This window comes from Anser brachyrhynchus (assembly GCF_964034855.1).
Source record: "Anser brachyrhynchus genome assembly, chromosome: W".
NCBI classification, from domain to species: domain Eukaryota; kingdom Metazoa; phylum Chordata; class Aves; order Anseriformes; family Anatidae; genus Anser; species Anser brachyrhynchus.
The window spans coordinates 16875710-16947798 of NC_137704.1; the positions used below are offsets into that span (position 1 = coordinate 16875710).

The window sequence follows — 72089 nt, forward strand, 5'->3', positions numbered from 1 at the left end:
GCCTGGAGAAGGGTGGTTAGAAGAGATGAAGCTGTATTTGTTTATTAGTGAACTACTACTCCATATAAAGCCACATGTAGAGAGTTCCATATTTCCTTTGGTCTGACAATGCACATGGAGAATTCTGCCTTACGAAGTGTATAATGCCATGCTTTGAAATGAAATTAATGCTAGATTTTTACTTACTTGAAAAAAAACACATTTATGATACTACTCTAAACTGAAGTGTTGGTGTGAATAGAATAGAATAGAATAGCATAGCATAGAACAGAACAGAACAGAACAGAAGAGAATAGTTGGAAGGATCCATCATCCAGTCCAAATGCCTGTCCACTTCAGAAGTACATCCCCTTCCCCCGCTGAATCTAGTTTAAAGCTCTGCTAATAAGTCCAGCCAGCCTGCTGCCCAGAATGCAAAAGACAATAAAGACAGTTTCCTAGGTAAAAACAAGTCTGCGCACACAAGCAAAGCAAAATAAGGAATTCATTCACTACTTCCCATTGGTAGGCAGATGTTCAGCCAATTCCAGGAAAGCAGGGCTCATCACATGTAAAATTTTTTTAGGAATATTAATGCCATTACTCCGATTTTTTCCTCCTTCTCCTTCTTTCCCCCCAGCTTTTATTGTTGAACACCACATCATATGGTAGGGGATATCCCTTTGGTCCATTTGGTCAGCTGTCCTGGCTGTGTCCCTTCCCAGCTTCTTGTGCACCCCTGGCTTCCTTGCTGGCAGGGCAGCGTGAGAAGAAGAAAAGTGCTTGACTGAGTGTAAGCACTGCTCAGCAACAACTAAAACATCGATGTGTTATCAACGCTATTTTCACCCTAAATCCAAAACACAGAATCATACCAGTTACTAGGAAGAAAATTAGCTCTATCCCAGCCAAAACCAGGGAAAAAGTTAAACAGTGTTGGGACATGCCAGTATAGTGTGACTACAAGGGAAAAGGTTGGGTCAATAATTTGACCTGTTCTAAGTTGGTCTGCATTGCACTGCTTTGTTATATGAAGTCAGTACAGTTCATTTTATTTCTGTTTGGACAATTTTCCTCGTTTGTAGTACTTAACATTGTCCAAACAGCTCATAAGGAAGCAGAAAAAGTCATCAGCAGGAAGGGGGATAAACTTTCTCCTGTTGTGCTCTGCTTTCCAAAAATCTGATTCCAGGGATAGAGAGTCCCATTGCATTTACTTATAATAGGTAGCATGAAAAGTTTATATTCTTCTTCATATACTAGTGTAAATTTTATGTCCCTTAGATTTTTGGGTTTTAGATTTATTTATTTATTTATTTATTTGCAGTTTACTGATGGCTTGTATGAAAAAGGAACGATTGAAGATGTTCACTGTAGCTCCATGAAGAGTATGCGACCTCCTCACTCTGGAATGGGCCCACCTCAGAGTCCAATGGACCAACATAACCAAGGTTTATACATATTATGCATAAAATACGATTTGGGGGTCCTTTTGTGCTACAGAAAGTCACAAGTTCCTTGGAACAAGTTTCTTATATTTCCTCTGTGCTCTGTTTAGAAAAGATAAATTGCTCATCTGAGAGCAAAATTGTACTGAAGTATGCATTCAGAGAAAGTTTTGCTTGTAACAGATCGATCCTTAAAACGAACAGAATGTTTACTCTGAAAATGAAAAATGGTTCAATTTAAACATAATGTGCTAATACTACATGAGCATAAATTGCAAATGTTTCAATTACGGGTATTTATAAAACATTTTCCCCTTTCACCTGCTTGCTGAGACCTGAGTCCTTGCCCTGTAAGAGCTGACAATGCTACTAACAGCTAAGACTGACTAAAAACTGCAGCTTCCTGATCTCTTTTTGGTGCATGTCAGCGTCTGCTGAAAGGGAAACAAAGAATTGTGAAATTTTAATCTAAGCAAAGCAAGCTTTTTAAAGAAAAAGCGTTAAAAATATAGAATGGAATAGTTCAGTTGGATGGGACCTTCAAAGATCATCTAGTCCAAATGCCTGTCCACTTCAGGGGTAACCAAAAGTTAAAGTATATTACTGAGGGCATTATCCAAATGCCTCTTGAACAATCGCAGGCATGGAGCATCAACCACCTCTCTAGGAAGCCTCTTCCAGTGTTTGACCACCCTCACAGTAAAGAAATTTTTCCTAATGTCCAGTCCAAACCTCTCCTGGTGCAGCTTCGTGCCATTCCATTGCATCCTATCATTGATTACCAGGGAGAAGAGACCGGCACCTCCTTCTCCACTTCTCCTCCTCAGGAAGTTGCAGAGAGCAATGAGGTCACCTCTTAGCCTTCTTTTCTCCAAACTAGACAACCCAAGTGTCCTTAGCCTCTCTTCATAGGACGTGCCTTCCAGCCCTTTTGCGAGCTCTGTTGCCCTCTTCTTTCAAGGACCTTAATATCTTTTTTAGATTGTGGAGACCAGAACAGCAGACAATATTGAAGGTGAGGCTGCACCAATGCTAAATATAGTAGGATAATTACCTCTTTTGACTAGCTGGCCATGCTGTGTTCAATGCATCCCAAAATGCAGTTTGCCCTCTTGGCTGCCAAGGCACACTTCTGACTCATATTGAGCCTGCTGTCAACCATCACCCCCAGATCCCTTTCTGCTGAGCTGCTCTCTAGCCACTTGCCTCCCAGTCTGTACCTGTGTCCAGCATTGTTTTGTCCCAGGTGCAGAACCCAGCATTTTCCTTTGTTGAACTTGCTGTTGATGATTGTCCAGTGCTCCAATCAATCTAGATCTTTTTGCAATAACTCGTCCCTCCAGGGAGTCAGCAGCACCTTCCAGTTTACTATCATTGGCAAACATGCTGAGGATGCATTCCACTCCTTTATCCGGATCATTGATAAAAATGTTCAACAAGACTGGCCCGAGAATTGAGCCATGGGGAACACAGCTAGTGACCGTTGAGCCCAGTCCATCACCCAGCGTAGCATGAACCTGTTTATCTCACAGATAATTTGTCCAGTAGGATGCTGTGAGGACAGTATCAAAGGCCTTACTAAAATTCAGAGATTATGTCTGCTGCCTTCCCTTCATCTACCAAGCAGTTGACCTTATCATAGAAGGTGATCAAATTACTAAGGCAGGCCTTTCCCTTGATGAACCCATGTTGAATATGCCTGATAATAGCTTTGTTCTTTAACTGCCTTTCAGTATCTCCCAGGACAATCTTCTCCATAACTTTTCCCAGGACTGAGGTTAGACTAACAGGTCTGTAGTACATCACTTATTACTCAGTAGAAGTTTTTACAGAAAAACGGTGAAAAAACAAGGTCTTGCTGTATTCAAAGTATTTATATACACATCTAACAGTCCAGAAGTTACTTGTCATTAACTTATTTTAAGTACCTTCATTACATATTGTCCTTTACTGCAAAAGAGCCATAAATGTATTTGGAACCCTAAAACTATTTTCATAATTAGCATATTCTAAAGCATTTTATGGCAGACAGGTGCACTTGGGGGGGGGGGCTCTCATTATGAAAATGTCTGTCCTCCTGATCAACCGCTGCACATGTTGAGGCCCCGCTTCCTACTATGTGGCCAAACATCGCTCGTTGATGGGAAGTAGAGAATAATTGCTTTTTCTCTTTCTTTTCTTCTGGACAGTCTTTGCTTATTTTTTTCTCTTTCTTTTCCCTTTAATTAAATTATCCTTATCTCAACCCATGAGTCTTTTTCTTTCCCATCATACTTTCCTCCCCCCCCCCCTTTGAGGAGGGGGAGTGAGAGAGCGATTGTGGTGTTTAGATGTCCATCGGTGTGAAACCACCACAAGTGAAGTAAATACGGCATTATCGCCAATTTACAGAATCAAGACTTCTGTGTTTGCAACAATTTCACACACAAACATTCACTAATCTATAAGGGCAGCTTCTCAGCCTTGAACAAAATAGCATTAATATTCCTGAAATACTCCAGTCTTATAAATTTGTATTAGCATTCCCATGAGGCTATGGAGTGGAGGAGATTAAAGCAAAGTGCTAGGTAGATTGCTGCTCTGCCACCTCAGACAGGTTGTTTTGGAATGTTTATATAGGTGGCTGGACTGGCTGAACCGTTTGCCACACTTCAAACAGGCATAAGGCTTTTCTCCTGTATGCACACGAATGTGCTTCTTGCAGTCTGTTAGAGTCAAAAAAGTCTTGCAGCAGATCTTACAGGCATATTTACGAGCACCTTCTACAACCAACACATTGTGTTCAGATAAGGCCTTCTTACATTTTGAAAGAACATCGGCAGATGCCCTTGTCAACTGTGGTGGACCAGGTTGTGAAGGAAGTCCATTCTCAAAAGAAGTGGTCCCATTGATTAACAGCTGGGAACTGGAAGGGTTATCTTGTAGCTGGGAGCTCCCAACAGAGGTCACAACAGGCATTTTGGGGGCTATGCGACGATAGCCAGGAAAACCACTAGCTCCATCTCTTATGGAGCCCATCATTGTCCTTGACAAAGAGTGAAGGCCCAAGCCTGACCTTGGGAAATCAAGACCAAATTGTTCTGCAGCCCGGTACCCAGAAGTCTGTACACATGGAAGACCCATCATATCCTTCATTGGTCTAACAAAATGAGAGTCTGAAGGCTCACTGAATGGATTATTTGCATGAGAAACCATAGCAGAGGAATGACCATTAGCAGTCCTGGACTCTGGACTCAATAGGTAAGAGGCATCACTATCCATTCTGCAGTCACTTATTGTATTTGGAATGTTGTCATTGGTATTTTGACTTGCACCAAAGTTGCCACCTCTGCTTTTATTCAGAAAATTTGAGATACTGAAAGTGGGATTATGTTCCAGGTTATTTGACACTTCCATAATATGGATGTCTCCAACCCTATCAGTACTAGACTGTGGGTCAAAAAAGCTACGATCGCTGCTTTCAGGACTCAGTTCTAACTTATCTGCAGTCACCACTCCTCCTTCCACTTCAACAGACTCACTGCCTTCTGCTTGAGAAGTGACATCACTCACTTCATCTTGAGGCTCTGGAGAACTCAAAGGTTCAGATTTAACCACCACCCCCATGTGTTCTTTTTCAGTTAGACCGACATCTGGATTTTTGCATGGGAAGTTGTTTTTCTCAGAAGTAGCTTCCCGATCAAAACAGGTTTCCACTTGTATTAACTGAGATGAGATAGATATCTGTGAAATGTTTCCTCTACTGTTGTCTGACTGGCTGGGCACTTGAGCATCTTCTTGAGCACCAGAAGACTGATCAAACATAATAGTATTATCCTCTTGTTTATCAGTAACAGCATCGGCCTTAGAATTTTCCACAATCTTCAGTGAATCTGGTGAAAGAAAATCTTCTCTTGAATGAACTACTGACTGCCTGCTCTCTGGAGTAACATCTGAAATGGACTCATCTACAGTAGGTCTGATTCGCTGTCTGGCCCGATCATCAGAAGACTGTTTACGCTTGTGGAGAGTACATTGCTCTACGTTACGTCTCATTGATGAGCTCATGGTATTTGATTGCTCCTCTGTGCTTTGAGTGGAATTCAGTGCAGAGCTTACAATGCTGAGCCCAAGCTGTTGAAACATAAAAGATCTTTGGATGCGTGCATTTTGCTCCTGAACTCTTTCACTAAGTGGAGACACTGGGAGCGTCCTGGTAATAAGGTAGTGTTTACATGCTTTAACAACAGAGTTCAAATGCAGGTGAGAAGCAGCAAGCAAGATATCCATTACATTGCTCTCCCCAAGCATTAGTGTAGAAGTGTACATCATATCAATCAGGGCAGCAAAGGCTTCTGCTGTCACCACTTCAGTGTCCAGTTGAATCATGTTCATAGTTTGATCACCCTCTGCTACAGTAAAGAGAGCTCGGAAATGCGTGCTACATGCTGCCAGAACAGAGCGATGGGCTTTGAAATGTCTGTTTCCCACCACAATGGCACAGTCACAGAGTTGGCCATGAAGCCTCTGGTAGTTTAGCTGCTGAAAGATTTGATTGAAGTGTCCTTGAAAATCCATGATCCTATAAAATAAAGCAGAAGCAGCTATAATGATAAAAATAGATGGAGTTCAATTTAGATCACAGTGAGAACAGTTTTTTAAAAAAAGTGATGGCTAAGAGACAGATGACCAAAAACTTACCTTAATTTCCCACTACCATATCGATATTATACTCCTTCTGGAAACCCTGTGAAGGAACACAAAATCAGAATCAAGACAAAAATGCAAAGCAGGAATCTGTTATAGAGTTAACATGGTATAATAGCCAACACCACATCAAATGTGTCACAGGATGCTCAATTGTGAGCTGAATAATGCAACATGGTTCCGTTAATTCCTGTCCAAACTAAAACACTCTTCAGTAAAAAACTTTTAGTAAAAAACTTTTACACTCTTTTAGTAAAACACTATTTTTTAGTAAACCATCCAATCCCCAATGTAAAAATTTCTACTTAAAAAGCTAATACAGTCTTTGATAAATTGTTCAGATGATTATATATCCTCATATAGTACAAACAAGGGGAAATGCTACGTCTTGAACCTAGGGAGGAACAACCCCAGGCACTAACATATGCTAGGGGCCACCCAGCTGGAAAGCAGTTTTGCAGAAAAGGACCTGAGGATCTTGGCAGACACGAAGTTGAACACAAGCCAGCAATGTGCCCTTGCAATGAAGAAGGCCAACTGCAGCCCAAGTTGGATTAGGCAGAACAGGCAGCAGGTCAAGGAAAGTGGTTATTCTCCTCTGCTCAGCACTGGTGAGACCACATCTGGAGTGCTGTGTCCAGTTCAAGTCTCCCCAGCACAAAAAAGACATGGACATACGGGAGAGAGTCCAGCAAAGGGTCACAGAGATGATGAAGGGACTGGAGCATCTGACATATCAAGGGAAAATGAGAGAACTGGGATTGTTTAGCCTGGCTCAGGGGGATCTTATCTATGTATATAAATACCTGATGGGAGGGAGTAAAGATGGAGCTAGACTTTTCTCAGTGGTATCCAGTGAAGTATCCAGGATGAGAAGAAACGGGTGCAAATCGAAACATAGGAAATTCCATCTGCACATAAAAAAAAAACTTTTTTTACTGCTAGGGTAGTCAAACACTGGACCAGAATGCCCAGAGAGGTTGTGGAGTCTCTATCTTTGGAAACATTCAAAACCTGACTGGACAAGATTCTTGGGGATATTCAAAAGCCATCTTGACATGGTCCTGTGCATGGGCCTCTAGTTGACCACGCTTTGAGCAGAGGGAGTTGTACTAGATGACCTCCAGAGGTCCCTTCCAACTATTTTGTGTTTTTTATTAACACACATGGACAGACCCTGAAAATGTTCACGATCCTGTTTTTGAAATAATACATTTTGAATTGATATGAGTTATTCTGCCAACTGTAGGAGACCAGGTTTCATGTTAGAAAACCAGATTAATGCCTTGTGTGCCTACATCCCCTGTGTAATAACCCAATCTTCTTTCCCCCTCAGACCTCTTCCCTTTTGGAATATCTTCAATTCTCCCTTACTTGCTAACTAGAGAAAGCACTGACTGTATATGATTCTGAGATAGGTTTGCTGATCAGCCATTATCTGGCCAAAACAAACAGCAGTTGAACACATGCAAAAACCTTCCATCCAGTGGGGACACTAGGTCTCCCTCTTCTACTCATCCACCAACTATCCAAAAAGGAAAGGAACTTTATGTATTGTATCAACTGAACCAAGACAGAGAAGGGATCTCTTTCCTGAATAGCAGTACAGCAAGATACAGTGATATTAATTAGAGTAACTTTGTCAAAATGCAGTAACACTAGCAAACACACACCACCACCCATAGAGGCAGCCATGACATGAATGCCTTGCTACACTATATTTGCAGCAAAGTAAAAAAAAAAAAAAAAACCAACAAAAAAACCAACCCTATGCCTTAAGCTCCATATGCATCTTGACTGCAGGTACACAGAAAACACTGAGAAGTACAGTATTCAGCAGCAATTATTTCACCCTCAAGGCTTATCATCAACAAGCTACTTATAAGCATCTATCTCCTTCCAGACTCTGCGCATTACTTTATATCGTTTTGAAAGACAGAATCACGGAATCGTCCAGGTTGGAAGAGACCTCCAAGATCACCTAGCCCAACCTCTGACCTAACACTAACAAGTCCTCCACTAAACCATATCACTAAGCTCTACATCTAAACGTCTTTTAAAGACCTCCAGGGATGGTGACTCAACCACTTCCCTGGGCAGCCCATTCCAATGCCTAACAACCCTGTCGGTAAAGAAGTTTTTCCTAATATCCAACCTAAACCTCCCCTGGCACAACTTTAGCCCATTCCCCCTCGTCCTATCACTGGGCACGTGGGAGAACAGACCAATCCCCACCTCGCTACAGCCTCTTTTAAGGTACCTATAGAAAGCAATAAGGTCACCCCTGAGCCTCCTCTTCTCCAGGCTGAACAACCCTAGCTCCCTCAGCCGCTCCTCATAAGACTTGTTCTCCAGACCCCTCACCATAGTACATAGGCACAGTAAAATACATAAAATCCAAAAGGAAATGCATGGCACTGATAAAACTAATCTAAACAACTAAGGGACTAAATCTTTTTCTGAAGATGATATAATATGCTACAATCATTTCCCAGATTGAATTAAAGGAGAGACAACAGCATTGTACCCAGTGAAGACAAAGACAGTATTTCACAATAGTCAAAAGATGAAGATGGAATTCAAAAGAGAAGATGGGTTGTAGGAATGATCCAGTTATGACTAAGCTGTTCTTTTCCCCAGGAAGTGATAGGCATTTGAACCAGAGACAGTCAGGAAAATTGCTGTTTTGACTAATGGTCTGAGAAATTTGAATTCTCAAAGGATCACTAAAAAGTAATCACATCATTTGCACACATAAATCTTGATAGTTAATTGTTAAACACAGTAAAGGCTGAAATCCCAGGCCAAAAAAAAAAAAAAAAAAGTGACCAGGAAGGTGAGGTGGTGGTGTTGCTCTTTACATGAGTGAGCAACTGGAATCTATGCAGCTCTGCATGGGGGGGGGGGGGGGGGGGGCAAAGTGCAAGTCGAGAGCCTATAGGTGAGGATTAAAGGGCAGGCCAACAGGGGTGACATTGTGGTGGGTGTTTACTACAGGTGACTGGATCAGGAAGAGGAAGTGGATGAGGCCTTCTACAGGCAGCTGCAAGTTGCCTCACGTCCGCAGGCCCTGGTTCTTATGGGGGACTTTAACCACCCTGATGTTTGCTGGGGAGACAACACAGCTCAGAATAAACAGTCCAGGAGGTTATTGCAGAACATTGAGGATAACTTCTTGACACAGGTGGTAGGTGAGCCAACAAGGAGAGGGGCACTGCTGGACCTGGTACTAACAGAGATGGTCTAGTTGGAAACGTGAAGCTGAGGGCAGTCTCGGCTGCAATGACCACAAGATGTTGGAGTTCAAGATCTTGCGAGGAGGAAGCAGGGCAAAGTAGGACCACAGCCATGGATTTCAAGAGAGCTAACTTTGACCTCTTCAGGGACGTAACTGGAGGAATCCCCTGGGTCAGGGCCCTACAGGGAAAGGGGTCCCAGGAGAGTTGCCTAATATTCAAGCACCACTTGCTCCAAGCTCAGAATTGGTGCATCCCTCAGAGAAAGAAGTCAAGCAAGGGGGGCAGGAGATCTGCGTGGATGGGCAAGGAGCTTTTGGGAAAACTTAAACAGAAGAAGAAAGCATACATAACGTGGAAGAAGGGAAAAACCATTTGGGTGGAACATAGGAACATTATCAGAGAATGCAGGGATTCAATGAGGAAGGCCAAGGCCCGGTTAGAATTATATTCAGCAAGAGATATCAAGGATAACAAGAAGGGCTTCTTCAAATACATCAGCAGCAAAATGAAAACTAAGGAAAATGTGGGTGCACTGCTAAATGAGGTCGGTGCCTCGGTGATGGCGGATACAGACAGGGCGGAATTACTGAATGCCTTCTCTGTTTCAGTCTTCACTGCTAAGGCTAGCCCCCACGCACTACCAACCCCAGAAACAAGAGAGAATACCTGGAGAGAGGAAGACTTTCCACTGGTTGAAGAGGATTGGGTTAGAGATTATTTAGGCAAGATAGACACCCACAAATATATGAGCCCTGATGGGATGCACCCAAGGGTGCTGAGGGAGTTGGCAGATGTGATTGCTGGGCCACTTTCTATTATGTATCAGTGGTCATGGTCATCTGGAGATGTCCCGGATGACTGGAGACGTGCTAACATGACGCCAATCTATAAGAAGGGTCATAAGGAGGAACTGGGAAACTACAGGCCTGTCAGCCTGACCTCTGTGCCAGGAAAGGTGATAGAACAGGTCATCTTGAATGCAATCACACAGCATGTGCAAGACAACCAGGGGATCAGGTTCGCTCAGCATGGGTTCATGAAAGGCAAGTCCTGCCTGACCAACCTCATCGCCTTCTATGACCGGGTGACCCTTCTGGTGGATGAGGGAAAGGCTGTTGACGTAGTCTACCTAGACTTCAGCAAAGCCTTTGACATGATCTCCCACAGTATTCTCCTGGAGAACCTGGCAGCCCGTGGCTTGGACAGGTGCACTCTTTGCTGGGTGAAAAACTGGCTGGACAGCCAGGCCCAGAGAGTGGTGAACGGAGTGAAATCCAGCTGGTGACTTGTCACGAGTGGTGTTCCCCAGGGGTCGGTGTTGGGGCCCATCCTCTTTAATGTCTTTATTGATGATCTGGACGAGGGAATTGAGCGCACCCTCAGTAAGTTTGCAGACGGCACCAAGTTGGGGGGAAGTGTCAATCTGCCGGAGGGTAGGAAGGCCCTGCAGAGGGACCTGGACAGGTTGGATCGATGGGCAGAGGCCAATGGGATGAGGTTCAACATGGATAAGTGCCGGGTCCTGCACTTTGGCCACAACAACCCCATGCAACGCTACAGGCTTGGGGCAGAGTGGCTGGAAAGCTGTGCAGAGGAAAAGGATCTGGGGTTGTTGGTCGATGTTTGCCTGAACATGAGACAGCAGTGTGTCCAGGTGGCCAAGAAGGCCAACGGCATCCTGGCTTGTATCAGGAATAGTGTAGCCAGCAGGACCAGGGAGGTGATTGTCCCCTTGTACTCTGTTCTGGTGAGGCTGCGCCTCGAGTACTGTGTTCAGTTTTGGGCTCCTCACTGCAAGAAAGACATCGAGGCCCTGGAGCTTGTCCAGAGAAGGGCTACGAAGCTGGTGAAAGGTCTGGAACACAAGTCTTATGAGGAACGGCTGAAGGACCTGGGGTTGTTTAGTCTGGAGACGAGGAGGCTCGGGGGAGACCTTATTGCTCTCTACAGCTACCTGAAAGGCAGTTGTGGGGAGCTGGGGGCTGGCCTCTTCTCACAGATAACCAGCGATAAGATTAGAGGGAATGGCCTCAAGTTGCGCCAGGGGAGGTTTAAGTTGAAAATTAGGAGAAATTTCTTCTCAGAAAGAGTAGTCAGACATTGGAACAGGTTGCCCAGGGAGGTGGTGGAGTCACTGTCCCTGGGGGTCTTTAAGGAAAGGTTGGACGTGGTACTTAGGGACATGGTCTAGTGGGTGTTATTGGTGGTAGCGGTATGGTTGGACCAGATGAGCTTGAAGGTCTTTTCCAACCTTAATGATTCTATGATTCTGTGATTTAGCTTACAACAGAAATTATAATATATATAAATATAGATACTACCTGTTTCAAGAGATTAAAGTCATATGACAAACTCACATGTAGATAAGCCTTTAATTTGGGTTTGCTTACATAGTTGATTTACCTTTGATTTTGTTAATATGTATCTAACTATTTAAAGCTAAAATATATGAATTATAGATAGTAAGCTACTACATTAATGCTCTTGTTAAGGAACAAATCATCCTAGTCTATTCTAATTTAATACTCTGAGCAATGTTAAAATTGAGATTTTATACATGAGCATTTGAAAAGTAAAAAGCTTTGTTTAGGTCAATACATATTATGTGCTAGCTACACACAACATTCATCAAAATGTACAATATTTTGGGTTATTAAATATGTGCGATGCAGTTAAGTCAATACCAAGATTATATTTTTGAAATGCTTAGTTCAATACATCATCTGATTTTCCCTTTTTGGCTCAGTGATGCTTCACATTTCAGCAACAGCTGGCCACAAAGATTCCCTTGAAGTACTCACAGGCTGTACATCTGTATTTAGGATAAATGGCAGGGTTTTGGTAGCAGAGAGTGCAGAACAGATCTGTCCATGCATAGGCCATGAACAGCCAGCTTAGCAACTGATGAAAGCAACCCACCACATGACAAAACTTCAACCTGAGGAGCACATGAGAACTCTGTACAAAAATTTGACAACAGGTGGTAGCAGCTAGGGGCAGGAGACATGAGGACACACATGAGGAGAAATGGGAATCATAGAATCATTAAGGTTGGAAAAGACCTCCAAGATCATCTGGTCCAACCATCCCCCTACCACCAATATTACCCACTAAACCATGTCCCTAAGTACCACATCCAACCTTTTCTTAAACACCCCCAGGGACGGTGACTCCATCACCTCCCTGGGCAACCCATTCCAATTCTTAACTACTCTTTCTGAGAAGAAATTTCTCCTGATTTCCAACTTGAACTTCCCCTGGCGCAACTTGAGGGCATTCCCTCTTGTCCTATCGCTGGTTATCTGCGAGAAGAGGCCGACCCCAGCTCCCCACAACTTCCTTTCGGGTAGTTGTAGAGAACAATGAGGTCTTCCCTGAGCCTTCTCTTCTCCAGAGTAAACAACCCCAGTTCCCTCAGCTGCTCCAATAAGATCAATAAACTGCATATTTACTACCCTGGGACAACGGCCTGCCGTGTTTTTGACCAAATGCTGTCCTTTTGGTGAACTTTTCCCATTATAATATCATAATACCATAACACACCGCCATTCCAAAAGCTATCTGCTTCTAAGGTGTAACCATGCCTCACTGAGCTTGTGCTTTAAATTTTTCTAGTCTATACCTTCAAAAGCAAAGCTAGAAAATTTCACACCAATTGTAACAAAGGCATATATGACTAGAATCACTCAAGCTCAAGATAAAAAATGGTATAAATTAGCTTAAGGGAGAGCGGATGTTAGGGAAGATACCATCACGTAAGGGAAGATAGCTTCTGACTTCTGGGAACAGTTGACCGGCTGAGCCTCTCTTCCCCTCCATTGGGATGCCTTTGGGTAAGATTTGAACACTTGGTTATGCCAAGTGCCTCCCCAGGAAACTTAGAAATCTCTATAGAGTTGCTTTATATCTTTTAACGCATTTATAGCCAGATGGTGTTACTCATACTCTTAGCATTTGCACGTGTTTTGCAGACAGTGAATTTATCACCGGCAATCCAAAGAACCTGTGTACCTGTTGCTTTAATAAATTGCACTACTCATTAATCTAGCTGTGGTAGTTCTCATTGAACGTGACCAAATTCTTTAAATGTGGCCGTGGTAGTTCATGGAATGCGACTAGACTGAGGGTGTATTACATTGTTTATACATCTGTAACTGTGATAGTTCACTACACTGAACTAATTCTTTCTCCTTTTTTGTTTAAAGGATCCTACAACCTTTTATGAAAGGTTAAATGTGACTGTTCTGAGCTGAACCTAGCACAAGTAATGCATAATTAAGTTGTACCCGTTCTTGGTCTGGTCTAATGATCTTCCTCCCAATAGGATTGTTTTGCTGAAAAAAAATCTGTCCTCTCTACATCAAATTAAGCAGAAGCTTTAGTCATCCCTAAATAGTGTAATAGCTAGTAAAAGCTATCTTTCTCTATGCATGTGCATAAGGAAGAATTTTGACATATAATGTATTTTGAGAGCAATGATGACAATGGATTTTGGATTTCACAGCTGTTGCATCTCAGTTTCTCTATTAAATGTATTCTTTAAAAATAGAAGGCCAATTTTTAAGCTAACAACCTTACAAACTTGACCATCTATAGCAAAGTTGATTTCTTATCTATTCTTTTCCACACACACCCTTCCCTCTTTCTGAATCCCTACAGCACAGAGATCAGATTATATATTGTGACACACCTATCCTGCTATAATTGTTTCAGACAATACCATCAGAGACAGCTATGCAAGACCATGTCTGAGTGACATGCAGTGGTCATCTGCTGGCATAACTGTCAGAGAACAGAACGTGTGCTCTATCTTCCATGCAAATTTTCCCAATATATAACTTTGCCATAGCCTTTTCAAGACTGTTTTCCCTGACAGGAACAGTGAAGCTTATAAAATTGTTCTGTGACATAAGTCCTTAGCTAAGCATGCAACCCTGCAAAAATGTACAGCTCAGAACAGTCACACTCAACCTTTCATAAAAGGTTGTAGAATCCTTTAAACAAAAAAAAGGAGAAAGTTAATAGTCTTAAGACTTTTTTAAAAATCTATTATCAAAATATTAAGGAAAAAAAGCCTTGCTAGTGAGGATGTACTCAAACCCTTCTTTGCTGAGGGAGCAAGTTGATCAACAGCTGTAAAAGGCATCATCTCAGAGAAACTGAAAGAGCACGTCCTTGTCAGTGTTGGCTACTCTGTAAGGGTGTTGTGGTTTAAACCATCTGGCAGCTAAGCACCACACAGCTTTTTGCTCACCCTCCCCCCCAGCTGGCTGGGGGAGAGAATTGGAAAAAAAGTGAAAGCATGTGGGTTGAGATAGAGACAGTTTATTAGGACAGAAAAGAAAGGAAAATAATGATAATAATGATCATAGTGCAAATAATAATAATGTGTACAAAACAAGCGATGCACAATGCAATTGCTCACCACCTGCTGACCAATGCCCAGCCTATCCCCGAGCAGCCGGTCCCCCCCCCCCCCAGCCAGCCCCCCCCATATTAACTGTTCAGCATGATGTCACATGGTATGGAATATCCTTTTGGCCAGTTTGGGTCAGCTGTCCTGGGTCTGTCCCCTCACAGCTCCTGATGCACCCCCAGCCTGCTCACTGGCAGGACAGTGTGAGAAGCTGAAAAGCCCTCGGCTTAGTGTAAGCGCTGCTCTGCAACAATTAAAACATCAGCGTGATATCAACATTATTCTCATCCTAAATCCAAAATAGAGCACCCTACCAGCTACTAGGAGGAAAATTAACTCTCTCCTAGCCAAAACTATTTATGTCATGCTCAGGTCCTTCACTTTCCAATACATTCCAATTAATCACCACTTTTCATATATGTATATAAAATGTCCACTGAGTTTGTTTAGTCTGTGACTGACTTTGGACTCCATCTGTCACAACAATCTTTCAGGGCAGAAGAGACGGTGTGCTGTTGCGTTAAAGGTTAAAGTAACTGGGAGTGATGCCCAATTTGTTGTTATAAGTCCGTTCATGTTCAGTGTATAATATAGATAAGGTTATATATATAATAATATATAATATATAATATTATATATATGGCCCGGGGTAGCAAATACGCAGCTTATCAGTTTCGAAGTACCTTCAAGTTCCCGTTTTATCACAGAGCCTGGCCACGGTGTCTCCACTCTGCTTCACCCTCCATACAGTTCCTCTTAGAGTCAGCACAAGTTCTCCCAGTGTGGTCAACATCTAAGGTTGGAGGCCTAGGGAACTTGTATGGAATGCAGTTAAACTTCACCCTGGAAGCTTCTTCAGTGCCGCACCTTTTCTTTAAAATGTGAATATAAGTTTAATTTCTAAGTCACCTCTGGCAATTCACTCACTCGCTGTCCCTGCGGTAGAATGGGGGAGGGAATTGAAAAGAAATCTCTGCCCTCTGGCCAGTCCATGATCACTTCCAGGATTCTTGGGTGACGTTTCTTTTTCAGTATGAGAAGCTGAGAAGTCCTTGACTCTGTGTAAGCACTGCTCAGCAACAACTAAAACATCTGTCTTTTATCACCTCTGTTTTTATCCTAAATCAAAAACATAGCACCATACCAGCTACTATGAAGAAAATTAACTTTATCCCAGCTAAAACCAGGACAATATCCATTCCTTCATTCCTTATTCCATACCTTTTACATCATGCTCAGGTCCCACACTATCTAATACATCCTCATTAACCACTACCCTTTGATTAATACACAGACATCGTTCCCTTAGTCTATGAGCCACCCCTGTGAAATGTCCATAAAATGTCCACTGAGTTCTTTTAGTCCATGACTTCAGTTCTATCTATTATGGTGGTCACTCAGGACAGGAAAGGCAGCAGTGTGTTGTGCGGAGTTATTGGACAGCGAAGCCAGTTTAGTTTGGGTCAATACTGCACTTGCACTGCTTCTTGTGAGGCTCATCCTTTGTCAGTTTGAGTGGTTCCTGCTATAGGATAACATGCAACTCAAATCATGGGTTAGAACAGTTTAAAGGCATATCCATTATAATCTCCACACCTTGACCTTTTGGAGCAGGTGCTAGGGTTTAACATTGCAATGAACTCCTCCCCTCACCCCTGCTCCAGCCTGGGTTTGTCCAGTGGCCACAGTCCTTTGGAGGTATATCTGCTCTGGTATGCCCTTATCAGTGAGCCACAGTCCCTTCAAAAGTCTACCTAGTGTGTCATAGACTTATCCATGGTCACAGATTCTTTGGGTTGTACATGCTCCCACGTGGTCTCATCCACAGGTCACAGTCCCTCTGACTCAAGTTCAGTCTGGAGTTCCAGTCTGTCTAGAGCAGCAGCACCAGAACAGCAGCAATGCTCTAGCCATCTGCCAGCCGAGGCACATGGCCATGCTGTTATCAAAATGCTCTAAGGCACAGCAAAGTAAGATGATAAGGAGTACAGTAAATGTCAGAAGCAAAAGTAGCCCCTAACAAACACTGCGCTCTAATATACTGTAAGGCAAGCAAGAATCATGGCAAGCACCATGGCAAGCATGGGAGCATGCCAATTAGCAGCTAAACAGCTATAAAATCTGTAAATTCGGTCTAGCACACTCCACACTCCAATCAAATCTGTTGTTATCTCCAACCCTTCAAGCTCCATGTTGGGCACGAAAAAGGACTGCTGTGGGTTAACCCCGGCAAGCAGCTAAGCACCACACAGCCGCTCCCTGCCAAAAGTAGGATGGGGGACAGAATTGGAAAGATAAAAGTGTGAGAACTCGTGTTGAGATAAAGACAGTTTACTAGGCAAAGTAAAAGCTGCACACACAAGCAAAGCAAAACAAAAAATTAATTCGCTACTTCCCATTGGCAGGCAGATGTTCAGCCATTTCCAGGAAAGCAGGGCTCATCACAAATAATGTTTTTTTGGGAAGACAAATGCCGTCACGCTGAACAACCTCCCTTTTTCTTTCCCCCAGCTTTTATTGCTGAGCATGATGTCATATGGTATGGAATATCCCTTTGGTCAGTTGGTGTCAGCTGTCCTGGCTGTGTCCCCTGTGGAATAATTGCCTGAGGTGACTTGGGAAATTAAACTAATATTCTCATTTTAAAGAAAATGTACAGCACTGAAGAAGCCTTCAGGGTGGAGTGTAGCTGCACTACCTAAACGTTCACTAGGCCTCCAACCTTAGATGCTATCGCACTAGGGGAACCTGGTGTGCTGACTCTAAGGAACAGTACGGAGCATAGAGTGGAGTGGAGACACCGTGGCTAGGCTCTGCGACAAGATGGGGACTCGATTGTTCTTGTGCACACTGAGACCGATAAGCTGCACATTTGCTACCCTGAGCCAAAGACCTGTCATGTTTTTGAAAAAATGCGGTACTCTAGTGAACTTTGCTCGTTATAATATCATTATAATACCTAAACATACCCGACTTCTTGTGCAGCCCCAGCCTCCTTGCTGGCAGGGTGGTATGATACCATCGTGACTTCTGGGATCAGCTGACAGGATGAGTCTCTCTTCCCCCCCCATTGGGACACCTCTCTTTAACCCTCTAAAAAAGGGTAGAGCTAGCACTGCGCATTAATATCTCAGAAATCAACTCAAAATGTACCACCTTTTTTGAGAACTGCCTACACTGGCTGGTTAGCATGGTTACATGGACGTTCTCTGAAACAATCTTGGCGCATGCCACGAGGTGCAACTGGGTTATTGGGAACAGGATTAGTTATATTAAATAGCATTGATGCCGAGGTCCTAATGAGTAGAATAACTGCTACTACAGACGACCTAAGGAAATTGGAACGACCAATCAGATCATCCTTATTGGCCTTAGGAGCAAGTCAATGGCTTCTATCAGACATTTTACCCCATTGGGAACAAATTGAAGAAAATGATCATCAATTAATTGTAAATGCCCTTGGAAAAACCCAAGGTAATACTTCCCTTGCCTTGAGCTGCATCCAAGCACAGTTATGGATACAGTCTGTACCAGCAGCTATTATTAGAGAGGGAGGAGGAGGAATCTTACCCACTGAAATTCAAAAATTGATTTGGGATAATGCTTCAGAATTTGAAAAGGAGTTTCAAGCATGGTGGCAATTAGTCAACTTTAAAATTATTGCCTTTATACTTACCATAAGCAATGCCAAAGTATACAACGTATATCCAACCATTGCATTAGGACTTAATCATAATGGAACTATACTTTATCCTAAGGAGCATAAAGTATGGCCCCATCAACAGGTAGGAAAGTGGCAAACAATTGATGTAAATGCATGTATTGTGCATGAACAAAAAGGCTTCATTTGTGAAAGTAACATGCTCAAAGCCCAAGACATTTGTCTTGACACTGAACAAAACATTTGCCACTTTGAGATACACCCTAATGAAACCCTTGAAACTGTACTTGTATATATTGGGAAAGGCTGTGTTTGCATGAGAACCCATTGTGATTCCATAGCCATAGATAATACTATTGTAAATACAAGTGATTCACTCCAATATTTGTGTTTGTAACTTTATACCAGAATTCTAGGACTCAGCTCCTGTCACCTCTTACCAACTTATTACATCCAATTATACTCTACTTCACAACCTGCTGCCTACTCCTATTGGAATGAACCTTACACTGGTGAAGAAATTACTGTTACGTGAAGATTTGAAGCAGTTGATGAAACAAGTTCGAGAAAATGGACAAAAGACTCTGATTACTGTCCATCATGATATAGAAGAAATACATCGAGTGATGGAAAGGGTAAAGAAGGATGAAAACCACTGCTGGTGGGACACTTTGGATGATCGCCGACTGCCACAGGAATCTCCAACAAGATGCTTCACCCTGTTGTTGTTTTGTTAATACTCACTATATTATGTTTTATACTAACAATTACTTTGTATGTTAAACTTTGGATTATGATGAAACGTTTAGTATCCCTACACGATGTAAATATACTCAATAATCCTCATCACAAGAACATAAGTTATACACCCAATACATTCCAAATGTCGTGAAGCTTGAGTGACTACAGTCACGGGGTGGATTATGTGATATAACTGCCTGAGGTGACTTGGGAAATTAAACTCATATTCACATTTTAGAGAAAATGTACAGCACTGAAGATGCTTTCAGAGTGGAGTGTAGCTGCATTACCTGAGCGGTCCCTAGGCTTCCAACCTTAGATGCTATCGCACTAGGGGAACCTGGTGTGTTGACTCTAAGGAACAGTACAGAGTGTAGAGTGGAGTGGAGACACCACGGTTAGGCTCTGTGACAAGATGGGGACTCGATTGTTCTTGTGCACACTGAGACCGATAAGCTGCACATTTGCTACCCTGAGCCAAAGACCTGTCATGTTTTTGGAAAAATGCTGTACTCTAGTGAACTTTTGCTCATTATAATATCATTATAATACCAAAACACACCTCCATCCCAAAAGCTATCCGCCTCCAAGGTGCGACCACCCCTCACTGAACACCCGCTCTGAATTTCTCGGAGCCTATACCTTTAAATGAAAGCGAGAAAACTTTGCACCAATCATATCCAAGATATGCATGACTAGAGTCACTGAAGCTCCACCTAAAAGATAGAAAATGATATAAATTGGCTTAAGAGAGAGGGGATGTTAGGGAAGATATCATTGTGACTTCTGGGATCGGATCAGTTGATGGGATGAGTTTCTCTCCCCCCCCCCCCCCCCCCCCCCTCATTGGGATGCCATGGGGTAAGAGTTGAACACTTTGCTATACCAGGTGTCTCTGCAGAAACTTAGAAATCTCTAGAGTCTTTTTGCCTTTTAACGCATTAATAGCCAGGCTGTGTACCTGTGTACTTTTGGCATGCTAGCTTGCTTTTGCAGACAGTGAATTTATCACCGGCAATCCAAAGAACCTGTATACCTGTTGCTTTAATAAATTGCACTAGATTGCATTGTTCCTAGCCATGATAGTTCTCACTGAATGCGACCAAACTCTTAAAGTGTGGCCGATGTAGTTCATGGAATGTGAGTAGAGTGAGGGTGTGCTACATTATTTGTGAATCCATGATCGTGATAGTTCAGTACCCTGAACCTGACCAGACTCATAACGGCTAATTGGCTACACCTCTTAATGCGACATCCCCTCCCGACTTCTTGTGCAGCCCCAGCCTCCTTGCTGGCAGAGCGGTATGAGAAACAGAAAAGTCCTTGGCTTAGTGCAAGCACTGCTCAGCAATAACTAAAACATGGGTATGTTGTCACCACTCTTTTCTTCCTAAATCCAAAATGCAGCATCATATGAGTCTGTTGAAAGAAAATTAACTCTGTCCCAGCCAAAACTATGACAGAGTGATGAGAAAGATTAGATGTACTTTGAATATATATTTTAAAAATATAGTAATTCCCCGAGCAATTGCAAGGATATTTTTTAGTGCTTTTATCACTATTATCTGGATTTAACCATCTACTTCGGACTTGATGGCAACTTTTTTGAGCTGTGTTATTTTTAGCACAATGATTAAGCACAGTATTCTAATATTATTGTAAAATATAGCTTAAGCTAACAGGCAATAAATTAATGTTGCTACACATCCAAGTATTGTGCTACACATTCAAGTATTGGCTATATACCAAGGATGTCAAATACACCTAAGTATACATTGTTACTGTTGGGGAAAGGGTGTTAAAGTGCTAATAATAAATTGTGCTGCATTTATCTGGTAAAGAGAAAACATGTCTGATTATTTTTATACTAAGTATAATAGTATTTGTAATGTAATTTTTTCCCCTCTTATTCTACTTAATGGAACATCTAAAACAAATACTAGATTGTTTTGTTGTGCATTGGCTTTGTTTGCAAAGAAAAAGATAAGTTACAGTGAACGTTAAGAAAACTTTTTTTTTGGGGGGGGAGGGGTGTTTGATGGCTTAATTAAGTGGATTTTTTGAAATTACGCCATAATCTAAATTATTACTGTGGCCAGTAAAAAAGCATTAAGCAAAGTGTTGAATCACAATTCAGAACTATATTTCACATAACTTTTTAGTGATTATTGGGGGGAGGGTTAACAAGTAACAAAAAGGAGGAAGGGGGCATTCCTCTGAGTGATGGAAGCAAACCTGGGAACACTGTCGCTTTAGGAAACAACCGGGAAATACTTGTGAACTGTCCCAAAGCAATTAGGAAGGGTTCGTCTGAAAAGATGATGTGGCCAATAGCCCAGCAGAAGTGCCTCTACACCAATGCACGCAGCATGGGAAACAAGCAGGAGAAGTTGGAAACCATGGTGCAATTAGAAAACTATGACCTGATTGCTCTCACAGAAACGTGGTGGGATGGATCACATAAATGGAACATCTGAATAGAGGGCTACAAGCTCTTCAGAAGAGACAGGCAGGGAAGGAGGGGAAGGAGTGTTGCCCTCTATGTCAGGGAATGGATTGATTGTGAAGAGATGCCTCTGAGAAACAGCCACAGACAGGTTGAGAGCTTGTGGGTGAAAGTTAAGGACCCCACCAATAAAGGACAGCTTGTGGTTGGGGTCTACTACAGGCCGCCTGATCAAGGGGATCCTGTTGATGAGGCCTTCTTGCTTCAACTACAAGAAGTGTCGCACTCACATGCTCTCATCCTGATGGGGGACTTCAACCACCCGGATGTATGCTGGAAAAGCTACACAGCAGGCTGTAAGCAATCCAGGAGACTTCTGGAGTGCGTTGATGATAACTTCCTAGTCCAGGTATTAGACAAGCCAACCAGAGGAGAAGCATTACTGGACCTGGTGCTCACCAGTGCAGAGGAACTCATTAAAGAGGTTAAGACTGGAGGTAGTCTGGGCTGCAGTGATCATTCCCTAGTTGAGTTTGTGATCTCGAGGAATACAGGCCTGGCGAAACGCAAAGTCAGCACCCTGAACTTCTCAAGAGTGAACTTCCAGCTATTTAAAGACCTAGTGGATAAAATCCCCTAGAACATTGTCCTCAGGGACAAAGGAGCTGAACCGAGTTGGCAGCTCTTTAAGGACGCTTTTCTATAGAGCACAAGAACTTTCCATCCCCCTGTGTAAGAAAATGAACAGGGAGGGCAGAAAACCAGGATGGCTGAGCAAGGGCCTGCTGGTCAGACTAAGTACCATACCCACTCAGTACCATGCTCTTTGGCCCATATGCCTGTCCTGATTTCAGTTAGGATAGAGTTAATTTTCCTCCTAGTAGCTGGTAGGGTGCTACGGTTTGGATTAGGATGAGAAGAGTGCTGGTAACATGCTGATGTTTTAATTGTTGCAGAGCAGTGCTTACACCAAGCCAAGGACTTTTCAGCTTCTCGCTCTGTCCTGCATTTTATTATTATTAATTGTCCACATTATTATTAGTAGTACTATTATTATTATTTTCCTTTATTTTCTGTCCTAATAAACTGTCTCTATCTCAATCCACAGGCTTTCATTTTTTTTTCTGATTCTCTCCCCCATCCCAGAGAGGGAGGGGGGAGGGTGAGCGAACGGCTGCGTGGTGTTTAGCTGCCAGCCGGGTTAAACCACAACAATGCCTATGAGGTTGATTTGGAAATAAGTCCCAGTGTCCAACTCAATTCTTTCTGGGGTGCCATGTCACCATAGGACTTGCTTTTCAAGGCCCAGGGTAGTGCTCCAGGTGGTGGCATGGGGCACAGGACATGTTTCCAGCCATCCGGTGGTTGCTTCCACCATTCCACGTGGCACTTGCCGTTGCGGGTTTGAGGTAATGTGATATAATCAGCCTGCCAGGCCTCCCTGTATTTATATTTCAGCCATCGTCCTCCATACCAAAGAGGCTTTGACCGTTTAGCTTCCTTGATTGCAGCACATGTTTCACAATCATGAATAACCTGTGCAATAGTGTGCATGGTCAGGTCCACCCCTCGATCACAAGCCCATCTGTACGTTGCATCTCTGCCTTGATGGCCTGGTGTTTTGTGGTGGTTTTACTCAGGTGGGCAGCTGAGCTCCACCACAACTGCTCTCTCACTCCCCCTTTTAGATTTAGGTCAGCTGCCCTAGTGATGTCCCCTCCCCATCTCTTGTGCACCCCCAGCCTGCTGGCTCTTGTGGTGGGGGGCAGGTAAGAGGGTGTCCTGATGCTGTGCCAGTATTGCTCAGCAACAGACAAAACACTGGTGCGATACCAATGCTGTTCTAGCTACAAGTGCAGAGCACAGCACTGTATGGGCTGCTGCAGGGAAAGTTAACTCCATCCCAGCCAGACTCAGAACAACCTCCACCCCTTATTCCATAACATTTGTGTCACAATCAGGTCCCACATGCTTTAGTATATAGGTTTTCTCATCACCACTGTTCCCTGTCCTTTAACAGATTTATAGATAGGTACTTTTCATTCTATAGGCCTCTCCCCAAAACATTCATAAGAACTTGTGGTGATTTAGGCTTCACCTACTAAAGTGGTCACTCAGGGCAGGTGGAGTAGGATTTCTGCACGCCAGCACCAGCTTAGATCAAGTTACTACTGCACTTGCTCGGCTCCTTGCAAAGTTGACATGTGATTAGTCCTGCAGTGTCTTCCTATAACACATAACTTAGATTACAGAGTACTTCTCTCCTAAGGTTAAATCTCCTTGAGGCACACACCTGATATCCCCATCCCTTTGCATCACCCACCAGGTGAACCAAGGTCCTTGGGCGAAGACAATCCCACGAGTGGGTTTGCCTTTTCCCAAGGCAGGAGCAACCCACGCTGTCTTCCCCATCCACTTCCCTACATGCACTACAGGGACTTTAGCTTCTCCCACAGTGTGTAGGGGTTTTGTTTCAGCAGGACCAGGATGGTTATTAACTAGCCAAGTGGCTTCTGCTAAATTCACATCACAGTGTTTCCGTGTCCCAGCACCCAATGCTCATAACATGGTCTTTAACAGTCCATTGTACCTCTCAACCTTCCCAGAGGCTTGTGGGTGATAGGGGATGTGATACACCCACTCAACGCCATGTCTCTTGGCCCAGGAGGTGACAAGATTGTTTCGGAAGTGACTCCCATTGTCGGACTCAATTCTCTGGTGTACCATGTCGCCACAGCACTTGCCTTTCTAAGGCCAAGATGGGTTTTCAGGTGGTGGCATGGTTTACTGGGTATGTTTCCAGTCACCCAGTAGTTGCCTCAGCCATGGTGAGTATGTTTGCCACTTTGTGGGAGTGGTCCAATATAGTCAATTTGCCAGGCCTCACCATGTCGAAATCCTACCACCACCCCCTATTCCAGGGAGATTTTACCCTCATGGCTCGCTTGATCACAGCACAGGTCTCACACTCATGGGTAACCTGTGTGATGGCCTCAATGGTCAGGTCCACCCCTCAATCACAAGCCCGCGTGTATGTGGCATCCCTCCCCAGGTGTCCTGATGTTTCATGGGCCCATTGAGCTACAAACAACTCACCCTTACGTCCCCAGTCCAGGTCCACCTGAGCCACTTCAATTTTGAAAGCTCGATCCACCTCTTCGTTATTCTGATGCCAAGCCTCTCTCCATCATATTTGAAAAGTCCTGTCAATCAGATGGAATCCCTGGTGACTGGAAAAAGGGAAACATTACTCCGGTTTTTAGAAAGGGTAGAAAGGAGGACCTGGGGAACTACAGACCGGTGAGCCTCACCTCTGTGCCTGGGAAGATCATGGAAAAGATCCTCCTGGAAGCAATGTTAAGGAACATACAAGACAAAGAGGTGATCCAGGACAGCCAGCATGGCTTTACCAAGGGCAAATCATGCCTGACCAATCTGTTAGCCTTCTATGATGTAGTGACTGCATCAGCTGACGATGGAAGATTGACTGATGTCATAGAGTATGGAGTCCTACACGACAAGTCACAGAAACTGCTGAATGAGAAGGTGAATTGAGCCAATTTGCAGAAGTGAAGGCCATCCAGCTGGCTTTAGATATTGCTGAACAAGAAAAGTTGCCAGTGCTCTATCTCTGTACTGACCATGGATGGTGGCAAATGCCCTGGGGTGTGGTTACAGCAATGGAAGTAAAGTAGCTAGCAGCGCAGAGGCAAACCCATCTGGGCGGCCACACTGTGGTAAGGTATTGCTGCCAGGGTAGAAAACCTGCTTGTAAAAGTATGTCACATGTGTGCTCACATACCCAAGAGTTGGGCTACTGAAAAACATCAAAACAACCATCAGTCAGTCGGATCAGGCTGCTAGGATTGAAGTGGCCCAAGTAGATCTGAACTGGCAACATAAGGATGAAGTATTTATAGCTCAGTGGGCCCACAACACCACAGGCCATCAAGGCAGAGATGCTACTCTGATGGCTCATGATTGAGGGGTGGACCTCACCATGGACACTATTTCAAGGGTTATTCATGACTGTAAAACGTGCTTGCAATCAAGCAATCCAAGCAGTTAAATCCTCTTCGGTATGGAGGACAATGACTGAAATAGAAATATGGTGAGGCTTGGCAGATTGATTATATCACATTCCTGCGTACCCACCCTGGCAAGCACCGTGTGCTTACGGTGGTGAAAGCAACCACCGTATGGCTGGAAACATATCCTGTGCCCCATGCCACTGCCCAGAACACTATCCTGGGCCTTGAAAAGCAAGTCCTATGGCGACATGGCACCCCAGAAAGAACTGAGTCAGAAAATGGGACTCATTTCTGAAACAACCTCAGACACCTGAGCCAAAGAGCATGGCACTGAGTGGGTATATCACATCCCCTATCTTGCATCAGCCTCCGGGAAAATCGAATGATACAATGGACTGTTAAAGACTACACTGAAGGCAAGGGGTGCTTGCCCTTCAAACATTGGGATTCAAACATTGGGATACACATTTGGCAAAGGCCACCTAGTTAGTCACCCCTAGTTAGTTGGGGGTCTGCCAACTGAGCTGGACTTTCCCAGTCAAATCTTTTACGTAAGGTAGAAGGGGATAAAGGCCCTGTAGTGCACGTAAGAAAGATGCTGGGGAAGACAGTCTGGGCTACTCCTGCCTCAGGAAAAGGCAAACCCATCTGTGAGATCGCTTTTGCTCAAGGACCTGGATGCACTTGGTGGGTAATGCAGAAGAAGGGGGAGGTCTGATGTGTACCTCAAGGGGGTTTATTTTTGGGTGAGAATAGCCCATGAGTTGAATTGTATGATGTTAATTGCTATATAATATTATCTGTTGTCACTGCTATGGCTACTGTATGCTGAAAGGGAAACAAGCTACTGGTATGTAAGGAACTTGAGTAGTTATTGTTTGACATTAGAAAAGTAAATTTAGGGAAGCCTTAGGCCACAGTATGAGCTCTGTGCAACCCAAACCTGGTATGTAGTGGTGATTGAGCACCTTACCTTTTAGTGGCATTGTGTTGGGGTCTGGGTGGCATGTGCTGGCCAAGGAAGGCACCAGATGAGAGCCTGCCCCGGGAAACAACAGTAGCCATCCTGCCCTGCAACAAGCAACTGCCAATCTGAAAGAACATAACACATATATTTCAAGAGCTGAGTGGACTATAGCTGATGAAATGAAGATTGCATGGTTACAAGAACCCAAGGAAAGTTATGATCACGTTCCCACCTTCCAGGCACCCAGCTTGAGACAAACACAGAAGTGATGGAACCAGAACTCAACTCACTTTTTTTCTTTCTCTTCATTTCTCTCCCCCCTCCTACTGGGGGGGGGGGGGGGGGGGGGGGAAGAGTGAGCAAGTGGCTGTATGGTGCTTAGGTGCCTGTTGAGTTAAATCACACCATGGAGATGGGCAGGAGATGTATGGGAGAGCAGCAGGACAGCGGAAGGTTATACTATAGAGAAGTGGGATAGCAGAAGGGTGTAATGGAAAGCGAAGGGAGAACAGAGGAACGCGATGGAGACTGGTAGCAAAGTGCAGAGATTCACAGATTCACAGATTTCTCTAGGTTGGAAGAGACCTCAAGATCATCGAGTCCAACCTCCGACCTAACACTAAGTACTCCACTAAACCATATCCCTAAGCTCTACATCTAAACGTCTTTTAAAGACCTCCAGGGATGGTGACTCCACCACCTCCCTGGGCAGCCCGTTCCAATACTTAATAACCCTTTCGGTAAAGAAGTACTTCCTAACATCCAACCTAAAACTCCCCTGTCGCAACTTTAGCCCATTCCCCCTCATCCTGTCACTAGGCACGTGGGAGAATAGACCAACCCCCACCTCTCTACAGCCTCCTTTCAGGTAACTGTAGAGAGCGATGAGGTCGCCCCTGAGCCTCCTCTTCTCCAGGCTGAACAAGCCCAGCTCCCTCAGCCGCTCCTCGTAAGACTTGTTCTCCAGACCCCTCACCAGCTTGGTCGCCCTTCTCTGGACTCGCTCGAGCACGTCCATGTCCTTCCTGTAGCGAGGGGCCCAAAACTGAACACAGTACTCGAGGTGCGGCCTCACCAGAGCCGAGTACAGGGGCACAATCACTTCCCTCGACCTGCTGGCCACACTGCTTCTTATACAGGCCAGGATGCCGTTGGCCTTCTTGGCTACCTGAGCACACTGCTGGCTCATATTCAGCCGACTATCCACCAATACTCCCAGGTCCTTCTCGGCCAGGCAGCTTTCCAGCCACTCATCTCCCAGCCTGTAGCTCTGCTTGGGGTTGTTGCAGCCCAGGTGCAGGACCCGGCACTTGGCCTTGTTGAACTTCATGCAGTTGACCTCAGCCCATTGCTCCAGCCTATCCAGATCCTCCTGCAGAGCCTTCCTGCCCTCGAGCAGATCGACACACGCACTTAGCTTGGTGTCATCTGCAAACTTACTGAGGGTGCACTGGACGCCCTCATCCAGATCATCGATAAAGATATTAAAGAGGACCGGCCCCAGTACCGAGCCCTGGGGGACTCCACTAGTGACCGGCCTCCAACCAGATTTGACTCCATTCACCACAACTCTCTGGGCCCGGCTATCCAGCCAGTTTCTAACCCAGCGAAGCGTACGCCAGTCCAAGCCCCGAGCAGCCAGTTTCTTGAGGAGAATGTTGTGGGGAACGGTGTCAAAAGCCTTACTGAGGTCAAGGTAGACCACATCCACAGCCTTTCCCTCATCCACCAAGCGCGTCACTTGGTCATAGAAGGAGATCAGGTTCGTCAAGCAGGACCTGCCTTTCATAAACCCATGCTGACTGGGCCTGATCGCCTGCTCGCCCTGCAAGTGCCGCATGATGACCCTCAAGATAATCTGCTCCATGAGCTTCCCCGGCACTGAGGTCAAACTGACAGGCCTATAGTTCCCCGGGTCTGCCCTCCGGCCCTTCTTATAGATGGGCGTCACATTGGCTAGCCGCCAGTCAACCGGGACCTCCCCCGATAGCCAGGACTGCCGATAAATGATGGAAAGCGGCTCGGCCAGCTCCTCCGCCAGTTCTCTCAGTACCCTCGGGTGGATCCCATCCGGCCCCATCGACTTGCGCACATCCAAGCTCCGTAGCAGGTCGCCAACCATTTCCTCATGGATAGCGAAGGCCACATCCTGCTCCCCATCCCCTTCCACCAGCTCAGGGCACTGGGTGTCCGGAGAACAACCGGTATTGCCGCTAAAGACTGAGGCAAAGGCGGCATTAAGCACCTCAGCCTTTTCCTCATCCTTAGTAACTAGGTTTCCCCTCGCATCCAGTAAAGGATGGAGATTCTCCCTAGTCCTCCGTTTCGCGTTGATATATTTGTAAAAGGATTTTTTGTTGTCTTTAACGGCAGTAGCCAGATTGAGCTCCAGATGAGCTTTGGCCTTTCTAATTTTCTCCCTGCACAGCCTCGCTACATCCTTGTAGTCCTCCTCAGTGGCCCGCCCTTTTTTCCAAAGATTATAAACCCTCTTTTTTCTGCTAAGCTCCAGCCGCAACTCTCTGTTGAGCCAGGCCGGTCTTCTTCCACGCCGGCTCATCTTTGGGCACGTGGGGACGGACCGCTCCTGTGCCATCACGATTTCCTTCTTGAGGAGCGCCCAGCCTTCCTGGACTCCTCTGCCCTTCAGAACCGCCTCCCAAGGGACTCGGCCAACCAGCGTCCTGAGCAGCTCAAAGTCAGCCCTCCGGAAGTCCAATACAGCAGTTTTACTGGTCCCCTTCCTGGCCTCGCCAAGAATAGAGAACTGAACCATTTCGTGGTCACTCTGCCCAAGACAGCTTCCGACCACCACATCTCCCACCAGTCCTTCTCTGTTTGTGAAGAGAAGGTCTAGCGGGGCACCACCCCTGGTAGGTTCACTGACCAGCTGCGTCAGGAAGCTATCTCCCACGCTCTCCAGAAACCTCCTAGACTGCTTTCTCTGTGCCGTGTTGTGTTTCCAGGATATGTCCGGGAAGTTGAAGTCCCCCACGAGGACAAGCGCCGACGATTTTGCAACTTCTGTCAGTTGCCTATAAAACTCCTCATCCGTCTCCTCATCCTGGTTCGGCGGTCTATAGCAGACCCCCACCAGGATGCTAGCCTTGCCGGCCTTCCCACGGATCCTAACCCACAGGGATTCAACCTTATCATTCCCAGCCTGGAGTTCCACAACATCAAAAGATTCTCTAATGTAGAGAGCCACGCCACCACCCCTTCTGTGCTGCCTGTCCCTCCTGAAGAGCCGATAGCCAGGCATTGCAGCACTCCAGTCGTGGGAGCGGTCCCACCATGTCTCCGTGATGGCAACCAAGTCGTAGCCTGCCTGCTGCACAATGGCTTCCAGCTCCTCCTGTTTGTTACCCATGCTGCGTGCATTAGTGTAGATGCACTTCAGCTGGGCCATCGCCTTCTTCCCCGGCCTAGCCATTGTTTCCCCTGGCACAGCTCCAACAAGCCTTGTTTGAGCCCCGTCCCCCTTCTTACCTAGTTTAAAGCTCTCTCTATGAGCCCCGCCAGCTCCTGGCCTAGGATCCGTTTTCCCCTTGGAGATAGAGACCCATCTGGGGCCATCAGGCCGGGTGCCGAGTAAAGCTCCCCATGGTGAAAAAACCCAAAATTTCTATGCTGGCACCAGCCTCTGAGCCACCTATTAACCACATGAGCTTTCCGTGTCCTCTCCGTGCCTCTCCCTTCCCCCGTAGGGATAGACGAAAACACCACCTGCACTCCCGCTCCCTCCACCAATCGTCCCAGTCCCCTATAGTCCTGTTTGATGGCCCTGAGGCTTCTCTTTTCAACATCATCGCTGCCAGCCTGGACTATCAAAAGCGGGTAATAGTCAGAGGGGCGAACCAGGTTTGGAAGCTTCCTGGTAACGTCTCTGACCCTGGCCCCAGGGAGGCAGCAGACTTCCCTATGTGTGGGGTCAGGCCGACAAATAGGGCCCTCCATTCCCCTGAGGAGGGAGCCGCCCACAACAATCACCCTTCTTTCTTTCTTGGTGGAGGCAGTCCTGAGGCGTGGAGTCAACTTCCTCACCTCAGGCATCCTCCCGGGTAGGCTTCCTACCTCATCCTCACCCACCGGTCTCTCAAGCTCCAGGGCCTCAAACCTATTGTTCAAGGGCACCTGGGAAGGCGGCACCGGAAGGGGAGGGCATCTCCTGCGAGGTCGAGCAGGGACCTGTCTCCATTCCTCCTCAACTCGCAGGTCCCCTCCCTCTGCCCGATGGCAACAGGGCAGGGGGTCCACCCCCCTTTGGGGCGTCTCACCCTGGTCCCTCTCCCTCCGGTCCTGCAGGGAGTCGCTCCACCAGTCTATCTCCCGCTCGCACTCCCTGATATCCCTCAACCTCTGCACCTCCTCCTTGAGCTCCGCCACCATGCGGACCAGGTCATCCACCTGCTCGCACCTCACGCAAGCAGTCTCTCTGCCTCCCGCCGATGGCAGCAAGAGGCTCAGACACTCCCCGCATCCGGAGACCTGAACTGCCGCATGTTTGGACGGGCAGTCGGTCTGGGTGTGCACTGACTTCCTAGAGAAGGCACCGTGCCTGGTGGAGACCATTGTAGCCCAGCCGACAGGAGAGTGCCGTTAGAGGAATTGTCCCTATGGGCGGGTGTGAGCGCTCCGCCCTGCCTGCCCGCCCTGCCTCGCTAACTGCCGCGTCACTCCCTGTTTGCCGGCCCTGGTCGCCGCGCTCCTGGTCGCTCGCGCTCCCTAAGGGCTGCCTTTGAACGGCCGGGGGGAGGAGCTGTCGCTGACGCTGCTGGCCCCGCCTACGCCTCGTCAGCCTCCCTCACGAGGGCTGCCGGTGCCTGGCGGCTCCCTCACGTAGGCTCGATGCCCGAAAAATAGCCCTGCCTGTCCCGATCCCGCGCTCCGCTGCAGCACGCGTCTGCCCCGGAGCCGGTCGCCTCGGCAAGATGTTACGGAGTAACAGATGACACAGAAGTGATGGAACCAGAACCGGTTTCAACATGCAACAATCCAACACCACTCACCACATCTCCTGTCCTGAAGGACTGTTATGACATATGGAGCCCAAAGCCATGGACTAAACAAACTCAATGAATATTTTAGAGGGATGACCCGTAGACTAAGGGAATAATATCTGTGTGTATATATGAAAGGACAGGAAGGGTGGTGGTGATTAATTGGAATGTATTGCCAAGTGTGGGACCTGAGCGTGACATAGATGGTATATAATAAGGGGTATATATTGTCTTGGTTTTAGCTGGGATAGAGTTAATTTTCCTCCTAGTAGCTGGTATGGTGCTGTATTTTGGATTTAGGATGAGAATAATGCTGATAAGACACTGATGTTTTAGTTGTTGCTGAGCAGTGCTTACACAGAGTCAAGGACTTCTCAGATCCTCAAACTGCCCTGCCAATGAGAAGGCTGGGGGTGCATCAGGAGCTGGGAGGGGACAGAACTAGGACGGCTACTCCAAACTCACCAAAGGGATATTCCATAACATATAACATCATGCTGAACAATTAAAATGGGGTGGCTGGGCATCATTCAGCAGGTGATGAGAAATTGCATTGTGCATCACTTGCTTGGAATACTCTTTTATCATTATTATTGTTTCCCTATGCAAGACAAAGAGGTATTCTGAGACAGCTAGAATGGCTTCACCAAGGGTAAATTGTGCCTGACCAATATGGTGGCCTTCTACAATGGAGTGACTGCATCAGCTGACAAGGGAAGACAGACCGACGTCATCTACCTGGACTTCTGCAAGGCCATTGACACAGTCCCACATGACATCCTGATCTCCAAATTGGAGAGAGATGGATTTGATAGGTGGACCATTCAGGGGATAAGGAATTGGCTTGAAGATTGCACCCAGAGAGTGGTGGTCAATGGCTCTGTCTACGTGGAGGCTGGTGACGAGTGGTGTCCCTCGGGGGTCTGTCCTGGGACCAGTACTGTTTAATATCTTTATTAATGACATAGACAGTGGGATCAAGTGCACCCTAAGCATGTTTGCAGATGACACCGAGCTGAGTGGTGCGGTTGATACAATAGAAGAAAGGGATGCCATCCAAAGGGACCTGGACAAGCTTGAGAATTGGGTCCACGTGAACCTAATGAGGTTCAACAAGTCCAAGTGGAAGATGCTACACCGGGGCAGGGGCAATCCTGGACATGAGTACAGACTGGGAGAAGAACTCATTGAGAACAGCCCTGCTGAGAAGGACTTGGGGGTTCTGGTGGACGAAAACCTCGACATGAGGCAACAGGGCACACTTGCAGCCCGGAAGGCCAACTGAATCCTAGACTGCATCAAAAGAGGAGTGGCCAGCAGCTCAAGGGAGGTAACTGTCCCCCTCTACTCTGCCCTGGTGAGGCCCCCACTTGGAGTACAGCATCCAGGTTTGGAGCCCCCAGCACAAGAAGAAGGATGTGGAGCTGTTAGAACAGGTCCAGAGGAGGGCCACAAAGACGATCAAGGTGCTGAAGCACCTCTCCTACGATGAAAGGCTGAGAGAGCTGGGGATGTTCAGCCTGCAGAAGAGAAAGCTTTGGGGTGACATCATTGCAGCCTTTCAGTACTTAAAGGGGGCTTATAAAAAAGATGGAGAGCGACTCTTTGCTCAGTCAGATAATGACAGGACAAGGGAGAATGGTTTTAAACTAAAAGAGGGGAGATTTAGATTAGAGGTTAGGAGGAAATTCTTTACTCAGAGGGTGGTGAGGCACTGGAACAGGTTGCCCAGAGAGGTTGTGGATGCCCCCTGCCTGGAGGTATTCAAGACCAGGTTAGATGAGGCCCTGAGCAACCTGATCTAGTGGGTGGCATCCCTGCCTATGGCAGGGGGGTTGGAACTAGATGATCTTTGAGGTCCCTTCTAACCCAAGCCCTTCTATGATATGATTCTACGATACTTTTTTGTCCTATTAAATTGTCTTTATCTCAACTCACTTTTTTTCTTTCTCTTCATTTCTCTCCCCCCTCCTACTGGGGGGGGGGGGGGGGGGAAGAGTGAGCAAGTGGCTGTATGGTGCTTAGGTGCCTGTTGAGTTAAATCACACCATGGAGATGGGCAGGAGATGTATGGGAGAGCAGCAGGACAGCGGAGGGTTATACTATAGAGAAGTGGGATAGCAGAAGGGTGTAATGGAAAGCGAAGGGAGAACAGAGGAACGCGATGGAGACTGGTAGCAGAGTGCAGAGATGTTACGGAGAGTGGAGGGTTCTAGTGGAGAGTGGTGGGAGAGAAAAATGGGTGTAGTGCAGCACAGCAGGAGGAGGGAGAGATGTCAAAGAAATCAACAGCAAAGGGGAGGGATGTGCTGGAGAACAGCGGGAGAGGGAAGGGTTCTATTGGAGTGTGTCAGGAAAATGCAAGAGTGTACTGCAGAGAGGAGGGAGAGCGCAGGAATGTACTGGAGAGTGGTGAGAGGACAGAGGGAAGAGATGGAGAGTGGCCAGAGAGTATAAGGACATACTGCAGAGCAGCCAGAGACCAGAGGGACATATTATAAAGTGGTGGGAGAGCAGAAGGATGTGCTATAGAGCAGCCAGAGAGCAGAGCTATGTGCCATAAAGCAGTGAGAGAGCGCAGGAATGTATCATAAAGTGGTGGGATAGTCGAGGGATGTGCCATAAACAGTTAGGAGAGCCAAGGGATGTGTCATAAAGCAGTGGGAAAACAGAGGGATGTGCCATGAAGTGGTGGGAGAGCCAAGGGATGTGAAATTAAGTGTTGGGTGAGCCAAGGGATGTGCCATAAAATGATGGGATAGTGTGAAGATATGCCATGTGATGGAACACGCAAGGGATATGCCATAAAGTTTTGGGAGAGCCTAGCAATGTGGCATAAAGTGTTGGGAGAAACGAGATATATGCCATAAAGTGGTGGGAGAGCTGATGGATGTGCATTAAAGTGGAGGGAGAGCGGAGTAAATTGCCACGAAGTGCTGGGAGAGCCAAGGAATGTGCCATAAAGCAGTGAGAGAGCCCACGGATGTGGCAGAAAGCAGTGGGAGAGCATAGGGATGTGACGTAAAGCAGTACGAGAGTTGAGGGATGTGGTATAAAGTGTTGGGAGAGGCAAGGGGTGTGCCATAAAGCAGTGGGATAGTAGAGGGTTGTTTATGCTAATAAGTTTTGGGAGAGCTGAGCTATATGCCATAAAGCAGTGGGAGAGGCAAGGGATGTGCCATGAAGTGCTGGGAGAATTGAGGGATGTGCCAGAAAGTGTGGGAGAGCCGAGTGATGTGACAGAAGGCAGTGAGAGAACCAAGTAATGTGCAATAACGTGTGGGAGTGCCAAGGGTTGTACTACAAAGTTCTGGGAGAGATGAGGGATGTTCCATAAAAGCATTGGAAAAGCGGAGGGATGTGCCATAAAGTGGAGAGACAAGGGATGTGCCACAAAGTACTGTGGGAGCCGAGGGATGTGTCATAAAGTCTTGGGAGAGCTGAGGGACATGGCAGGAAGTGCCGGGACAAGCTGAGGGACGTGGCATTTATCACTAGGAGAGCCAAGGAATGTGCCATAAGGAGGCAGGAGATTTGAGCGCTGCGTCACAATGCGGCGGGAGATCTGAGTGCTGTGTTGCAATGGGCTGAGACCAAGAGATGTGCCTCAACAAGGCAGGAGAGCTGGGGGACATGATTAAATGGGCAGAGTGAGCCAAAGGGCATGCCACAACAGGCTGAGAGAGCCGAGGGGCGCACTACAATGGGACAGGAGAGCTGAGCAGTGTGCCACAACACAGTGGGATAGCCGAGGGGCATGGCACAATGGACTGAGACACCAAGAGGCATGCCACAATGCAGTGGGAGATGCAAGGGGTGTGCCACAATGGGTTGAGAGGTCCAAGGGGCGCACCGCAACATGGTGGGAGAGCCAATGGAGGTGACACAATGTACTTAGAGAGACGGGGGGCATGGCACAACACAGCGAGAAAAAATGAGGGATGTGCCACCACAGGCTGAGTGAGCTAAAGGGCGTGCCACAAGGCAGCGGCAGGAGAGCTGAGGGGTGCACCGCAACGTACTTCGACAGTCGAGGGGCATGGCCCAACACATTGGGAGAGCTGAAGGGTGAGCTACAACACGGCAGGAGAGCCAAGGTGCAATCCACAGTGGGCTGAGAGATCTGAGAGGCATGCTGCAACAGAAAGCTGAGGGACACACCACATCGCAGTGAGAGAGCCAAGGGACGTGCCACATCACACTTAAGGAACCGAGGGAACTGCCACAATGTAGTTAGAGAGCTGAGGGGTGCGCCACAACGTAGTTAGAGAGCCGAGGGGTGCTCCACAATGTGGCAGGAGAGTAGGGGCACGCTGCAACAGGCTGAGAGAACTGCCTCAACGCAATGGGAGAGATGAGGGATGCGCAGCAATGTGGCAGGTGAGTGGACGGGTGTGCCACACTACTGTGGGAGATCCAAGGGGCATGCCACGATGCGGAGGGAGAGATGAGGAGCACTCCATAATGTGCCTGGAGAGCCAAAGGGGACACTACAACGTACTTAGAGAGCCAAGGGAGCTGCCATAATGTGGCAGAAGAGCTGAAGGAGGTGACAGAACATAGTTAGAGAACAGAGGGGTACGCCACAACTTGGAGGGAGAGCTGAGGGGCATGCCGCATGCGACGGGATACCCGAAGGGCACACCACAACATACTTAGACAGCCAAGGGAGGGCTGTCTAAGTACACACAATGCAGCAGAAGAGCTGAGGGATGTGCTACAATGGGCTGAGCAAGCCAAGGGGTGTGCCACAAAGGGTCTGATAGAGACAAGGGGCACACTGCAATGCAGCAGGAGAGCCGAGGGGCGCGGCACAGCGGGCTGCGAGACTGAGAGACATACCTCAACATGGCAGGAGAGCCAAGGGGCACGCCACAACGTGGCGGGAGAACACAGAGAGAGACGAGGAGCGTGCTGCAGCAGGTCTGAAAGAGCCAAGGAGTGCAACGTGATGGGGGAACACAGAGAGAGCAGAGGGGCGTGCCGCAACATAGTTAGAGGGCTGAGAGAGGTGACAGAATGTAGTTGGAGGAACAAGGGGCTTGCCACAATACAGCAGGAGAGCCAAGGGACGCAGCCCGATGCAAGGAGAGCTAAGAGACATGACAACATCTTAGAGAGCTGAGTGGTGCACCATAACGCAGCGGGCAATCCGAGGGGTGCTCCGCAACAGAGATAGAGAGCTGAGGGGCATGCTGCAACGAACTTAGAGTCAAGGGAACTACTGCAACGCTGCAAAAAAGCCAAGGGAGGTGACAGAACATAGAGATCTGAGGGACATGCCACAACAGGCTGAGGGAGCCGAGGGGTGCGACACAAAGAACATAGAGTCAGGCAGGCCACAACAAACTTAGAGAGCCGAGGGGCGCTCTACAACAAAGATAGAGAGCCGATGCAAGTACCACTATGCTGCAGGAGAGCACCACAATAAGCTAAGAGGGCCAAGGGAACCATTACAACACTGCAGAAGAGCTGAGGGGTGCACCACAGAGGGGCAAGAGAACGCTGAGAGAGAGCTGAGGAGCGCACCGCGCTGGCACGGGAGAGCCAAGGGGCATACTACATTGCGGCAAGAGAGCCAAGGGGCACAGCCCAATGCAATGAGAGCCAAGAGATGTGACAACATCTTAGAGAGCTGAAGGGTGTGCCATAATGCAGCAGGAGATCCAAGGGGTGCTCCACAACAGAGATGGAGAGCCGAGGCAAGCGCCACAATGCTGCAAGAGAGCTGAGGAGCGCACCACGTTGTGGCATGAGAGCCAAGGGGCATGCCGCAACGAACTTAGCCAAGGGAACTGCTACAATGCTGCTGAAGAGCTGAGGGAGGTGTCAGAACATAGAGAGCTGAGGGACGTGCCACAACAGGCTGATGGAGCCGATGGGTGCAAGAGAAAGAACAAAGAGGATCAAGCAAGGCGTCACAATGCGGCAGGAGAGCCAAGGGGTGCGCCACAATGCAGTGGGAGAGCCGAGGGGCACGATTAAATGGGCTAAGTGAGCCAAAAGGTGTGCCACAATGGGCTGAGAAAGTCGAAGGGCGCACCGCAAAGAACACAGAGAGTCAAGGGAGGTGCTACAGCGCTGCGGGAGAGCCAAGGGGCATATGCCATACTTGAGGTGCAACCTCACCAGAGCAGAGTACAAGGGGACAATCACCTCCCTGGTCCTGCTGGCTACACTATTCCTGATACAAGCCAGGATGCCGTTGGCCTTCTTGGCCACCTGGACACACTGCTGTCTCATGTTCAGGCAAACATCGACCAACAACCCCAGATCCTTTTCCTCTGCACAGCTTTCCAGCCACTCTGCCCCAAGCCTGTAGCGTTGCATGGGGTTGTTGTGGCCAAAGTGCAGGACCCGGCACTTATCCATGTTGAACCTCATCCCATTGGCCTCTGCCCATCGATCCAACCTGTCCAGGTCCCTCTGCAGGGCCTTCCTACCCTCCGGCAGATTGACACTTCCCCCCAACTTGGTGCCGTCTGCAAACTTACTGAGGGTGCGCTCAATTCCCTCGTCCAGATCATCAATAAAGACATTAAAGAGGATGAGCCCCAACACCGACCCCTGGGGAACACCACTCGTGACAAGTCACCAGCTGGATTTCACTCCGTTCACCACCACTCTCTGGGCCTGGCTGTCCAGCCAGTTTTTCACCCAGCAAAGAGTGCACCTGTCCAAGCCACGGGCTGCCAGGTTCTCCAGGAGACTACTGTGGGAGATCATGTCAAAGGCTTTGCTGAAGTCTAGGTAGACTACGTCAACAGCCTTTCCCTCATCCACCAGAAGGGTCACCCGGTCATAGAAGGAGATGAGGTTGGTCAGGCAGGACTTGCCTTTCATGAACCCATGCTGAGCGAACCTGATCCCCTGGTTGTCTTGCACATGCTGTGTGATTGCATTCAAGATGACCTGTTCTATCACCTTTCCTGGCACCGAGGTCAGGCTGACAGGCCTGTAGTTCCCCAGTTCCTCCTTACGACCCTTCTTATAGATGGGCATCACATTAGCAAGTCTCCAGTCATCCAGAACCTCTCTGGATGGCCATGACCACTGACAGATGATGGAAAGAGGCTCAGCAATCATATCCGCCAACTCCCTCAGCACCCTCGAGTGGATCCCATCTGGTCCCATGGACTTGTGACAGTCCAGGTGGAGCAGCAGGTCTCTAACTGTTTCCACCTGAACTGTGGGGGGTTTCTTCTGCTCCCTGTCCCAGACTTCCAGGTCAGGAGGCTGAGTACCCCAAGGATAACTGGTCTGACTATTAATGACAGATGTAAAGAAGACATTGAGGATCTCAGCCTTTTCCTTATCCTCAGCAGTCATTTTCCCCCCTGCGTCCAGTAAAGGATGGAGATTCTCCTTGGCCCTCCTCTTGCCGTTAATATATTTGTAAAAACATGCTTTGTTATCTTTTACCATAGTGGCCAGGTTGAGCTCATGTTGGGCTTTAGCCTTCCTGATTTTTTCCCTGCGTATGCTGGCAACTTCCTTGTACTCTCCCCGAGTTGTCTGTCCCTTCTTCCAACGAACATAAACTCTCTTTTTCTCCCAGAGACTCAGCAAAAGTTCCCTGTTCAGCCACGCCGGTCTTCTTCCCCGACGGCTCATCTTACAGCACATGGGAACAGCCTGCTCTTGCACCTTTAAGACTTCCTTCTTGAGGAGCATCCAGCCTTCCTGGACCCCTCTGCCCTTCAGGACTGACTCCCAAGGGACCCTCCCTACCAGTGTTCTGAACAGTCCAAAGTCTGCCCTCAGGAAATCCAAGGTAGCAATTTTACTGACCCCCCCCCTCCTGACTCCACCAAGAATAGAGAACTCTACCATTTCATGGTCACTCTGCCCAAGACAGCTCCCGACCACCACATCTCCCACCAGTCCTTCTCTGTTCATGAATAGCAGGTCTAGCGGAGTACCTCCTCTGGTAGGCTCACTAACGAGCTGAGTCAGGAAGCTGTCTTCCACACACTCCATTGATGGAGCAGCTAATCTCAGAAAGACACATGAAGGACAAGAAAATCATCAGGAGCAGTCAGCATGGATTCACCAAGGGTAGGTCATGCCTGACCAACCTGATAAACTTGTACAATGAAATTACCAGCCTGATGGATGAGGGGAGAATAGCGGATATTCTCTACCCAGACTTCAGGAAGGCATTGGAAACTGGACCCATAAGATCCACATGGACAAACTGTGGATGCATGAGCAAGATGAGCAGATAGTGAGGTGGACTGAAGACTGGCTGAAGGGCTGAAGCCAAAGGGTGGTGATCAGTGGCACAAAGTCTAGTTGGAGTCCAGTATCTAGTGGTGTACCCCAGGGGTCAATACTGGGTCCAAATCCTGTTCAACATCTTCATTAATTATCTCGATGATGAGGTAGAGTACACCCACAGCAAGTTTGCACATGACAAAAAACTGGAAGGAGTGGCTGATTCAACAGAGGGTCATGCTGTCATCCAGAACGGCCTGCACAGGCTGGAAAAATGGTCTAACAGGAATCTCATCAAGTTCAACAAGGGGAAGTGCAGAGTCCTGCACCTGGGAGGGAACAACTCCAGTTGTTGTACATGCTGGGGGCCACCCAGCTGAAAAGCAGCTTTTTAGAAAAGGCCCTGGGGGTCCTCGTAGACACCAAGTTGAACACGAGCTAGCAATATAGCCTTGCAGCAAAGAAGGCTAATTGTATCCTGGGCTGCATTAGGTGAAGTATTGCCAACAGGTCAAGGTAGGTGATCCTTCCCCTCTACTCAGCTCTAGTGAGGCCACACCTGGCATCCTGTGTCCAGTTCTGGGCTCCCCAGTACAAGAGAGACATGGACATACTGGATAGAGTCCAGTGCAGGGCCATGAAAATGACTAAGGGACTGGAATCTCTCTTGTATGAGGAGAGGCTGAGAGAACTGGGGTATGTGTGTGTCTCAAAACAAAGAGTTAGATATATCAACAGCTCTAAGGGTTTATACAGACTCAGCATAAACCACAACTTCCACAAATTATTTTAACCACCATTTAACTCACTTGCTCCATCCATCCAAAAACTGAATGCATGTGTACCACCTTCATGTTACCTACAATACTAAGCAACAGGCACTCTTGGGACTTTTATTTCACATCTGAGAAATAAAGCAAAGCAACAGCTAGTGACTTCCAGCGCCTGACACTCAAGTTTGCAACAGTACATTTGCAATATCTCCTTAATGTGGTTTTATGCATAGTTTAACATGCACAACTTTTCTCCTTAGTGTCAGAGAGAATTAGTTACCACTTGCCTAGGAATCAGAGGAAAACTACACTGCTGAATTTGCTCCTGATAGCACAAACTGTCCAATGAAGAGCAAGAGATTTCTATCTGGCTCAGGAAGCTTCCAATGTTTTATCACCATCTGGTAAGTACTGCAAATAGATACTCCAACCTGCTGTGAGACCAACTTGCTAGTAAAAAACAGCAGTACAGTCTGCTAGCCACAAAGAACATGTTTAAGGGAATTCACAAAAAGATTTTTTTATTTTTTATTTTTTTATTAAAAGGACACTGCTGTCTGAAGCAACCAAAGCTATCTGATATCAGGGTGCATGCCCATCCACTTATGATTTTTGTCTTCTAGATCACTTATCTCCAACCCTGTTGTGCACCACCTCTCAGTCATGGTATCACACTTGAAAGCATGACATACATTAAGAGCCTAAAACATTTAACTCCTGCATTCTGATAGGCCTTGACAATTAAGGTGTTTCCTGTTGAAACTTCAAATAGAACATAAGACAGACACTGAACACTGGTACTTGCTAATTTTCGGCCACTACCTTTATTACTTGAGCTTCAAAATCAGTATTATAGTCTTTATATGAGTTAGTCTCTAGCAAGATCCAACGTGTTTTTCTAGTCTGTTATATGAAAGCACAATATTTGCTAGGCATTAGTAGAAAACTGGAGGTGAAGTTCTTAGATTCCATTCTTGAATTCAGGACTTCTTAAATAACAAATATCACTTGTGCCACCTGCACAGAAACTACATTAGTTTTCAACATGAGTTTTAACTTCCAAGCTGCATCCACATAATGGATTCAAACAAATAAGACTGCATTACATTTGCGACTTACCATGATTATTTGCTTTTGAACTTCTTAGAAAGTGTTCTAGTTTAACCTGATAGGCAGCTAAGCACCACACAGCCATTCACTTCACCACCACCACCCACACACAATGGGATGAGGGAGAGAAAGGGGGGGGGGGGGGGGGGGGGAGTTTTTTTAAAAATGTGTGAATTGATATAAAGACAATACAATAGGACAGAAAAGGAAGAGAAATAATAATAATGATGATGATAAGAAATTATACAAAGCAAGTAATGCACCATGTAATTGCTCACCACCTGCTGACCGATGCCCATTTCATCCCCAAGCAGCAGCCCCCACTCACCCCATCCCAGCCAACCACCCCAGTTTTATTGTTCAGCATGACATCATATGGTATAAAATATCCCTTTAGCCAATTTGGGTCAGCTGTCCTGGTTGTGTCCCCTCCCAGCTTCTTGTGCACCCCCAGCCTCTTTGCTGGCAGGGTAGCACAAAAAGCTAAAAAATCTTCGACTCTGTGTAATGAAAAAAATAACTCCCTCCCAGCCAAAACCAGGACACAAACTCATTTAAATTTAAGGTAATTTCAAAAATTTATCTTCTGATCATGTGACTCAAAGCATTAAAAGCTTGTTATAAAATCATTATACCAATCTATTATACAGTTCCAGACATTTTAATGTATACCGAAGAATAGAGAGATCAAACATTTTTTAAACCATGTTTTTTAGCAGTTACACAAAAGCTTTAAGTCAACGTACATTCTAATAATTGAATTCCTTCTGAACTATTTCAAATAGATGAAAGGAAAATTTAAGTGTTTTTTCCTCAGTTTGTGAGAAACAAAGTTGTGTTTTTGCAGTAGAGAACTAATTTTCTGTATTCCAAGGTAGTTGTGTAGTCACAATAAGGAGAAATGCTAAGTAGATAAGTGGACAGTAGAAGGCCTCACTGCTCCAAAATAAGGTGGAAGCTTGAGAAAAAGAGGATGAGCAGTGTGGGAACAGTAAAACAAAGATCACAAGTTCTCAAAACATAAGAAAGGAGAAATTAAAGGGTTGAAAAAAAGAAAAATTGTACATATATGATATAGAGGAGCGTCGAGTAGCTTGTGAACCTGTAGTACTCAGCCAATGAGGAAACAGGGGAGGTGATCAGTTGTCGGGTAATAGGGAATAAAAGGTTATGATTTGTTTGCTATAATGCGCTCCTAATTGACAGGACGCCCGCCATTGCAATCGCAAATAAAATAGCTTCACAGAAGATCCTGTCTGAAGAAAATTGAGATTTTTCTCACAGCACCATACCAGCTACTAGGAGGAAAATTAACTCTATCCTAACCGAAACCAGGACAGTCTTTCAACAAGAAAAAGCACTTTTAAAGCTTGAAATAAAATTAGTGTTTCACTCCTTCCACCTTTCCCTTCAAGGAACACACATACCAATCCCACTTTGTACTGAGTCAGATTACAATGAAGTTAAATATCCAGAGCTACTATTACGTTGCTGAATGAGAAGATGTTCATGTTAAAGTTGAGCAGTAAAACGGTTGGCAAAATAGTTTGTGTAGGCTCAGTTTAAACTTGAGATTCAGAAAGTCATCCTCATCAGAAATTGGTAGCTTCTATTTAAACCTATTTAAAGCTTCTATTTAAAGATAATTTAGAACCCCAAGAAATTTGGAAGTTTACTTTCTTAACCCTTTGTAGCGTTTCAAGCAAGAGAAGTAGCTTTCATTGGCCCCTTCTTGACTTTCATATTATACAATGTGCACAGTGAAAGATTTGATCACTTAGGAGTGATAATAAACGTTGAAAATGATAGAGTAAGCTACTAGAGCAATATATAAATATATATATATTTTAGTTTGAATTTATGTAGCTATTCCACTTGTGGCTAAATTCGTCCACGAGCATATAAATATTTAACTTGTTTAGAAGTACATTCAATTGCATCAAGATTTAGATGTATTCTGAGGGAACTGGGGTGGTTTAGTCTGGAGAAGAGGAGGCTCAGGGGAGACCTTATTGCTCTCTACTACTATCTGAAAGGAAGTTGTGGGGAGCTAGGGGTCGGCCTCTTCTCACAGGTAACTAGTGATAGGACTAGAGGGAATGCCCTCAAGTTGCGCCAGGGAAGGTTTAGGTTGGAAATTAAGAGACATTTCTTCTCAGAAAGAGTAGTCAGGCATTGGAATGTGTTGCCCAGCGAGGTGGTGGAGTCACTGTCCCTGGGGGTATTTAAGGAAAGGTTGGACCTGGTGCTTAGGGAGATGGTTTAGTGGGTGATATCGGGTGGTAGGGTGATGGTTGGACTAGATGATCGTGGAGGCCTTTTCCAAAATTAATGATTCTATGATTCTATGATTGACATTCACCCCGTAAATACTGAAGGCTGTTAATAAGACTAATTACCTTTTACCCTAAGCAGCCACTAACAGTATCACACATCTCTACTTAAATATAACTGCTGCTTTGAATTCTGTATTGGGTTTGTATGGCAAGGTTTTGGTAGCGGTTTTGGGAACAGGCACAGGGATTACTGCCAATAACCCAGACCGGGAAGCTGTGCACGGACCGAGGTAAGGGAAACTTTACCGTATCTTGCCTCGGGTTGGGTTCGGGGAGACTCTGGTGTGAATGAGTGTGAGTGTGAATGAGACGCACTTTTAGTGCGAAGCGAATGTGAAGTCCCGATCCGCGAGGCTCAGTGATCCTGCGAGGGGATGAACAAAGTCCCCTTGGCTGGAGAGGGACGAAGCAAAAGAGAGAGGAGAGGAGTGAAAGACAGTCTCGGAGGTTTGGGCCCTTAGGTGTACGGTACCCCGAGCACGGTGAAGTGAGGTGCTCGGCAGTACACCCCACCTCTGTCCTAATCCTAGGTGAAGGCGTGTGGTACCCTGTGGGTGGTAAAGTCCCCAGCAGCACGTCAGGAAGAGATGGGGATTAAGGGTTCCAAGAGTCAGCGGGGTGGGGTTGGAGACCCCGGGATTGTGCCTAAAGATAGCCCTTTGGAGAGAATGATAAGGATTTGGAAAAACAACCCAAAACTAGGGAAAAAGATTTAAAAATATACATAATTTAAAAATGGTTAAATATTGTGTAATTGTCTGGCCTAAAAAGCTAATAAAAGGAACTTCAGTATTTTGGCCAAAATACGGGTCTGATGAAAATTCAGGCTTGAAATTTATATGTAAACACTAAGGCTCCGTTTTCAGAGGAGGAATCAAGTTATGCTCCCTATAATCCTAATATTGCACCGGAGGCAGCGGCAGCTGCTCCAGGAGGGGAGAAAGGGACTGCAACTGACACTGTCCCTGGAGAAGTCGCGCCGGGGAGCGCGGAGCGGCAGGAGCGGGGGCGGGGTCCCGGTGGGGCCTCGGGGCCGTGCAGGGCCGACGCGGGCCCGTGCCACTCCCCCCTTACCAGCAGAGGGGTTAGGAGTTTTAAGAAGGAAATGAAGCCTTTAATTGAGGGCCTAGCTGAACAGTCAAATCCGTTTCTAAGTCCTAATTTGTATTCCGGGGGGGGCGGGAAATGTCAATCTTGAGTATGTTATTCACTGGAGAAGAATGTTTAGGAGGGGAATGATTTGCCAGGCAGCTATACAAGAATGGGAAAGAACTAACATCCCCCCCCCCCCCCCCCCCAACCGAGAGTAATTCCGATAGAGCAGAAATATCCGCTTATCCAACTGAAGCAATAACAACCCACAACATAGAAATCCTATGAGAGGTTCGGGGTCAGAATTAGAAAGTACTCGGGGATGAATCCTGAGGACCCAGTAGCCCAAGGGCTATTTTATTTTGTTATTAAAAGTTTATTTTGTGATTAAAGCCTGGCCAGATATACAGAAAAAGCTCCAGAAGGTGGGAGGATGGAGTGAACAGTGCAGGTAGTATGGAGGTGTATGCCAGGAGGGGAGATGAGAAGGAAAAGCAGAGAGTGAAACTAATGGTATTCACAGCGTACTGGGTAGTGAGGCAGAGGGCTAGAGATAGAGGGCCCAGGATGGAAAGGAGAGGAAGAGAGATGGAGGAATAGCAGACAAGGAAAGCTACCTGTGTTGCAGCCTAAATCCTAGCAGGGACAGGCTTTGAGAAGATGTTTTAAGTGTGGCCAGGCCGGCCACTTCAAATAGGAATATCCGGAGTGGAAGAAGGAGGAGAGATTGCTGTTATAAATTCAGAATAGGGGAGTCAGGGCTTCTCAGAAAGCTAGTTCCCTAGTAAATGAAAAAGTGTACCTCAAGGGCTCCTCAAGTGTACCTCAGTGGGGATCACTCTACAATTATTGTTACAGGCAAAACAGACTTAGCATAGGAAGATTAATAAACTTTATTACCTATTGCTGACGGGCTGGAGCGGTGAGAAACAGAGAAACAAGCTGGGGGCACCTTCCCCCATCCACTCTCTTCCACCTCTTCCCTGCTCTGAGTGGTGCGGGGGGGGGGGGGGGGGGGGGAGGGGCTGGAGTGGGGGCTGCTGTCAGTCCGTGGTGCTTCGTTTCCACTGCTCCTTCACAGTCACTCTCCCCCCCGCTCTGTTGTGGGGTGCCGACCTTCCTGGGCTGATCCTATGTGGGTTTCTCCCTGGGCAGCGAAAAACAGGCTCTTTGGGAGCTGCTCTGGTGTGGGGTCCCCCTCGTGGGGTGCCGACCTCCCTGGGCTGTTCCTGAATGGGCTGCAGCGTGGAGATCTGCTCCGATGTGGTACACCATGGGCTGCGGGGGTCTGCCTTGCCCACCAGGGGCCACTCTGTGGGCCGCGGGGGGGCTTCGGCTCCGGCACCTGGAGCACCTATGCACTGCACTCCCCCTCCTCTGCACTGACCTTGGTGTCTGCAGGGAGGTTTCTCACTCCTCACTCTCCCAGCTGCTGTTGTGCAGCAGTTTTTTTTTCCTTTTCTTGGATGTGCTCACATAGAGATTTAAACTGCATTGCTCATGGCTTGGCTCTGGGCAGCGGTGGGCCCCTTTGGAGCCAGATGAAACTGGCCCTTATCTAACATGGGGCAGCTGCTGGATTCTTCTCACAGGGGCTACCACTGCAGCCCCCCCTACCAGAACCTTGCCATGTGAACCCAATACACTGAGGCAGCTAAGTCATTACTGGCCTGTAAAGTATTAAGGCTTAAATTGACTAATGAAACCCTAAATGTGATGGGGGTAGAAGGGACTGGGATAACAGTGCCACTTTTTGGGGACACCAAGCTGAGACTAGGGATAGAATGATCACTGGGCAATTATTGTATGCACCCGAGGCAGGGACTAACTTTTTGGGAAAGGATTTGATAATGAAATTGGGCATTCAAATAGTAAATTGTTAGGCTGGAATAACGGTGTTATTAATGGAGTGCTCTCAGGCCCTGAGAGCAAAGATATATTTGCCTTTGAGTGGAAAGACTCTGAAATGGGGCGGAAGCAGCAATACAGATGGACAATTTTACCTCAGGGGTTTACAGGGCCACCAATTTATTTGGGCAAGTTCTAGAACAGATTTTGGAGCAATTCCAACCTCCAGAGGAGGTGTTACTGTTACAATATGTGGATGATATTTATTGTCAGGACAGCAGAAAACAGTTGTGAAGGAAGCCACTAATAAGCTATTAGACTTTCTGGGAAAACAGGGCTTGAAGGTGTAAGGAATAGTCCAGCAATTCGTGCCACTAAGGGGTGTGAAGGGTTAACATTGAGGCCTGGGTTTAGGCGAGAAGAGAACAAAGGGATTTCTTCAGAGAAAAACTGCTGACTTTGCACAGACGTGCAGTAACTTCTGACAGCCGGCCAAGAGACCACTAGATAAGGAGGAAGAATATGAGCCTCCCTGTCCGAGCGGCCCCCGAGAGACTATCAGAGACTGATAAGCAGGCGCCCCTGGGAGGACTTCGGATTTGGGAAACCAATTATAATAACCCTGCCTCTTCTAGAAGTAGTAATGAATATGTATTAGCCTAGGAGTATAAAAACCAGCTGCCTTACGTAACAGGTGTGCGTCCTGGTGGAGCAGAGACTCCCGGCGCACCCAGCGCTGTTTGCTTGCCTCTATTCATTTAATAAATTGTAAACTTTGATTGTAATCCTATTTGGGACTCAGTCATTTATAACAATTGGGGGCTCGTCCGGGATGGTCTTGGTTCCTGAATTCTGACTTGATCTAGGAGGGGCGCCCCCACCATTTGGTGGCTCCTGTTCGAGTCAGGTCGGGGCTAATGCCATCTTGAACCTGAATAAGGGCAAGCAAAGATTTAGATTTTTTTATGAGCTCCCTTTGCCGGCTGCAGCACTATATTTTGCCCGTAATTCTGCGCGCGAAGATCCGAACGAAGACGACGGAGTCGTAAGTATTTAAGGCGTATACCGTTCGGTTGGGTGGGTTTCGGTTGCCTGTGTGTGTGAGAGTGTGACTGAGACGGAACGTAGTTCCGAAGCGATTGTGGAGGTCTTCTAACCGCGGTTCCAATCTCCCGCGAGGGACTTGGCCGGTGAAGGACCGAAGCGATTCCTATAGGATTCGTGGGTGGGTGATAGGTCCTAAACCCCCTGCAAGACACTCTCACTAAGGCAACCAAGGGCTGTAGGAATTGCCACAGTAAAATTCCTAGATGGGTCAGACAAAATTGAAGACCCGGGACCAGAGAAAAGGGAGCAAATTACCAGACATACCACCAGAAAGTCCATTAGGGATAATGATTAGAAATTGGAACGATAGGGGCCCCAGAAAAGGGAAAAAGTAAATTAAAAATGGTTCAGTATTGTATGACAGAATGGCCAAAGGAGCCTTTAAGACCACATGTCTTTTGGCCCGTTTTCGGATCCTTTGAAGACTGGGTTTGCCAGGCCTTAAATATACATGTTAATTCAAAGGAACCTTTTAGCCAGGAGGAAAGTGATTATGCAGGATTATGGATCAGGATCTCACGTCCTTTTCCAGCCTCAATATTTACACTAAAAGCAGACGAGAAGTTTGGCGAAGAAGAGAACAAAAAAATAAAAAATAAAAAAAAAAAAAAAGGAAAAAGAAAAAGAAAAAGATGATGAATGGGAGTCATTGGATAACCTACCACCTCTGTATCCTAACAATCCACCCCCGGTGGTGCATCTTGTAATCCTGTTTTGTTCTTAAATGTTTTGACTGTGTCAAGGAGGAAGGTGGGAGCATTATCTAAGTAACAGTTTAGAAGTTTGGGTATGTTCGCGGTGGTGTTCGGTCAGTTTCCCAAGTATCGGGGGAGCGGGGCTGACTGATTATCAAAGTGGTAGAACGGAGAGTCACTTCTTTGGTGGTTCGGGCCTGAGCCCTGGGAATTTGGTAAGAAGGGGGAGAGCGAATTTATTTAGGCCTCAATACCTTTTTAAACCCCCATCTTGACGGATACACAGGAGTGATTCCCTGTTTTGTGTAGGCTTACTAACAAAGTGCATGAGAAAAATTAGCATTTGGCTTGAAATTCGGTCTTATTGAAATGTAAATTTTGTGGAAAAGGTGTTATTATTTGTCTAGAAGACAGAAGGCTGAGTGCTTCAGGTGTTTTTCCGAAGTCCTGCGGATTTATGATTGGAATGGGGCTCATTAATAATCTGAAATAGTAAAGTTTGTATGTGGAAAGAAGAGTTTAATCCCAGAGAATTGGGACATTTGGGAAGAAGATTAGGAAAAGATAGTAAAAACCTGCAATAAAAAGGTTTGCGTGGAAATTGAAACAAGGGACAGTAACTAATATAAATAAATAAAAGGGAATGGGAAATCAAGGAAAAGGGGAAAATCCAAAAAAAAAAAAAAAAAAAAAAAAAAAAAAAAGACGTCCTAAAAAAGAAAAAGCCTCCTTGGGTGCATATTGGCACATTGGAAGGATATTGTTAGAAATGGGGGCACAGAAAGCAAGAGGACTTTCACTAAGTATTGCAATCAATGGTGGCCACTATATAAACTAAATGGCCACTTTATGGATCAATAACAGTGTCTTGCAATTAATGTTTTTGAGGAGAGAAGGAAAATAGGATGAAATGTTGTATAGTGATATGTTGTTTCAGCATGTTGGAGGGAAAAGGTTTGGAATTAAGTTGGCCCCTGACTGAGCCTTTGGTGTTGGCATTAGAAAAGTACGGGCTGGAGAAAGATAAAGGAAGTGTTAAAAGGGTTGTTGAAGGTGTTAAAGGCTTTGTGGCATGTAGTATTTAACAGAGCTGTTTGAAGTTGAATGAGCAGGGAAGGAGGATGTAGGAATGTTAATAGTTCCGTCTCAACCCGAGGCTGAGATCTCTAAATCGCGGGTGTGAACCCTCTGGGGCAGGGGGACCGTGATGGGTCCGAGAGAGTTGTCGTGGAAACAGAAAAGCAGCTAACTCTTGAAACAACCTGAGTTCCTGTGTGAGCTCAGATTGCCAATGGGACCGCTCAGGGAACTTTCAACGATTGCATTCCCCTGACCGACCCCCTCACTGAGACCCTAATCACCCCGGAAATTATGTAAATACTAAAATCTGGTTAAATTGGCTATTGGGAATTGAGAATCTGTTCCAACAAGGTCCAAAAGAAACCCCTATGGAATTTATGGATTTTTTGAATTTCTGGACCAACTTTGAAATGCAATAAAAAAAAAAAAAAAAAAAAAAAATGGACCTGGCTTAAAAAAAAAAAAAAAAAAAAAAAAAAGAGAGAGAGAGGCAACTGGCTAGCCTCTTTCCAGGGCAATCAGCCCCTGATATCAGAAAGAAATTGTCTTAGGCTGCAGGACAAACTTACAACAGTCAGGAATGATGGGGACCTGGGGCATCTACCCTAGCAGGTCCACTAGTTGAAATAAAGCTAGGAAACGAAGACAGAGGCTTGAATTTTTGTTGGTTATGGGAGCTTCTTTCTCTGTGTCAATTAGGCTGTAAATGTAATAGGAGCAACATATTCAGTGTTAAATAGTTTAAAAGGACGATTAGGAACTAAGACAACTACAATAATTGGAGCCACAGGGAAAGAGGAGGAAAGGCCATTCTTACAACCCCTTGATTTGCATTTTGGGGGTAAGGAACTAACCCATAAATTTTAGTATGTACCAGAATGCCCGATGCCACTCTTGGGACGGGATCTATTAGCCAAATTAGATGCAACAATAACCTTTGAGGATGGAGAATTAATAACGAAGGTACCTGAGTCCAAAGTAGGCCAAATCCTAATGATCAAAGATAAACCCTTTGTTAATATTCCAAGAGAAGTAGAAAATGCAGTTATAGCAACAGTACGGGAAACAGATGTACCAGGGAAGTCGAAACTGGCACAACTGGTAAAGGTGGAATTAAAGGAAGGAGCCAAACCTGTTTGAATCAAACAATATCCACTTAAGATAGAAGCTAGGCACGGGAATGGTGAAAAATTATTGACAAATTTCTCAAATATCAGATTCTGGAAGAATGTAAATCGGAATACAATACTCCAGTTTTTCCAGTAAAGAAGCCGAATGGCGAGTATAGATTTGTACAAGATCTTAGAGCAATAAATGAAATAACAAAGGATATTCACCCGGTAGTAGCTAATCCTTACACATTGTTAACATCTGTGAAAGGGAAATATAAATGGTTTACCGTGATAGATTTAAAGGATGCCTTCTTTTGCATACCTCTTGATAAAGATAGTAGAAAATTATTTGCCTTCAAATGGGAAAACGTATTGAAGTTTTTGGACCACATATGGTAACAACCGTTTTGGAACAAAGGGGGGGGGGGGCACTGGTTATCACCCAGCTGGATGGTGAAATATCAGGCAATCCTAACTGAACAAGATGACATAACCTTGAAAACGACTAACCTGTTATATCCAGCAGTATTTCTAGGAACTGTTCCAGAAGAAGGACCGTTGGAACACAGTTGTGTGCAAATAATCGAACATACGCCAGCCACAAAGATTTGAAGGATGTACCCCTTGAAAGGTATTCAGTGGGAATACCACACTCCGTGGCACCCACAAAGCTCAGGGAAAGTAGAAAGGATGAATCAAACAATAAAACAACAATTGGCTAAGTTAATGATCGAGACACAGCTGCCCTGGACGAAATGCTTACCATTGGCACTTTTAAACATAAGAACTAAACCACACAGTGAGACTGGATTATCATCATATGAAATGTTATATGGTATGCCTTATTCTCAAGGGATGCCCCTAGGGAACAATGTAGTTGAGGATCATAGTATCCAGAAATACATAATTACCATTGGAAGGAGATTACAGGAGATAAGAGAAATTGGGATGATGACTCAGACACCACCTTTAGGATTTGCTATTCATAAGATACAACCAGGAGACAAGGTCTTAATAAAAACCTGGAGAGAAGAATCATTGAACCCCCGATGGGAGGGACTGTACCTTGTTTTACTTACTACTGAAACAGCTGTGAGAACAGCAGAAAGGGGTTGGACCCACGCATCCAGAATAAAAGGACCAATAACTACCGAAGCCTGGAGGGTTGAGTCCACTCCTGGGGAACTGAAACTGAGACTAAAGAGGAACTGATATCCCAGCAATGAGGTTCTGCATGAATTAAGGGCACTGGATAAAGAGGACAAGTCTGAAGGGAGGAAAGGGAGAAGGCAAGACCGGGGTAGGACCCTCCACTGCGGCGTGTATGGTCTACCGAGGGAGGCAACCCCTATGGGTATTGACCGCCAAGTGAGAGTGCCTCGACCGGACTTCTCCCACACCAAGATCAGTTTGTCCTGAGAAAAATAACATGAGAACCTTTTAAACCCATAATAAAATTGTGATTAGTTTTTCCAGGAGCTGGATCACCCTGAAGGGCTGAATGGTAACACAAGCTCTGAAAGCGGGCCCAACCCCATGATTGAAGGCGCTTCCCACACTCTCAAGATTGGACGGCGAAAAAGGCTTATAATATGACAGGTCGCCAAAGAGAACTGAATTGTGACTGTAAGTGGAAACCCAACGTGGGAGCTTGGAAGCGTGCATATACGAGTACAAACGGGGCAGACATTGTAACAGGACCACTCGGTAACAAGGACACTCTGTATTATCACGCCCCAAAGGGTAAAGATGGATGGGATGGTCATTTTCCACACGGGACGTGGGCCCTAAAGAGACATTATTGGGTGTGTGGCAAACATGCTTACAAGAGGCTACCCGGAAACTGGTCGGGAATATGCTATGTGGGGTACATAAGACCCTTGTTCTTTTTATTGTCACAAACACAAGGAAATCATTTAGGAATAAGATTATATGATGACCTGAACAGAGTAAAATGATCTATTGATACTTCCTTATCCGGGGATAGTGCCCAAAAATGGGGAAAGGATGAATGGCCTCCTGAAAGAATCATACAGCATTATGGGCCAGCTACCTGGAACCCAAATGAGTTGATATCAGGAGCCCGAGAACCTATTTATAATTTGAACCGAATAATTAGGTTGCAAGCTATCCTCGAAGTTGTAACAAATCAAACAGCGACAGCCTTGGATCTTTTGGCTGACCAATCCACTCAAATGAGAAATGCTATATTCCAACATAGAATGGTCTTAGACTATTTACTAGCAGAAGAAGGGGGAGTATGTGGAAAACTGAACGATTCTAATTGTTGTCTACAGATTGATGATAATGGAAAAGTGGTCAAGCAGATAACAAAGGAAATTAGAAAGCTAGCCCACGTCCCAGTACAAACTTGGAAGGGTATGGATTGGGATTTCTTTTCATGGTTGCCTGGTGAACCATGGGTTAAAAGGATGCTGTTTTTATTTTTATGTGGTATAGTGACATTATTGTTTATACCTTGTATGATACCTTGCTTTACGTTGTTGATACGGCGAGTAATAAATAGCACCCAATTTGTGATGACTTTGGGAGAGAAAAGGTGATGTGTCGATAATGATGCTTAAGAAATGGACACCCCGAGAACTGACTGATGAAATCCAACTGCTACTAACAAAGGTTGAAGAAGAGACACGAATTGATGATATTAAAAAAAAAAAAAGGGAGGAATTGTAAGGAATAGTCCAGCAATTCGTGCCACTAAGGGGTGTGAAGGGTTAACATTGAGGCCTGGGTTTAGGCGAGAAGAGAACAAAGGGATTTCTTCAGAGAAAAACTGCTGACTTTGCACAGACGTGCAGTAACTTCTGACAGCCGGCCAAGAGACCACTAGATAAGGAGGAAGAATATGAGCCTCCCTGTCCGAGCGGCCCCCGAGAGACTATCAGAGACTGATAAGCAGGCGCCCCTGGGAGGACTTCGGATTTGGGAAACCAATTATAATAACCCTGCCTCTTCTAGAAGTAGTAATGAATATGTATTAGCCTAGGAGTATAAAAACCAGCTGCCTTACGTAACAGGTGTGCGTCCTGGTGGAGCAGAGACTCCCGGCGCACCCAGCGCTGTTTGCTTGCCTCTATTCATTTAATAAATTGTAAACTTTGATTGTAATCCTATTTGGGACTCAGTCATTTATAACAAAGGTATTGGAAAATAAATTAAAATTCGTAGAAAGAGAAGTCAAGTATTTAGGGCATCTAGTGCCTGAGGGGGAACGAAGAATAAATCCAGAGAGGATTCAGGGAATTGTTGAGCTACCCCTACCCAAAACTAAAAAGAACTAAAAAGTTTTAAGAGAAAGAGGTTTTTAAAGAATTAGGAGTCACGAAATCCAAAGGAAAACAGATACTCCCTGAGGGGAGAGAAATGCTGAATAAAGTACTAATGAGGCAAATATTAACTGCTTTACATCAAGAGGGTCATTGGGGAATTCAAGCAACGTGTGACGCTGTGCTATGGAAATTATGTGTAGGAATATATGTACTCTGGCTGAACAAGTACGCAGGAGTGGTGTAGCATGTCAAAAGGTAAATAGGAAAATTTTCTGCAGTCAGCCCAAAGGGGGGCGAGAACCCCCAATTGGTTGTTTTGGTGTTCTTCAGTAGCCCGATTCTTGGGCACATGAGCATCTACATGGCGTACCTTTACAACCAGGTTCTCTACCCGGGCAGCAATATCTTGCCACAATGCCGCAGCCCAGATGGGCTTGCCCCTGCGCTGCCAGTTGTTCTGCTTCCATTGCTGTAACCACCCCCACAGGGCATTTGCTACCATCCATGAATCAGTATAGAGATAGAGAACTGGCCACTTTTCTCGTTCAGCAATATCTAAAGCCAGCTGAATGGCTTTTACTTCTGCAAACTGACTCGATTCACCTTCTCCCTCAGCAGCTTCTGCAACTCGTCGTGTAGGACTCCATACAGCAGCTTTCCATCTCCGATGCTTTCCCACAATACGACAGGACCCGTCAGTGAACAAGGCATATTTCTTCTCATTTTCCGGTAGCTTGTTGTACAGGGGGGCTTCTTCAGCACGAACCACCTCCTCCTCTGGTGATATCCCAAAGTATTTGCCTTCTGGCCAGTCCATAATCACCTCCAAGATTCCTGGGCGACTGGGGTTTCCTATTCGAGCCCGCTGAGTAATCAGTGCAACCCACTTGCTCCATGTAGCATCAGTTGCATGATGCGTAGAGGGGACCCTTCCTTTGAACATCCAGACCCCCCGAGTCAATGCTTCCAAAATGTACAGGTAGATTTTACAGAACTCCTTAGAGTAGGTAGATTTAAATACTTATTAGTCTTGGTCGATCATTTGTCAGGGTGGGTGGAAGCTTTCCCTTCAGTATCTGCTACTGCGAACATAGTAACTAAAGTAATTCTAGAACAAATAATTCCCAGGTATGGAATTGTTGAAAATACTGACTCTGATCAAGGAAATCACTATATGTCAGAAATATTGCAAGGGCTAATGTGGACTCCAGGAATTAAGTGGAAATTTCACACTCCTCGGCATCCTTCCTCTTCTGGAAGGGTGGAGAGGATCAGACAGTAAGGAAGCAATTGACTAAGTTCTGGAAACTCGGCTTCCCCAAACGAAGTGCTTACCTTTGGCACTTCTCCCGAATTCAAACTGCACCAAGAAAAGATGTGGGAGTTTCACCATATGAAATATTATTTGGATTGCTGTACATGGACAAAGGGAATGAATTACCTCAAATTGAGACAAAAGATGCTTTTCTTAAGAACTGTATACTCGGGCTGTCGTCCTCCTTGTCATCTCTCAGGACCCGTGGACTGTTAGCTCAAACCCCACCCTTGGAAGCCCTGATCCATCCATTCCGAGAAGGAGATTGGGTTCTGATGCGAACATGGAGAGAATCGAAACTGCAACCTGAGTGGGACGGACTGTTCCAAGTGCTCCTGACTACTGAGACGACAGGAAGAACGGCTGAGAAAGGGTGGACTCATACCTGGGTAAAAGCATCAGTTAACCCTGATACCTGAGAGACTGCATTAACAAAGACTTTTAAGGTTAAAACTGTTAAAACTATCTATTGTAAACCTTTAACTTCTCCTTAGAAGAATCCTTAATGAATTAATGAGTAAAAGGGATTGAATGACACAGAATTGGAGCGTTTCCAGGGAACACTCCCTGGAAGTGGGAGAAAGGGGGGTATTTAATCCCCACCAGAAGAATCCTTATTAGCTTGTGATTTTTATTGTTTTTCTTAATTATTATTTCTTAATTATTATAGGGGTGTATATATACATAGAAATGACGTATTTTAAGTTTATCTTAGTAATACCTATTCTCAGTGGATTAGCGATAGGATGGAGGGAAAAAATCAGCATTTCCAATTAATCCAGAACATCTCTTGAGTTCTATCTCCAAATAATTGTTGGATTTGCACCCAGATGCCTAGAAAGATTGAAGAGGCCTTGTCCCTGATTGCTATTTCCAGCAGCAACTGTGTCTGGATTCTCTAGATTTCTCAAAATGACAGATCATACTCAGTCCCGGGAAGGAATAGATTTTGAAGTTGAGCTCCCTACACGTAGTCCTGGCTACAATATACTGTGTTATCAAAGGCGCCTTTTAAACAACATTGATAGAAACTCAGGGGGCAAGAGTACTGACCCTGGGTGTGGAAATATCCATGAAGTAGGGAATCATCCATACTGTACCGAATATGGTAGCCACGGGAATACTAATATACATAATGCACACCAGATACAACATGAGAATCCTGTAACCGGATGGCCTGTCCCGAATTGCAAGGGACTGGCTATGTGGCAATAAAGCCAGGAAGGTGTTGCCCCTAGGATGGAAGGGAGCTTGCACCCTGGAGGCAATAATTCCAAAAGTAACTATTATTGAAGACCCACAAAGCCAAAGCCCCCTTGAGAACACACGTAGAATTAAGCAGACTACAGATAATCCTTTAGTAAAATTCTCTAGCATTTCACAGCTTTGCAAGGTGGTTTTTACCTTGGTTAAGGGTGAGTGAATTAGAAAACGCTATTGTAAATATCTCAGCTATAATTGAAGAACTAGAAAATAAGTTTGATAAGTTTGCAAAAATATTACTCTAGAATCGAATAGTATTAGATTTATTAATAACCTCATAAGGAGGAGCGTGCACTGTAATTAATATTAGTTGCTGTATATATGTAGATCAAATGGGAAGAATTTGACTGATCTCAAAAATATTTGGGAAAAAAAACCAAACACAACAAGATCCTACATAGAGTAACTCAAGATGACAGTCCCTGGGGATTTAGAAACTTTTGGGAGAAACTAACTTCGTGGTTACCTGAATAGAATTGGCTCAAACAACTATTTGTTGGTATTGTAATAATAATGGCATTGTATATCTATCATCCCCCGTGACATCTGAAGAAGAATATTGCACCTTAATGTTGGAAAAACTCAAGAGTGCGGTATGTGAAGAGGTGCAAAAACAACAATCGGAGTAAGAAAAGAAGAGGGGGGAATTGTGAGAAACAAAGTTGTGTTTTTGCAGTAGAGAACTAATTTTCTGTATTCCACGGTAGTTGTGTAGTCATAATAAGGAGAAATGCTAAGTAGATAAGTGGACAGTAGAAGGCCTCACTGCTCCAAAATAAGGTGGAAGCTTGAGAAAAAGAGGATGAGCAGTGTGGGAACAGTAAAACAAAGATCACAAGTTCTCAAAACATAAGAAAGGAGAAATTAAAGGGTTGAAAAAAAAGAAAAATTGTACATATATGGTATATAGGAGCATCAAGTAGCTTATGAACCTGTAGTACTCAGCCAATGAGGAAACAGGGGAGGTGATCAGTTGTCGGGTAATAGGGAATAAAAGGTTATGGTTTGTTTACTAAAATGCGCTCCTGATTGACAGGACACCCACCATTGCAATCGCGAATAAAATAGCTTCACAGAAGATCCTGTCTGAAGAAAGTTATTTGAGATTTTTCTCACAAGTTCAAATGTTTTAATTTAAAAAAAATAGTCTATATGACCTTTGCTTTGTTATTTATCAGTTTACAAAATACATCATCATCAACATGATTACCAGCTTGACCTCATTATCATCAATGAAGAAAAACTAATAGCTAGTCATGTCAACATGACAGATAGTACATATTTATAAGAAACATCTATAATTTGCACAAGACTTCTATGCTGATAGCATATATAAACACTTTTCCATGTGAGTAAATAGTTCATGTTGTGGAGGATAACATTATGAGCAATTGAATAATGACTATTAAAAAAAAATAGTTCTTCCTAAAGGGTCACCTAGAGATCTTTTTCATTAAAAATTCCAAATAGTGAAACTAATTTTTGGGGGGAGAAAGACTACTCATTTCTCCACCTGTTTTTGAATATGCTGAGGTATACTGAATATTCAAGTCATAGCTGTTTTAGATCAACTTGAATGTTCAAATTTCATGTACATCTCTAGAAGTTCAGGGTTGCATCTATGGTTTATCCTTGCAGAATTACTAAATAGAACTATAACATATTCAGCACTGTATTTTATACAGCTATCATCATCTGCAAAGCAAGCAAATACTACAGGTTTGGGGTATTTTGTGCATACATTATCTCAATTACTTTTTATAAGCATGACTTGCTCAAAAAGTTCTAAATCAGAGATGAAATACCAGTTTCAGTTCACTAGTGTGTTCTCCCCCTCTGACCTTTTGTTTGTGTTAAATGGTATTGAATACTTCCTTTTGGCTTTGGATTTGCAAGACAACTAATGGTTTGAACATGACAACTGCATATTGCAACAAGAACTTTGAATCTACCAAGAGGAAGCCTAAACAATAGCTCAAGCATACAGTCAAAGAGTATAAATAAAGTATCTGCTGCTTTCTAGGAATTACGTACTAACCTTCAGTTACTTTTTACAAAAGTCACATCCTCTATTATCTAAAGAAATATTCCTACTTAATTGCTATCACTTCAGCATCATTGGCTGAATGGAGAGATCTCAGTGTTGCAAGCCTCTCATTCGTATGATGCTGTCAAAATGAAATCATTTAAACTTCTCACTCCATGGCACCCAGATATTTTTCAGTGTATGTATTGCTATGCCATTATGCATGTTATACCACTTACAAAGCCGTACTAACATGGTGAAACTTAGGTGTTGCTCATGCCCAAAAACTGCCTATAAAAGGTGTGTTCATTCCCCATGCAAGTCAGACGCTACAAGCATGGAAGAGAAACCTCAGAGCACTGTCCCCAGCAACCTGTCCTTTTACCTTTTCCCCCAAGAAACACACACGTGCTTATGAAAGACCGCCTACAGAGCATCACTCCCTTCCCATGCAACTACTCAGGCTGAAGTTTCATTTGGGCACAGCAGAACTGCAAGCGCAAGGATGGTAACAACCCCTGCAAACACCAAATAGAAGGAATAAAGTACTACAGAAAATTGAGAAGAAAAAAAAAAAAAAAAAGGCAGGCTCAGTAAAGAGGTCTTCACGGCTACCTGAGGGGATACAAGGTGCAAGGGGAGGATACCAGAGGGAGATACAACCCTACTCCCTACCCGAGACACCTCTATGTTACTTCCCAAAACACGCCCGGATTACGGGTAAAAGACACGGCCCACTCCCCCTACCGTCAGCTAGTCAAATCGACAATAAACCACCTCAGTCCACCGATACACCCACCCTCTTCACATTCACTAATTCACGCTCCGGCGCACATACGCGAGCCAGACACTCCCCCCTCAGTATAAAACAATCATCTGCCTCTGCCAGCTAATACTAGCCACCGCCCGTCTACCTCACCTGTAGTCCCCAACCCGTTTCTCTTTATATCCAGACAGAAGAAGTTCCAGAGAAAGAAAAAGGCCAAAAATAGCTATTATTTTCAACACCAATAACCCCGCCTCCAATTCATTCTGATTCTGACCCCGACGACAACCACCACTTCCAGACACAGACACCCGCAGCCTCACCAACACCCGGAAATAGTATCATCATATCATGATCCACTCAGTACTGAATGGGTGGGGAGAATAAAAGAAAGCGTCCAAATCTGCAGGGATAGGAAACCACCAGCCAATCATATATCTCCATTCACTGCCTCGTGGCACCTAACACATGGGATCAGCCAATCAGTAACATCATTACTGGTACACTATTGGGGCTGCTGGAGGTTTATAAATGAGCTGTGTGCTTTTTCTTTACTTTTTGACTATGGGAAGAAAGTTTGCAATTTTTTCTTTTTGTTTTAGCTGTACCTTATTGCATTAGAAGTCTTTGAGCAAGGCAGCAACTGCTAATGTAGATGTAAGGGACTTGGGGTGGGCTGTGTCTTTGGAGTCAAAGGGAGCATGTCAACAGCCAGAATAGGTCAGTCTTGCATAAAAAGGGGGACCTTACCCAGCATCAGCAGTGCTGCTTAAACCTGCCCTTCTCTGGTGGGCTTACCCTGGCTGACTGCCAGATACCCACCCCCTATCCCCAGTCACTCTTACTCCCCCTCCTCAGTAGGACGGGGGAAAAAATAAGATGGACAAGCTTGTGTGTTGAGGTAAAGGCAGTTTAATGAGAAGAAAAGAAAAAAAATTGAACATAAAAACCCCATGTTGTGGTTTAACCCTGTTAGACAGCTAATGCAACCACTTACTCCTAATGGAAATGGGGAGAGAATTGCAAAGGTAAAAGTGAGAAAACTCATGTGCTGAGATAAAAACAGTTTAATAAGTAAAGTAAAAGTTATGTGCACAATAAGGAATTCATTCACTATTTCCCATCAGCAGGCAGATGTTCAGCCATTTCAAGGAAAACGGGACTCCATCAAACAACATTTTCTTGGGAAGGCAAATGCCATAACTCTGAACGTCCCACTTTCTTCCTTCTGACATACTGCCAGAACTTTCTCATGGGGTGGAATTGCCACCAGAAAGACAATCGCCCTCTGTTCTACACTGGGGTGTGGGGGGTTGAGGTGAGAGAGAGATCACAGAATCACAGAATTGTCTAGGTTGGAAGAGACCTCCAAGATCACCTAGCCCAACCTCTGACCTAACACTAACAAGTCCTCCACTAAACTATATCACTGAGCTCTACATCTAAACGTCTCTTAAAGACCTCCAGGGATGGTGACTCAACCACTTCCCTGGGCAGCCCATTCCAATGCCTAACAATCCTGTCGGTAAAGAAGTTTTTCCTAATATCCAACCTAAACCTCCCCTGGCACAACTTTAGCCCATTCCCCCTTGTCCTGTCACCAGGCACGTGGGAGAATAGACCAATCCCCACCTCGCTACAGCCTCCTTTAAGGTATCTATAGAGAACGATAAGGTCGCCCTGAGCCTCCTCTTCTCCAGGCTGGACAATCCCAGCTCCCTCAGCCGCTCCTCGTAAGACTTGTTCTCCAGACCCCTCACCAGCTTCGTTGCCCTTCTCTGGACTCTCTTGAGCACCTCCATGTCCTTCTTGTAGCGAGGGGCCCAAAACTGAACACAGTACTCAAGGTGCGGCCTCAACAGAGCCGAGTACAGGGGGACAATCACTTCCCTAGTCCTGCTGGCCACACTGCTTCTTATACAAGCCAGGATGCTGTTGGCCTTCTTGGCCACCTGAGCACACTGCTGGCTCATATTCAGCTGCCTATCAACCAGTACTCCCAGGTCCTTCTCTGCCAGGCAGCTTTCCAACCACTCATCTCCCAGCCTGTAGCGCTGCTTGGGGTTGTTGTGCCCCAGGTGCAGGACCCGGCACTTGGCCTTGTTGAACTTCATACAGTTGGCCTCAGCCCATCGGTCCAGCCTATCCAGATCCTCCTGCAGAGCCTTCCTACCCTCGAGCAGATCGACACATGCACCTAACTTAGTGTCGTCTGCCAACTTACTGAGGGTGCACTCGATCCCCTCATCCAGATCATCGATAAAGATATTAAAGAGGACTGACCCCAATACTGAGCCCTGGGGGACTCCACTAGTGACTGGCCTCCAACTGGATTTGACTCCATTCACCACAACTCTTTGGGCCCGGCTATCCAGCCAGTTTTTAACCTGTATGGTTGAAAGTTATGGTATGTTAACCTGTATGGTTAACCTGTATGGTTAATAATAGAGAATAAGAAAAGGAACATAAATAGTGAGTAAATCTTATGCCCCTTCAGATGCTGGGAATTCCATGTTCATGCAGTATCAGACAGAGCCTAGATAGCTTTCCCACAGCAGACTGTGCAGATTCTGTCCATGGAAGGAACCTTCTCCTCTTTGATTGAGCTATTATTTAATTTTCTTACAAGAAAACAACTCTATTCATAAAGGATGTTCACATGTGAACTTCTTGCTGCACTTTAGATAAGGGTAAGGCCACACATGTGGTGTAATCACCAGTAGCAAGTGGGAGCTGCCTGCAAGTTCTTCTGTTACAATGAACTGGCTACATTTATCCTGTGACCAAGGGACATGTGCAGCATAACACAGGCCTGAAGGCCATGCTGCAGCACAGTGCAGCAGAGTGTTACCGTAAAAGTGGCAAATAAAACTCTCAAAGACTTATTTTGAAATCTTAGAAAGTGGGCATTCTTTATTATCAAATCTGCAGCATTGGAGACACACGGGGATTGCTCTGCCAAAGTGTGTCTGCCTTATCAGCACAGACCAAACAAACTTATAATCACAAGGTTTACATATTCATTACATTCCTGGAATTATTTACAGATGTTCCTCCCATCTGTGCAGACTCAATGAATTGAGTCAATGGTCCCGGTGGGGTGGTGGTTGTGTACTCTTTATCTTTGCCTGTTGATTAGCCCTGAGCTTGGTTTTTGCTGTCTTCCTTAAATGGTGTTTCGCTGATGTGCCAACTTCAGTTGAGTTATGCAGGCTGTTTCATTTCCTTCTTATCTTCCCTTTCCTTCTTATCTCCAAGGTCAGTCGACCACATCTTGCAGTCCTTCCACTTCTCCCTTTGTTTTAGCTTATTAGCGCTTGAATAAGCAGAACATATAGTACAAAAATCCCTTACTAGGCAAGACATATAGTACAAGGTTCCTTCCATGATGATATCAATATTATTCAGGCCAAGAGATCTATCTGTATCAAGAGTACAGACTTAGGCCTACTCAGGTTAACTGTGATGTGTATCATTAACTCCTTGATGTACAATAGTCTCCTGGACAGGATCCCTATACTCCCCCTAGTCCCTTGGGTTTAGCTTTTCATTTACATTAGGGGGGGAGGGAAAGACTGAATAATAAGATAGATAATAGTCATTCAAATAGTTGTTAAGTGTTAAGGATGTTATGCAAGCCCCCCAATCCAACAGACTCCAAGACCCAGGTATTCCTCCTTCCAGGCTGCAGAAGCCCAGTCTGGTGTGCTTGTGGACCCAGATTTGTCTGTCCCAGTCTGATGGATATGGCTACTGCTGTTCCCATTTTCAGGTCTGGCCAGTAGAAAGGCTGAGCATGTATCACAGAGAATAAGAGAGAGACACAGAGAGGATGGGAGAGACAGAGACACAGTGTCTGTGACAGACAGATACAGTTGTAGAGCTATAAGCTCATTGGAATTCCACCAACATGGTGGGATAGCTCTCATGACTGGAGCATTGCAATGGAGGGATACAGGTTCTTCAGGAAGGATAGGTCAAGAATGTGATGAGGGTCTTCCTTCCTCATCCCTCCTGTAAAGGGGAGGCTTCAATGCATAGAGCTGTGCCTTTGGGGCACAAAAGGGTTGAGAGCTTGTGGATAAGGATTAGAAGCCAGAACAGCACAGCTATTGTAGTAGGTGTCTTCTACAGGCCTTCTGCTTAAGAAGAGGAGGCAGATGAAGCCTTCTTTACAGAGCTAGGTAAAGCCTCACAGTCACAGGCCCTGGTATTCATAGATGATTTCAACCACCCCAGTATCTACTGGAATGGCAATACATCTGGGCATAAGCAATTCGGGATATTTCTGGAATGTATTGAAGACAACTTATTGATTCAGATGATCAATGAACCAACTAAGGGAAATACTGTGTTGGACCTACTAGTCGCAAACAGGGAAAAACTGCTGGAAAATGTAAAGGTCAAGGGCAGCCTTGACCACAATGACCATGAGACTGTGGTTTCTAAGATCCTGATAGGAGTGAGCAAGACAAACAGCAGAATTACAACCCTGGACTTCAGAAGAGCAGACTTTAGCCTATCCAGGGACCTACTTGGGAGGATCATGAGAGAAACTGCCCTGGAGGGCAGAGGAGCCAAGTAGAGCTGGGTAATCTTCAAGGACATCCTCCTCAGAGCACAAAAATGGTCCATTCCAATGTGCAGTAAGCTGAGAAAGCATGGCAGGATGGATGAACATGAAGCTCCTGATAGAGCTCAAATACAGAAAGGAAGTACACAGAAGGTGGAAGCAAAGACAAGCTACTTGGGAGGAATACAAAGATATTGCCTACACATATAGGAATGTAGTCAGGAAATCCAAAATTCATCTGGAATTGGAACTAGTGAGGAATGTGAAGGGCAACAAGAAGAGCTTCTATAGTACGTTGGCAGCAAAAGGAATATTTAAGAGAGTGTGGGCCCATTACTCAGTGAAGCAGGGGACCTAGTGATCAAGGACATCAGAAAAGTCATTACTCAATGCATTTTTTTCTTCAGTTTTTTACAGATAAAGTCTGCTCTCAGGTCCCTGAATCTGCTAGCACAGTTTTGGGAAATGAAATAGTAGCACAGTAGAGAGAGTTAGGGAGCACTTAAGCCAATTGGACATATACAAGTCCTGAAGGAGCTGGCCAATGTCACTGGGAGGCCACTGTCTATCATCTTTGAAAGGTAGTGTCAATTGGGGGAAGTTCCTGGTGGCTGGAAAAAGGCAGATGTCAGGTCTGTCTTCAAGAGGGAGGATCCAGACAACTACAGGCTACTCAGCCTTACCCTCATTCCCCAGGAAGCAAATACTCTTAGAAGCCATTTCTAAAGAGATGAAAGACAAGGAAGTGATTGGGAACAGCCAACATGGGTTTAGCAAGGGCAAATCATGACTGTCCAATCTCATTGCTTTCTGTAATGAAGTGACTGACTCTGTGGAAAAGTGGAAGGCAGTGCATGTTGTATACCTTGGCTTTTCATTAGGAAAACAAATGCCATAATTATAATTCTGAATGTGTCCTGTCGTCCCCCCCCCCCCCCCCCCCCCCAACTTTTCTCCTTCTTTCCCCCCTCTCTTTTATTACTGAGCTTTATGTCATATGGTATGGAATATCCCCTTTGGTCAGTTGGGGTTAGCTGTCCTGGCTGCATCCCCTCCCAACTTCTTGTGCATCCCTCTAAGACTAAATCTAGAAGACTTAGTCGTCTTTCAGTCTGATACTAAATACAAATGGGTCATTTGTTCCCCTTCTAGAAGAGATGTAGTGTCCGCAGCATAGTCCTTTCAATGCAAGTAGGAAAGGTGCAGTTTGTTTACATGCTGTTCTGAAACCCAAAGTTGCTTGGCTTTTTGCAGGTACACATAGAGGATATGTATCCTTGCTTACCGAGCAAAAGGAACATCATAACACCCACAAGTCCCTTCTGGCACAAGGCTGCACCCAGGCAGCTCTGTGATTAGCTGAGAGGAAAAGGGAGATGGGGTGGGGCTTACTTCTCCCAGCTTCTCCTTCTCTTGGTCACGTGTAGTTGACACAAGTTGGACTTCTGTGCTGCACATCCTACGTCATCTAGTGCACAAGGTGGTGGATATAGCATCCAGTTAGGTTGGCAGCAGTGGTGACATCTGTCTCCAAATTGCATTTCCAGGTGGCATGAAAAACACAACAGGTGAGTCACTGGGGAGAAGGTGTGCTGCTGCTCGTATCTGTCTCCACTATGGTGAGGCCACCCCGTGCGGCCTCTCTCTCATCTCTCATGGTTGTCTCATAAGGGTTCCTGTTGGTAGCGAAGGTCATGCTGAGCTGGACTGCTGCTGCCTCTGGAGCACAGGCGCCCTAGGCTTTCAGTGCAGCACTGAGGGGGAGGGGTGGGGAGCACCCGGAAGCAGCAGGAGGGGTATATGGCAGCCGGACTGCATCAATTCGGCCTCAGATGCAAATCGTCTCCGCACTCCAGACTGGGAGTGTCATCTTCGGACACGCTCCTCAGTGGGGACCGCAGGAGACGTGTTCTGCTATGCTGCAGAGTAGGCAACAACTGGAGAGGAATAGAAAGAATGACGAAAGCACGTGGCAGTCTGCTGAGAGCAGCCCGGAATCCCAGCTGCTGATCCCTTGCTCCCTTTCTTTCATCCAAGCAGGCAGTGAGCTCTGCAGTACCTGCTGCTGAGGAGCTGGTGGCAGTGAAAACAGCAGAGGCTGACCCCCAGCTCCCCACAACTTCCTTTCAGGTAGTCATAGAGAGAGAAAGAAAACAACGAAAAAAAGTTCAACCCAGGGATCTTCAGTTCCTGGGAAAATCATAGAGCAAATCTTCTTGGACTACCCTTTTGGGTACATGAAGGAGAAGGTGACTGGGAACTGTCAGAACACATTTACCGAGGGGCTATCATGCCTGACCAACCTACTTACCTTCTATGATAAAATGGATGGATGTCCTGGTTTCAGCTAGGACAGAGTTAATTTTCCTCCTAGTAGCTGGTAGGGTGCTATGTTCTGGATTAGGATGAGAAGAGCGCTGATAACATGCTGATGTTTTAATTGTTGCAGAGCAGTGTTTACACCAGGCCAAGGACTTTTCGGCTTCTCGCTCTGTCCTGCCAGCGGGCAGGCTAGGGGTGCAGCAGGAACTGGGAGGGGACAGACCCAGGACAGCTGACCCAAACTGGCCAAAGGGGTATTCCATACCATCTGACGTCATACTGAACAATTAATATGGGTGCCTGGCCGGGGTGGGGGGCCGGCTGCTCGGGGATAGGCTGGGCATCGGTCAGCGGGTGGTGAGCAATTGCATTGTGCATCACTTGTTTTCTTACACATTATTATTATTAATACTATTATCATTATCACTATTATTATTATTATTGTTATTATTATATTCCTGTCTTAATAAACTGTCTTTATCTCAACTCACCGGCTTCACTTTCCCGTTTCTCTCCCCCATCCCAGAGAGGGAGGGGGGAGGGTGAGTGAATGGCTGTGTGGTGCTTAGCTGCCGGCCGGGTTAAACCACAGCAGGGGAGAGCACTGGATGTAATTTACCCTGACTTTATCAGGATTTTCAATACCATATCCCACAATATTATTGTATCCAAATTGGGATGGTATGGTCTGCATGGGTGGACAACTAGATGGGTTAAAAAAATAGTTGGGTGATTGAGCTCTGAGAGTGGTGGTTAATGGGCTGTAGACTGCCTGGATGCCTGTGACAAGTGGGGTTCTGCATGGCTCTATCCTGGGACCTGTCCTTTAAAAAATCTTTATCAAACACCTGGAGAAGGTGATGTATCTTGCTATCATCAAGTCTGCAGGAGTTGGGAGGATGAAGTAAATACACTCAAGGGCAGGGCTGCCATTCAAAGAGACCTAGACAAAGCTGGAGGAATGGGCTGACAAGAACTTCATGCAATTCACCCAGGACAAATGCCAAGTCCTGCACCTAGGGAAGAAGAACCCCTGGCACCAATACCATCTGGGGACTGTCTGGGGAACAGTTCTGCTGAAAAGGACTCAGGAGTCTTGAATAACAGCAAGCTGAATATGAGCCAGCACTGTGCCCTGGCAGCGAAGGTGGTTAGCAGCATCCTGGGATGTATTACCAGGAGCATTGCCAGTAGACTGAGGGAAGTTTCCAGGTGACAAGTTTCCAGGTTTCCATCATTTCCTCCTTTACTTAGTGCTCATTAGATCACATCTAGAATGCTGTGTCAAATTTTGGGCACCACAATACAAGGAAGTCATTGATAAAGTGGATTAAATTCAGCAGAGAGCCACTAAGATGGTCAGAGGGCTGGAGTAGTCACACTATGAGGAGAGGCTGAGGGAACTGTGCTTGTTCAGCCTAGAGGAAAGAAGGCTGTAGGAGCATCTAAGAGCAGCCCCCCCTGTACCTATGAGGACGCTATGAAGACAGAGACAGGCTCTGACAGACAAATGTCAATTTGTTTTCATTTAGTTTGTTTTTAATCAACAAAACATACATGGAGGAAAAAAATGGCTAATTTTTCATATCCTTGGATCTGGTGTAGGAAATCGTGTATTTTGCATCATCCGTCAGATGCAGCATTTGGCATACTGTTCCACTGAATTTGATGAAGTTTCTTCAGGATGTAAAATATTGAGCAGTGTGCACATATGTTTGTGAGCTGAAATATCTGTCACATGCAGTTTTGTTCACATTCTTTTCTTTTTTCTTTCTTTTTTTTTTTGACATAGGAAAAGAGATCTAAGCTATATCTTAAGGGGCAAAAGAAAGATGGATTCACAAGGCTGTGTCCCAACAAATTCAAAGCAAGATTTCAGCCATTACATAAAGGGTAGGTCTGGTATACATTATCTTTGTGGCTGTTGTGCAGCCTTCACCAATATAGCAGTCACCTTCCCTATCCAGAAGGTCCTCTTTCGACAACAGTTGTATGGCTTGAAAACAAAGGATGCAGTACATCAGCTGTAGAAAGATGGAATTCAAAATCTCTGTCGTGGAATCCTTCCTCCATTAATGCAAAAAACGACCACCCTGGCTCTAATGTTTGGCTTGTATGAAGATTTCTCCTCCTTGCTCCACAGTCACACAAGTGCACCCGAACTCCTAACTTGTAGCATGGCAGCAGTGCTTGCAGGGACCACAGAAGCCCTTCTTACACCTTTTGAACGAGTCCAGACTGCTTCAGGACTACAAACATCATGAGAAATTTACAAACACTTACCAGGCTTTCAAGGTACTAAAAGTCTATGGGATTAAAGAATATTATCAGGGTTTGGTGCCCATTCTGCTCCAGAATGGAAGCAGTAATATGCTCTTCTTTGGCCTACGAGGACCTATCAAACAATGTCTGCCTGAAGCAACTTCTTATAGCACTCATTTGGTCAACGACTATCTGTGGAGTGCTGTTGGGTGCCATGCTGGGATTCTTATTTTTCCCAATGAACGTTGTAGAAGCTCACATGCAATCTCAAATTGGTGGTGAATTTCAGTCTTTTTCAAAAGTTTTTCTGATGATCTGGCTAGAACGTGATAGAAAATTGATGCATCTTTTCAGAGGAGCCCATCTGAATTACCATCGTTCTGTCCTGTCATGGGGCATGATCAATGCAACATATGAATTCTTGCTAAAGCTATTATAAAAAATGTTAACTTCCTTTGAAGACCCTCTATTCACTGGGGTATTAGCATATTTGAGGTCACTTAGTCTCTAGGAACAGAATAATTTATGGAACTTTTCATGAATAACACGGAGTACCATGAAGTTTGGAGAGAATTTGTAGTGGTTTTACCCAGCTGGGCAGCTGAGCTCCACCACAACCACTCTCTCACTCCCCCTTCTCAAAGGGAAAGGGGGAGAAAATACAATGGAAAGGGTTCAAGGGTTGAGATAAGGACAGGGCGATCACTCAACAATAATCGTCACGGGCAAAAAAGACTCAGCACAGGGAGATTAATAAAATTTATTACCTATTACTAACAAGCTAGAGCAGTGAGAAACAAAGGAAAAACAAACAAACAAACAAAAACTTTCCCCCATCCACCCGCTTCTACCTCTTCCCCCCAAGCAGCACAGGGGAATGGGGGAATGGGGGTTGTGGTCAATCGACAGGTCTATAGCACTTCATCTCTGCCGCCCCTTCACAGTCACTCTCTTCCCCTGCTCCAATGTGGGGTCCCTCACATGGGATGCCATCCTTCCAAAACTGATCCTGCGTGGGCTTCCCACTGTGGTGGTTTTACTTGGGTGGGCAGCCGAGCTCAACCACAGCCACTCTCTCACTCCCCCTCCTCAAAGGGAAAGGGGGAGAAAATATGATCATAGAATCATAGAATATCCCGAGTTGGAAGGGACCCATAAGGATCATCAAGTCCAACTCCTGGCACCACACAGGTCTACCCAAAAGTTTAGACCATGTGACTAAGTGCACAGTCCAATCTCTTCTTAAATTCAGACAGGCTTGGTGCAGTGACTACTTCCCGGGGGAGCCTGTTCCAGTGTGTGACCACCCTCTTGGTGAAGAACCTCTTCCTGATGTCCAGCCTAAACTTCCCCTGCCTCAGCTTAACACTGTTCCCGCAGGTCCTATTACTGGTGATTACGGAGAATAGGTCACCTGCCTCTCCACACCCCCTCGCGAGGAAGTTGTAGACTGCGATGAGGTCCCCCCTCAGCCTCCTCTTCTCCAGGCTGAACAGGCCCAGTGACCTCAGCTGCTCCTCATATGTCTTCCCCTCTAGGCCCTTCACCAAATCATCAACCCATGATGCAAAGGGCTCAAGGATTGAGATAAGGACGGGGAGATCACTTAGCAATTACCGTGACAGGCAAACCAGACTCAGAGTAGGGAGATAGTAAGATTTATTGCCTATTACTAACAAGCTAGAGAGGTGAGAAACAAAGGAAAGAAAACAAAAACGCCTCCCCCCATCCGCCCTCTTACACCTCCTCCCCCCGAGCGGCGCAGAAGAACAGGGGAATGGGGGTTGCGGTCAATCTATAGCACTTCGTCTCCGCCACTCCTTCTCGGTCACTCTCTTCCCCTGCTCCAACATGGGGTCCCTCCCATGGGATGCAGTCCTTGGTGAACTGATCCGGCGTGGGCTTCCCGCAGGCAGCAGCTCTTCAAGAACTGCTCCAGATATGGGTTCGTACCATAGGGTCCATCCCTCAGGAGCAACCTGCTCCAACCTGAGTCCCCCACGCGCGGCAGCTCCTGCCAGGTCACCTGCTCCTGCGTTGTCCTGTAGCTCCACGAGCTACAGGTCCGGCCCAGAATCTTCTCCGGTGGGGGTCCTCCACAGGCCGCAGTCTCCATCGGTGCAGGTCCACCTGCTCCACTGTGGTCTCCTCCATGGGCTGCAGCATGGAAATGTGCTCCACCATAGCACACCATGGGATGCAGGGGGGGTCAACCTGCTCCACCATGGTCCTCTCCACAGGCCGCAGGGGAACTTCGGCTCTGGCTCCTGGAGTACCTCTCCCTCTCCTTCTTCACTGACCTTGGCACCTGCAAGGATGTTTCCACTCCTCTCTCTCTCCCACCTGCTGTTCCCAGCATTTTTTTCCCCTGTCTTAAATATGCTGTCACAGAGGCTCAAACAATATCGCTTATTGGCCTGGCTCTGGCCAGCAGCAGGGCCCTTATCTAACATGGGGCAGCTTCTGGATTCTTCTCGCAGAAGCCACCCCTATGCCCCACCACCACCACGAAAACCTTGCCATGTAAATCCACTATACCCACAAAGAGCAGCTCTTCAAGAACTGCTCCAATATGTACCACAGGGTCCATCCTTCAGGAACAGACTGCTCCAACATGGGTCCCCCACGGTTAGCAGCTTCTGCCATGTCACCTACTCCTGCATGGGCGCCTCTCCACGAGCTACAGGTCCAGGACAGAGTATGCTCCGGCAGGGGTTCTCCAGAGGCCACAGCCTCCTTTAGGTCAGATCCACCTGCTCCACCGTGGTCTCCTCCATGGGCGTGGAAATGTGCTCCACTGTAGCACACCATGGGATGCAGGGGGACAACCTGCTCCACCATGGTCCTCTCCACAGGCCACAGGGGAACTTCGGCTCTGGCTCCTGGAGAACCTTCTTGTGGTGGTTTTACCGTGCTAGGCAGCTGAACACCACAACCGCTCTCTCCCTCCCCCTCCTTAGATGAGGAGGGGAAGAAGTAAAGGAAAGAACAACTCACGGGTTGAGATAAGGATGATTTAATTAAAGGAAAAAAATAATTATTAAGGAAAGATTATTATTAATTAAACAATTTAAACAATTTAACTAAACAATTAACAATTTAACTAAAGGGGGAAAAGGAAAGGGGAAAAGGGAGAGGGGAAAGGGAAAACCAAGCAAAACAAGCAAAGGCTATGTGGAAGTGCAGAGGAAAGAAATTACTCTCTACTTCCCACAAATGAGCGATGCTTGACCACGTCCTTGAAGCAGGGCCTCAACGCACGTAGCCGGTGTTCGGGAGGAGGACAGA

General features: G+C 45.8%; 2 protein-coding genes and 1 long non-coding RNA gene across 4 annotated transcripts; 2 read left to right on the forward strand and 1 right to left on the reverse strand.

Annotated features, from left to right (window-relative positions):
- Positions 1-3626: 3626 nt before the first annotated feature.
- On the reverse strand, positions 3627-59966 carry LOC308184731 (zinc finger and BTB domain-containing protein 5-like). 2 transcript variants are annotated; one of them, XM_080572132.1, is made up of 6 exons: positions 46043-46155; positions 26621-26739; positions 24713-24819; positions 6920-7024; positions 6108-6153; positions 3627-5988 (listed from the first exon to the last, which is right to left on the reverse strand). In XM_080572132.1, the coding sequence occupies exon 6, from the start codon at positions 5982-5984 to the stop codon at positions 3978-3980; it is 2007 nt and encodes a 668-aa protein (XP_080428258.1). In that variant the 5' UTR covers positions 5985-5988; positions 6108-6153; positions 6920-7024; positions 24713-24819; positions 26621-26739; positions 46043-46155; the 3' UTR covers positions 3627-3977. The 2 variants fall into 2 exon arrangements, with proteins under 2 accessions (XP_080428258.1, XP_080428259.1); XM_080572133.1 differs by lacking the exons at positions 6920-7024; positions 24713-24819; positions 26621-26739; positions 46043-46155 and adding an exon at positions 59798-59966.
- Positions 27162-53695, forward strand: LOC308184880. Its single transcript, XR_013942990.1, has 2 exons — positions 27162-27237; positions 47342-53695. It is a non-coding gene; the product is annotated as an uncharacterized lncRNA (long non-coding RNA).
- An 8405-nt stretch (positions 59967-68371) lies between the features above and the next one.
- On the forward strand, positions 68372-69240 carry LOC308184975 (mitochondrial nicotinamide adenine dinucleotide transporter SLC25A51-like; the record flags this gene model as incomplete). The annotated part of the gene is given in 4 exon segments (XM_080572520.1): positions 68372-68566; positions 68570-68778; positions 68780-68995; positions 68997-69240. Coding segments are annotated over 4 exon segments (864 nt in total).
- Positions 69241-72089: the final 2849 nt, after the last annotated feature.

Excerpts from the sequence above, each read along its gene's own strand:
- LOC308184731 (XM_080572133.1), bottom strand. The coding sequence starts at position 5,984 with ATGGATTTTCAAGGACACTTCAATCAAATCTTTCAGCAGCTAAACTAC.